Source organism: Miscanthus floridulus, chromosome 1 (genome assembly GCF_019320115.1).
Source record: "Miscanthus floridulus cultivar M001 chromosome 1, ASM1932011v1, whole genome shotgun sequence".
NCBI lineage: Eukaryota > Viridiplantae > Streptophyta > Magnoliopsida > Poales > Poaceae > Miscanthus > Miscanthus floridulus.
In genome coordinates, this window is record NC_089580.1 from 22,753,322 (window position 1) to 22,824,003 (window position 70,682).

General features: G+C 49.9%; 5 protein-coding genes and 2 pseudogenes across 5 annotated transcripts; 4 read left to right on the top strand and 3 right to left on the bottom strand.

Moving 5' to 3' along the window:
- The first annotated feature begins 14,495 nt into the window (after positions 1-14,495).
- On the top strand, positions 14,496-16,851 carry LOC136454994 (pentatricopeptide repeat-containing protein At1g77405-like). Its single transcript, XM_066455221.1, has one exon. It carries the CDS (start codon positions 15,174-15,176, stop codon positions 16,440-16,442), a length of 1,269 nt encoding a protein of 422 aa, XP_066311318.1. The 5' UTR covers positions 14,496-15,173; the 3' UTR covers positions 16,443-16,851.
- Positions 16,852-17,550: 699 nt separating this feature from the next.
- On the bottom strand, positions 17,551-20,994 carry LOC136454903 (endoglucanase 10). The gene is made up of 6 exons (XM_066455168.1): positions 20,374-20,994; positions 19,581-19,888; positions 18,964-19,428; positions 18,617-18,752; positions 18,372-18,544; positions 17,551-18,286 (listed from the first exon to the last, which is right to left on the bottom strand). The coding sequence occupies exons 1-6, from the start codon at positions 20,747-20,749 to the stop codon at positions 17,879-17,881; spliced, it is 1,866 nt and encodes a 621-aa protein (XP_066311265.1). The 5' UTR covers positions 20,750-20,994; the 3' UTR covers positions 17,551-17,878.
- Positions 20,995-27,124: 6,130 nt separating this feature from the next.
- Positions 27,125-31,654, bottom strand: LOC136475937 (uncharacterized; annotated as a pseudogene).
- A 364-nt stretch (positions 31,655-32,018) lies between these two features.
- LOC136455173 (syntaxin-111) lies at positions 32,019-33,257 on the top strand. The gene has a single exon (XM_066455330.1). The coding sequence runs from the start codon at positions 32,110-32,112 to the stop codon at positions 33,052-33,054; it is 945 nt and encodes a 314-aa protein (XP_066311427.1). The 5' UTR covers positions 32,019-32,109; the 3' UTR covers positions 33,055-33,257.
- A 2,195-nt stretch (positions 33,258-35,452) lies between these two features.
- Positions 35,453-37,174, top strand: LOC136455091 (uncharacterized; annotated as a pseudogene).
- A 152-nt stretch (positions 37,175-37,326) lies between these two features.
- On the bottom strand, positions 37,327-39,113 carry LOC136455259 (GEM-like protein 1). Its single transcript, XM_066455385.1, has 4 exons — positions 38,275-39,113; positions 38,079-38,168; positions 37,664-37,941; positions 37,327-37,531 (listed from the first exon to the last, which is right to left on the bottom strand). Exons 1-4 carry the CDS (start codon positions 38,462-38,464, stop codon positions 37,334-37,336), a joined length of 756 nt encoding a protein of 251 aa, XP_066311482.1. The 5' UTR covers positions 38,465-39,113; the 3' UTR covers positions 37,327-37,333.
- A 754-nt stretch (positions 39,114-39,867) lies between these two features.
- LOC136455347 (uncharacterized) lies at positions 39,868-40,875 on the top strand. The gene has a single exon (XM_066455425.1). The coding sequence runs from the start codon at positions 40,014-40,016 to the stop codon at positions 40,728-40,730; it is 717 nt and encodes a 238-aa protein (XP_066311522.1). The 5' UTR covers positions 39,868-40,013; the 3' UTR covers positions 40,731-40,875.
- The last annotated feature ends 29,807 nt before the right edge of the window (positions 40,876-70,682 follow it).

Consider the following 70,682-nt stretch of genomic DNA (forward strand, 5'->3'; position numbering starts at 1 on the left):
GTATCCTTCTTGCATATGCATCACATCATGAAATGAAACTATATCAAATGGATGTGAAAAGTGCATTCTTAAATGGCTTTATTAATGAACTAGTCTATGTTGATCAACCCCCCGGGTTTGAAGACCCTAGATATCCTAATCATGTTTATAGGTTGTCCAAGGCACTATATGGGCTTAAGCAAGCCCCAAGAGCTTGGTATGAGCGCCTTCGGGATTTCCTTATTGAGAAGGGCTTCACCATTGGGAAGGTCGACACCACACTATTCACCAAGAAGCTTGATGGGCATATCTTCATTTGCCAAGTATATGTTGATGATATCATCTTTGGATCATCAAATGAAGACTCATGCAAAGAATTTGGTGAATTGATGTCTAAGGAGTTCGAGATGTCAATGATTGGTGAGCTTACATTCTTTCTTGGTTTTCAAGTCAAGCAAATGGAAGAAGGCATCTTCATCTCTCAAGAGAAATACACAAAAGATCTTCTCAAGAGATTCAAGATGGATGAATGTAAGCCAATCAAGACCCCAATGCCTACCAATGGACATCTCGACCTAGATGAGGGAGGTAACTCGGTTGATCAAACTCTCTACCGTTCTATGATTGGTAGCTTGTTATATTTAACCGCATCTAGGCCCGACATCATGTTTAGTGTGTGTATGTAGTGCTAGATTTCAAGCTAGTCCTAAGGAAACACATTTAATTGCCGTAAAAAGAATCCTTAGGTATCTTAAGCACTCACCAAGCATTGGCCTTTGGTATCCCAAAGGAGCTTTATTTGAATTAATTGGCTATTCTGATTCGGACTACGCCGGATGCAAAGTTGATAGAAAGAGCACATCCGGAGGGTGCCATTTGCTTGGTAGATCACTTGTGTCTTGGTCCTCCAAGAAACAAAATAGTGTGGCTTTGTCCACCGCCGAAGCGGAATACATTGCCGCGGGTGCTTGTTGTGCACAAATATTATACATGAAACAAACTTTACTAGACTATGGAGTAGTTCTAGAGAGAGTTCCTCTTCTGTGCGATAATGAAAGTGCGGTAAAACTTGCAAATAATCCGGTTCAACACTCTCGCACCAAGCATATAGATATCCGCCATCACTTTCTAAGAGATCATGTAGCTAAAAATGATATATCACTAGAAGGTGTAAGATCCGAAGATCAATTAGCGGATATCTTCACTAAACCGCTAGATGAGGCTACATTTTGTAGATTGCGGAACGAGCTCAATGTACTTGATTTTAGTAACTTCACTAAAAATTGAGCTTGTGTTGTCCCTTGCATTCATTGTAATATACAACATGTTTAATTTGTGGCAATGCATATAGGGCTTGTCTAACATGGTTAAGATAACCGCCGAAAAGCGTGTGAAGAAGCTTAACCTTGGATCAAACTTGACAAGCAACTAGATTTACTTACAAGTATTACATATGCATGAATGTTGTTTTGTCGTTTTGTTCCATTTGCCCTCTTATTGCCTATTTTTTTAAAAAAAGAATTATAGCCTAAGGCAAAATATTTTGAAAAATATGAGGGTTTGAGAGAGGTCACTCACATCAGTCCCAATTGGTGTTTATTTGGATCTTATTCAAGTTGGGACTTGATTGGGAACAGGTAGCGCGAAGGAATGTTGAAGGATTGCTGGAAAAGGTGCACCGGACGCTGCACCGGACGCTGCTGTCCAGCGTCCGGTCAGTTCACAGGAGGTGAACTGCTGTTGAAGGAGTGACCAGACGCTGTGTCTGTGCGTCCGGTCAGGAAGGGTTCAGCGTCCAGTCGATCGAAGGATGATCAAGTTGTACTGACCGGACCCTGCCTGCGTCCGGTCATGGACCACCGGACGCGTCCGGTCGCGATTTCAGAGGATTTGGACCTCTCTGGAATCGACCGGACGCTGGGTGGTAGCGTCCGGTCGCTACCACCGGAGCGTCCGGTCAGTGGATCTCGCGCGACTTCGTCTCTTTTCGGTTTCCTTTTCTGTCGCGTTTGGGGGATTATTTATCCGAGCCGTGTTCCTCTTCTTTGACCTAACCAGCGCCGCCACCTCCTCGTGCCCAATCTCTAGCCCGAGCAGCCGCCACTGCCTAGCCGCGCTCCAGCCAAGCCCGCAGCCGAGCCACCACGCCTGCTCCACATCTCGCCGGCCTCCTCGCGCCCAAGCTCCACCAGTCGATCATTGCCAAGGCTGCCGGTCTTCGCCAAGTGCTCTTGCCCTTTCCTTCCATTGATTGGTATGGCAAGCTTTGTGTTTCAATCTTAATCTCCAATTGTGACCTAGATCAAATTCTAATCGCACTGATTCCCCATTGCATTCAGGGCACTTGACCTAACCCTAGCCCGGTTCCGAGGATCCCCCACGTGATATCTTATCTCTTCTCGGATCGCTGATCGTCAGGTAGAAAGCCACTCGATTCAAATTCGCATCTACATTGCTTTCTCTATTAGGGTTTCGCATCTATTAGACATATGGTATTTATTTGTATATCCATCTATTCTATCGTGCAGCGGGTCGGTTCCGTTGTGTTTCGTCTGGCAGTTGGCAGTCAACTCGGAGCCAAGCTCGCGAGTAAGGATCGAGGCCAAGCCTCGAAAGCGGCAGTTTGACAGTTGATCTTCATCAGCGGCAGTTCACCATCTTGTCTGTTCAGATGGCTCGCACCAAGAACGTTGGTGGTGGCCCTGGTGATGATGATCGGAGGCCCCCGCCTCGCCAGCCAGCCGGATCGAAGGGCAAGTCAACCAAGCAGGTGACATCCAAGAAGCGGAAGTACCCCGACGCAGAGACAGCGAGAGCAGCAGCTGTTGCAGAGGCTGCAGAGCGTGCCGAGAGAGGTGGTGCCCGCAGCGGAGTTGTCATTGCAGATCAGCCGGTTTCACCAGCACTCAGAGCTGCGATTGAGGAGGTTGAGCGTCGTCACGGTAGTCCAGCTGGGACTGCCACGTTTGCAGGACGACGGGTCGCCATTGAGGAAGGTCCGTCAGCACAGCAGCAGCCCCCACCAGCAGAGTCTCAGCCAGCCCAGGAGACTCAGGAGAGTCAGGAGACCGAGCCGGCACCTCAGCTACGCCGCTCGAGTCGTACTAGTGCTGCAGTTCCACCGAGGCCAGTTACACAGCGCAAGGGTTCACGGCCTCCGCCCAGACCACAGGGTCCGCCTCTAGTGGTTCACCTCGACTTGAGGGCCGCTACAGCCAGGCAGGTTCAGCAGCTGCGGTTTGTTGAGTTTGAGGTTTGGTTTCCTCTGAGGAGGGATGAGAGAGCAGCTGAGGGGTTCTACACGCCACTGCATGAGGATTTCTACAATGCATATCTTAACAGTGGGGCAGTGTTCAGATCACAGAGGGTCTGTCAGATAGAGTCCATTATGGCAGCAGCCGGAGAGGGCATTCGGCAATACTTGTCATATTTGCCAGGACTGACAGATTTGATTGGACGGACGGGCATATATGTACCTTCTTGGGTTCGTCAGTTTTATGCCTCGCTCTACATTGATCCTCATCACAGATTCATTCACTTTGCTTTCAAAGGCAAAGACTACAGAGTGACTAGTGGCAGAGTCAGGGAGATACTGAGACTACAGGAGCAGCCTGTAAAGATGCATGAGGTGTGCTATGGACATCAGGAGCCTCCCAGGCGTCCTCATGGAGGGCAGGTGCCCCCTACAGATTTAGTGCGGCATTGCTTCAAGGAGCCATTTGGAGAGGGGTCGAGCAGGAACCCCAGTGACTTGACTCCTACAGCGAGGATACTAGAGGCCATCATCAGGAGGACACTGCTTCCCAGGTTGGGATACAGGGAGGGCCTGACTCGCTTACAGCTCTGGCTTCTCAATGCCATCATGTAGATGACAGTGTTTGACATCTGGGACCTCCTTCTTTCAGAGATGGAGGATACTATAGCTGAGGGATTCAAGGGTCGCAGGCAGCTTCCCTATGCTCACTGGATCACGTTCCTCATCCGTAGGGTTGTGCTTGATAAGCCCCCTGGCATGATGGATGAGTATACAGGTGCCACTACAGAGTTCCCGGCTTACAACCTGTCATAGAGGATCAGACACGCCACTCCTCAGGCACCCAGTCAGCCTAGTCGTCGCCCCGACGTGCCAGAGTCTGCAGCTCAGCAGGATGAGATCATCAGAGGGATTGCAGCCACTGAGGAGGAGGAGCTAGAGGCACAGCAGGAGGTGAGCGAGTACAGTGACAGCTCTGACGACGACTACCAGCCTATACCTCAGATGCCTCCACGCAGACATGATGCAGAGGCCGGTAGCTCCAGTTCTGCTCCACCTGCTCCACAGACAGACCCCGCTCTCATTGCCATTCTTGAGCGGATGCAGCAGGATCAGACACGACAGGCACAGGAGATAGCTGCCAACTTCGCATAGTTTCAGGCTCATCAGGACGAGTTTCAGCGGCAGCAGCAGCTTCTTCAGCACCAGCAGTTACTTATGCAGCAGCAGCTCATGGGATTCATGCAGCATGTAGTGACAGCTATTGGGGTCCCACTGCCACAGCCTTCGCCCCAGCTTGCACAGCCTCCCACCACTTCGACGACTCCAGCAGTACAGCCCAGTGGGCTCCAGAGTCAGGGACAGCCTCCAGCTCAGTTTGCTTCACCGCCCATACAGGTGTCCCAGTGGTTAGCCTCACCCGTGGTAGCCCCGCAGTTCACTCCATTTCAGACGGGCTTCACACCAGAGCAGTCTTCCTCGCTATTCGTGCCTGAGACGTCAGTCTCTAGGAGTCTTGGAGCTTCCTTCAGCGAGTTGACCGGCATGCCTACTCCGCCTCATATGCATACCGCCGGTCCATCTATAGCAGATCCAGTCGCAGTGACTACTCAGAGGCTCCCCTCGTCTGTCGCCTCGTCCGATCCTACCACAGACATACTTACAGCTTCACAGGCAGCACCAGCCCCAGCTCAGACCCAGATCGCTTCAGCGACACTTCCTGCCACAGAGGGTCAGTCAGTTCAGAGCTCAGGGTCAGATGATGATGGTGCCTAGTTCCAACTTGCCCCACGTTCTTCAGCGCCCGGCACGTCCGCTGCAGCCCCGCCCTAGGTTTTGGTGTTTGACGCCAAAGGGGGAGAGGGTGTACGAGTATGTAGTCTCAGGGGGAGCTACATTTAGGGGGAGCTAGTTATATAGTATTAGCTTATTATATACATTTGGAGTTTTATTTGTGTGATACACTATTACTTATGCATTCGTGTGTTTACTTTCATGCATACTATTATATATATGTGATAGTGCTATCTACATGGTTGTGATATTTGATATGTGTGACTTCTACTTTGCTTTATCTATATGTCATATCACTTGGGTAATGCTCATTTGCTATTGCTTCCGCGCTTATATTTCGAAGCAAATGAGCTTTGTTATTTGTACTCATGCTTAATTCATATCCTTTGAGTACATTATGTTGGCTTGGGTCATATAAGCTTGACTAACTCTTTTGTTCTTATTGACAAAAGCTTATATGAACCAAGCCCGTCAAAAACCTCACTCCATAACATACTCGAGGTGGTATTGTCATCAATCACCAAAAAGGGGGAGATTGAAAGCATCTAGGCCCCTAGTTGGATTTCGGTGATTAATGTCAATACAAAGTTACTATGACTAACGTGTGTTTTGCAGAGGCAATTAAGTTAGGTCATGGTAATGGAGATCGATTGGGAAATCGAGGTTATCATGCCCCTACGATGGAAATCGTTTCGGTTTTCAAAGGATGGACGACAAGGTTAAGGATAACTAGTTCTAAGTGTCAATTGGAGTTGGAGAGACACTTAGAGTAGTTTAGGACTTTGTTTTTTTCCTTTGGCCGTACTATGAAGGGGGGTATGAACGGGTAGCTTGACCTAGTTGAGTCTAGTGAGTTAGGTGTGGTGCACACTTGTTAAAACTAGCTCTAGGTAGCTCCTATGAATGCCTAAGATCCTTTGGAGCAAACTTCATTCACATATGTTCGAAAGTTGGAAGTGAATGGAGGGTCAAACACTGACCGGACGCTGGCTCCGGTGCAACCGGACGCTGGCCGCAGTGTCCGGTCAGTTCATTTGACTGAAGTGAACAAGTCTGGTGCGACCGGACGCTGGAAGGTCATGTGACCGGACGCTGAGGGCCAGCGTCCGGTCGATTCCAGTAAGGGTCCAGACTTGGGAAAGAGTGACCGGACGCGTCCGGTCAGTGCTGACCGGACCCTGAGGGTTCAGCGTCCGGTCGAGTCCAGTAAGGTTCCAGTAAGGGTTTTATGCGACCGGACGCGTCCGGTCAGTGCTGACCGGACCCTGCCAGCGTACGGTCGACTCTTTAATACTGGTTCACGGGTTGAACTGACCGGAGCGTCCGGTCATCACGATCGGAGCGTCCGGTCGTCCCGCAGAAGCTCATAACGGTTCGTTTTTCAGGCTGGCTTATAAATAGAAGGTCCACTCGTGAGTGGAGTATCTTTTGCTCATTCCAACAGCTAAGAAACACGTTTGTGAGTGCCAAGAAGAGCAAGGTCCTAGTGAGGTGTTTGTGATTTGAGAATCCAAGAGAGTAGCCTCACTAGCAAATCAAGAGTAGCAAAAGTGTGCATCCATCTTCTCATTAGGCTTCGCGTGGTCAAGTGAGAGTTCGTGCTTGTTACTCTTGGTGATCGCCATCACCTAGACGGCTTGGTGGTGATTGGGAGTTTGGTGTTCACCCGGCGGAGCTTGTGGGTGACCCAACTCAAGTTGTGAGCGGTTTTGGGTGATTCGCCGCGACGGAGTGTCGAAGAATCAACCCGTAGAGAGCACTTGATCCTTGTGCGGATCAAGGGGGAGCTACACCCTTGCGCGGGTGCTCCAACGAGGACTAGTGGGGAGTGGCGACTCTCCGATACCTCGGCAAAACATCGCCGCGTTCCTTTCTCTCTCTATTTATGTTGAGCACTTACTTTGAGTATTTACTTTGAGCATTTCAATACTTGTCTTACATCCATAGAATTGCTTGCTAGAGTAAGTTTGGAACGTTGGTTGCGAGGTTGTTGTGCATTAGTTTGATATAAACACTTTTTAGGCACAAGGGGTTAATTGGGCTATCCGTAGGATTTGATTATTGCAAGAAAATTTAGAATTAGCCCAATTCACCCCCCCTCTTGGGCATCTTGATCCTTTCACGTGCTTTGGTCTCGGAGAGCACCTCGCTGATGAAATAAACAGGTCATTGGGTGGGCAGAGTGTGCCCCTCTTCCTGCCTCTCTACCACTATGGCAGCGCTGACCACTTGGGTCGTTGCGGCGATGTAGAGCAAGAGGGTCTCGTCCATGGCCGGGGGTATCAGGACAGGAGGATTCGTGAGCAGTGCTTTGAGTCTGTCGAGGGCTTCTTCGGCCTTGGGAGTCCAAGAAAAACGCTCGAATTTTCTCAAGAGTCGGTACAGAGGCAAACCTTTTTCGCCGAGGCGCGAGATGAAGCGGCTCAGGGCCGCAAGACATCCCATGACCCTCTGTACTCCCTTGAGGTCCCTGATTGGTCCCATGCCGGTTATGGCTGAGACCTTCTCTGGGTTGGCTTCGATGCCGCGTTCCGAGACTATGAATCCCAAGAGCATGCCTCGAGGGACCCTGAACACACACTTCTCGAGATTGAGCTTGATGCCCTTCTCTCTAAGGCATTTGAAGGTTATCCTCAAGTCATCAACGAGATCCTCAGCCTTTCTAGTTTTGACCACGATGTCGTCTACGTAGGCCTCGACGGTCTGCCCGATGTTGTCGCCAAAGACCTGGGTCATGCACCGCTGGTACATGGCACCTGCGTTTCTGAGGCCGAAGGGCATCGTCACGTAGCAGTACATGCCGAACGGTGTGATGAAAGAAGTCGCGAGCTGGTCGGACTCTTTCATCTTGATTTGATGGTAACCAGAGTACGCATCGAGGAAAGACAGGGTCTCGCACCCTGCAGTGGAATCAACGATTTGATCGATTCGAGGTAATGGGAAAGGGACCTTTGGACAGGCTTTGTTCAAACCGGTGTAGTCTACACACATCCTCCATTTCCCATTTTTCTTCTTGACTAACACGGGGTTAGCCAACCACTCCAGGTGGGACACTTCCTTGATGAACCCGGCCGCCAAGAGTTTCTGTATCTCCTCACCGATGGCCCTACGCTTTTCCTCGTCGAAGCGGCGCAGGCGTTGTCTCGTGGGTCTAGATCTGGCCTGGATGTCCAGGGCGTGCTCGGCGACCTCCCTTGGTATGCCTGGCATGTCCGAGGGACTCCATGCGAATATGTCGGCGTTCGCACAGAGAAAGTCGACGAGCACGGCTTCCTATTTGATGTCGAGGGTGGCGCTGATCCTCAGCACTCGGTCGTCAGGGCAGGCGGGGTCGACCGGGATGAGTTTGATGGTTTCCACGGGCTCGAACGCCCCCGCGCGACGCTTGGAGTCAGGCACCTCGCCACTGAGTTGGTCGAGGTGGGTGATGAGGGTCTCAGCCTCCGCAAGGGCCTTGGCGTACTCGATGCATTCGACGTCGCAGTCGTATGCATGTTCGTACGTGGACTCAATTGTGATGACACCGCTAGGGCCTGTCATCTTGAGCTTGAGGTAGGTATAGTTGGGCACTACCATGAACTTGGCGTAGCACGGCCGCCCTAGGATGGTGTGGTAGGCTCCTCTGAACCCGACTACCTCGAAGGTGAGGACTTCCTTGCGGTAGTTGGAGGGGGTGCCGAAGCAGACAGGAAGGTCGATGCGCCCGAGGGGTCGCGTGCGCTTCCCTGGCACGATGCCGTGGAAGGGTGCGACGTCGCCTCGGAGCCTTGACCGGTCGATCTCCAAGAGCTCTAGGGTGTTGGCGTAGAGGATGTTGAGGCCGCTGCCTCCGTCCATCAACACCTTGGAGAGTCGGGTGTTGCCGATGATCGGGTCGACAACCAGTGGATACTGCCCAGGATTCGGAACATGGTCAGGGTGGTCATCTCGATCGAAGGTAATCGCCTCTCGAGACCAGTCGAGGTACTGGGGGGTGGCCACCTTGACCGAGAAGACTTCTCGGTGCTCCCTCTTGCGCTGCCGCGCCGTAAGGCATGCCGAGGGCCCACCGAAGATCATGAAGGCGTTGCGTACCTCGGGGAACCCATCATCCTTGTCCTCGTCCCGGTCGCTGGCGCCCCTCTGCTTGGCGTCGTCATTGGGGAGCCCGAGCCTGGCGTAGTAACGCCGCAGCATGGTGCAATCCTCGAGAGCGTGCTTGACCGGACCCTGGTGGTAAGGGCAGGGTTTTTTGAGCATGTCGTCGAAGGGCCTAGGGCCTTTGAAGCCTTGGGGGTTCTTGCGTTCTACGGCCGCGACGAGATCAGCCTCCAGGACCTCCTGCTTCCCCAGGCGCCCCTTTTTCTTTCTCTTGGGGAGGTGGGAGGCTAAGGCCTCAGGTGCCTCGTCCCTCCACTTACCCTTGGTGTCGGTGTCGGGGAAGATGGCTCCAACAGCCTCTTCACCTGAGGCGAAGCTGGTGGCGATGTCGAGGAGCGTGGCAGCAGAGCGCGGCACGTTCCGACCTAACTCTCGAACCAAGTCCCGACAAGTGGTGCCAGAGAGGAAAGCCTGGACGATCTCCGAGTCGCCGATGTTGGGCAACTCGGTGCACTGTTTGGAGAAGCGCCGGATGAAGTCTCGAAGAGACTCGTCTGGCTTCTGGCGATAGCTCTTAAGATCCCAGGAGTTCCCAGGGCGCACGTATGTGCCCTGGAAGTTCCCGACGAATATCCTCACCAAGTTGCGCCAGTCGTGGATTTGTGAGGGAGGAAGATGCTCGAGCCAGGCTCGCGCTGAGTCTGACAAGAGCAAGGGGAGGTTGCGGATGATGAGCAGGTCATCGTCTACGCCACCTAGCTGTCAGGCCACGTGGTAATCGGCAAGCCAGAGTTCAGGGTTGGTCTCACCGCTGTACTTCATGAGATTGGCTGGTTGCCGAAACCGGGCAGGGAAAAGAGCAGCGCGGATGGCCCTGCTGAAGACCCGAGGGCCTGGCGGTTCAGGGGAAGGACTGTGGTCCTCCTCGCTATCGTAGCGACCACCTCGGTGTGGGTGGTAGCCCCGAGCGGGCCCCTCGTTGTCGTGGTGTCGTCGCCTGCTGACCACCTCATGGTCTCCCTGTACCTCACGTCGATTGCTGAGGCGGTCCAGAAGCACGGGGGCCCTGTGGGCTATCGGTGCTCGGTCGGGCTCGGGACGAGCTGGGGCTTCCCTGTCCTGCCGAGGCGGTGCCGTGGGCAGGTTCGAGGTGCCCCCGTGTCGTCGGGAGGCAAAACTCTCAGCCTACTGAACCGCGGCGGTCTCTAGGAGATCTCGGAGCTCACCGTGGACCCACCACCCCTCCGTGGTAGAAGGCTCGGGCATTGCGCGGACCAGCATTGCCGCAGCCACGACGTTCTGGCTAGCGCGATTGAAGACTGGGGGTTGCTCACTCCCTTCGTCGTCATGGATGCGGTGATGCACATCGCGGGCCCTCCGTCGGGCTCCTCCGCCTTCGCCGCGACCTCGCTGTTCCTATTCAAGAGAGTCTCGAAGCTGATGCAGAAGGAGTTGGTCTTGTTCGACCTTGGCCTGGAGCTCGCGGAGCTGTTCTAGGTCTAGGCGCTGAGGTCGCGCAAGAGCGATGTTCTTATTTCATGCGGCCGGCAGGACGGCGCGTGGAGGTGTGACGGCGCCCGCGCCTAGGCGAAGCGGGGAACGGCTACCTGCCCCCTCGTCCTCTTCGCCCGCCCTCGGCATCCCGAGCCCGACGTGAAAACACTCGCGAGTGGGGTCGTAGGTGCCTTCGTCGTCGGAGTCGGAGTAGCCGAAACAGTAGTCGCTTGCGGCCAAGAACTGGCGCAAAGCCCCAGGGTCGTGGAGTCCAGAGAAATCCACTCCGGGCCATGCCTCATTCTCATCCGAGGAGTCGGCGTGGGTGCTCAGGTCGAGAGCGAAGCGTTGGTTGCGTTCCGAGGGATGCTCGTGAGCGGCAGTGTAAGCGTAGGCGTAAGAGGCGGCGGCATTTCTCAACCCAAAGGGGTATGGGGACGGTGCCGTTGCCAGATTCTGCCCCGCCGGGGTCGGCTCTTCAGGGAGTGGTGGAGCAGAGCTTGACGACTGGGCATCGCCGCGTGCCATAGGCAACTTTCCTTTGTCCAAGCTCAGGCTAGACAGGTCCCCAGCTAGGGACCCTGTGCCAACAGCTGGTCGTAGGATATCGGCGGGGGGTGGCGTGTCGCCTCGGATTCGCGTAGCGTCGGGGTGGCCTTGTTCGTGTCGTGCTTGGCGAGCGCGGCGAGAGCGGCCGCCTGGGCGCCGCCTGCGCCTGGGCTGCTGGGGCGTAACTTCATCGTCGGATGGTGGGGCTCGAGGAGTGAGGAGTACCATGTCGTACTCATGCCCTAGAGACATGAACTCTAGGCTCCCGAACCAAACCACGGTGCCGAGATGCAATGGTCGTACAGGGTCTGCCATCCGGAACCTGCTGGGATGACGAAACCGACACACAGAGGCCCCTACCTAGCGCACCAACTGTCGGTGTTTCGGACCGGGGGGTCCTCAACCAACCAGTGAATTTGTTCTGCGTGCTCCCGATTCCGGATGGTGATGCAAAGAGACACAAGGTTTATACTGGTTCAGGCAATCGAGGCCCTACGTCCAGTCTGAGAGGTCGATCTTGTATTCCTTGCACCGAAGTGCTCGTAGTAGGGGGTTACAAGCTAAAGGAGAGAGGGAGCTGGTCCCAGGTCTCGGCAGGGTGTCGTGCGGGCCGCTTGAGACGTTGCTCTCAGGCGGCAGGGATGTGCGTGTGTGTGTGTGTTACAAGGTGTTCTCCTTCGTCCCCCTAAAACGGCCCAAGTCCTCTCCTTTTATAGCCTGAAGGGAGGACTAGGACGGTACATGAGCTAACTATACGGCGTCGTGTGAACAGAGGCGGCGTGTCCGGGCCCTGTAGCCTGTTCCTGTGGCGGCGTGGTCGTTGGAGTGGTCCGTCCTTGGAGCACTGGAGCGGCGTGGTCGTCCCATCAGATTCTGTGCGTCGTGGGAACCCTGGGACTTCCTCGGAGTGGGTGCGGTGGTGCACGTGCAAGTCACTGTGGACGGACTGTGTGCGAGGCCGAGGCTTGGTCGGTGCCGAGGCTACACCGCGGTGGAGGGGTCTCGGCAGGCGCGAACCCCAAGATCGCCGAGACCTTGGTGTATAGTGCCGAGGCCTCGAGCGGGCGGCTGATCGTGGGCACAGCGTTAGGACACAGTGGCCGGTAATCCCCGCCGTACCCTGTCCCAGCCGGTATGGCACCGATCGTGGACACAGTGTTAGGACACAGTGGCCGGTAATCCCCGCCGTGCCCTGTCTCGGCCAGTATGGCGCTGATGCGACCTCGGGTCGCGTCGGCCATTCTGTGGCGTTGAGCCGTCGTCCGGCTGAGATTACGGGAGTGGTTGAAGCATTAATGAGACATGACGCGTTGTCTGGAGGGTCGGTCTAGGCGGGGAGTGATGGGCCGCGGACGACCCGGCCTCGAGCGATACGGAGAATGAGGCCTCGCGCGAGACGGAGATCGGGCTCCCTGCCGAGGCCTCGCGCGAGACGCCTCACGCGATACGGAGAATGCACCTCCTGCCGAGGCCTTCCCTGGAGAGCCTCGCGCGAGGCGGAGTTAGTGTCAGGATGCCGAGACCTCCTGCTCGAGGCTCGAGGCGAGGAAGAGGAGGACCCAGTGGGCTCGGTCATAGCGGGTGAGGAGCCCACGGCTTACCTTCTAGCTTTATTTATTTATTTTTTAGATGGGACTTTAGCGACCCATTTGAGGTTTGCTTGGGGTACCCCGTTCTAAGATACCCGACAATTATTTTCCTGATGTCAACTCTCCCTAGAATATGTTGCCAATTTATCAACTCGGCTAATGTGTTCGGAGCTTCTTCAAGGGTATGTTCTTAGTTATTGTTTCAGTCTTTCCCATGTGAAATTCAGATGAACTACATTTGGAAGGAAACATAATATTACTGTATTGTACACGTTTGTTAAATTTGGAGCTATTGGGTTATTGAATTTCCTTTTTTATGTTTTCTTCCAAATGTAGTACACCAAGAGTAAGTTGTACTTAACCTATTTTTAGATGCTCTATATAACTTTTCACTGTTATTTCCCAATATCTGTCTTCCTACCAACAGTAGTTGCTTTTGCAGTTTTAAATGCCTACTACTGCCTCCGTCCCCAAAAGAATATAATTTTAGCACAGTGACACGTTTTAGTACCCTAAGTTTGACCCATTATAGATACAAAAGTATCAATATTTATGTTATATAAATACCATCAGATTAATTACGAAATGTATTTTATGATAAATTAATTTGAAGATATAATTGTGAATATTATTCATTAAAAACTTAGTCAAATGTGAATCACTTTTCGTGGTACGCAATCCATAGTTGCATTATTTTCAGGACGGAGGTAGTCCTACATAATTGATTACTCCATCATGTCTGAAAATGTATGTTGTGCTGCTTGGTAACGTTATCGCTGCCCTTGGGAATCATCTTGTGGCTGGTTTATATGATGAAACTAATTGGCCTGCATCACTGCAGACTTCTAGCTGCACATCTCTCATGTGCCCATACTACTGATGGCCATCTTGCTATTTTGGACTGATTTTGGATGATTTAATAGTATTCTGTGAGAGAGAATAAGCTAAAACAAGTTAAAATCAGCTGGAACAAACTGGACCTGACCAACCGAACGGGCCGATTCTCTTTTTTTTTGTTGGTTCCACGGAACATCAGACCTAAACTACAAAACTCAGCGGCCACCTCATGGCTAAATGCTCATATAACTCAGAGTTCATGGGTAAAAACAAGTTTATGTTTATAGGGCAGCATTACTGCAAGATACTACAACTAAATGGTAGAGAAAATTATGGCTAGATGATTATGGCAATTATGACGAAGACCGGCTCTATAGGCCCTAACAATTTGAAAAGTACGTGATCGTGACCGGAGTATCGTTTTTTTCGAATGACTACCGTTCAGATGTCGGGCGCGAGGCCCACGTCCGAACGCTGCTCCCCACGCCCCGTGCCTGCTTCGTTCCGCACGCCCCCACCCGTTTCGATTATTCTGCGCTGCTCGAACGACTGTCCTCACGTGGGCCCACGTTGCCCGAACATCACCAGCATCAAGAAGAGGAGGAGACATGAAGCGAGGCAGCAGAAGGCGGGAAGGGAGATACAACACTCGATCTACTTTTAAAACATCCAAATAAAACATTTGCAACATGCGTTCGAAAAAATGAAACACTTGCAACATACGTATGAAACACATGTAAAAACACCTGAAAACGCTTGAAAAAGCCATTGCAAAATATATGCAACATCCAGATAAAACACATGCAACATATGTGCGAAACACGTGCAACATTCAGATAAATATACTGGCAACATATGTCTGAAAAAACAGCTGAAACATTAGGAACAAAAACTTGCAACATACGTGTAATCATTGCAACATATGCAACATCCCGATCTAGTTTTGCAACATCCACATGAAACACTTGCAACATCTAAATGAAATATCTGAAACACTTGAAATATACTTTTGCGACATGCGTTTCTAGCACGCAATGTCACCTTGCTGTTTGGACAAATCAGGAGCTCGACGGTGCGCCTCTGGGGCCAGGACCTACTTGGCGGCCTATGTGAGCACCTGCGCGAGGCGCGGAGCACCCCTGGGCGAGCACCTGCTCCGTGGCCTTGGCCAGCGCACCCTGGGCGTGACGGAGGACGGGCTTGGCACGGCGGGGGACAGAAGCATCGATGGGGGATGGCGACGGCAGCGCGCCGGAGTGGCATGGCAGGCTTGGCCCAGGAGTGCTACGTCTTGGAGACGGTCGCGCGCCTCGCCTGGCTAGGCTAGCGGCCGAGCGCTGGAGGCGGCAGACGAGCGAATAGAAGTGAGTGAGGTGATTACGTGGACAACGAGCTGATTCTTTCATCTAGAAACGGAGGAGCAGAGGGGCCTTGGGCTGACGTCGCGGTCCACCAACGACGCCCGCTTCCTAGCACTAGCGTTTTTTTTTTTTTTTGAATAAGACTGACGAACAGGCGATCAGGGCAGTACGCAGTCGGCAGTAACCTTCCCGCTCAAAACCCAGCGAATTCAGGCCCAGCCCAGCCAGTAGTTACTCATGTCCACCCCCTCCTCTGCCCCGTCGCCGCCGTCTCCTTCCCCATCTCCGTCCCCGTCCCCATCCCGCCTCGTGCCGCAGCTCCTGGTCGCCCTCCTCCAGCGCCGCCGCTTCGACGCCACGCTCCGCGTCTCCCCGACCTTCCCCGGCTTCTCCCCGCACTCCATCGCCGCCGCGCTCGATGCCATCCCGCGCCTCGTCCTCCCGCGCTCCCCGCGCCGCCTCTGCCCGCAACGGCCGTTCCCCGCCGCCTCGTCCCCTTCCAACCGCCGCCTCTCCGCCGCCCTCACCCTCGCCTTCCTCTCCTGGTCGCACGACCATGCCGACGCCCACCCCGTCCAGATCTCCGAGGCCCCGCTCCGCGCCGCGGCGCTCGCGCTCACCCGCGCCCACGCGCTCTCGCCGCTCTTCCGCCTCCTCCGCGCGCACGCCCCGCTCGTCTCCACCGCCGCGATCACCGACGTCATCCGCGCGCTCGGGGACGAAGGGCTTCCGCGCCACGCGCTCGCCGCGTTCCACCGCATGCGCCAGCTCCGCTGCGCCCCTGACGCGCAGTGCTACAACACCTTGATAGCGACGCTGTGCCAGAACGGGCGGTTTAGGGATGCCCGGTTTCTGCTCGACCAGATGGAGCGACCCGGTGCGCGCTGCAAGCCGGACACCTACACGTACACGGTGCTCATTTCCTGGTACTGCCGGATCGGGGTGGGCACGGGGTGCCGGAAGGCGGCGCGGCGGAGGATCTACGAGGCGGGGAGGCTGTTCAGGAGGATGGGGGAGAAGGGGCTCGAGCCGGACGTCGTGACCTACAACTGCTTGATCAATGGCCTGTGTAAAACGTATCGCGTGGAGCGCGCCCATGAGGTGTTCGATGAAATGCTGAGGAAGGGGTGCGCTCCCAACCGGGTGACTTACAATTCGTTCATCAGGTACTACAGTGTGGTGAACCAGGCGGACAAGGCTGTTGAATGGATGAGGGAAATGGTAGCGAGGGGGCATGGAATGGCTTCAACGAGCACATACACGCCCATCATCCACTCCTTGTGTGAGAGCCGGCGTGTTATCGAGGCGAGGCAATTCTTGATTGATATGGCTGAAAGCGGACATGTGCCTAGGGAGCATACATACAAGCTGGTGAAGGCTGCAATTGACGATGCTGGTGAGGATGCCTTGCCAGCAGAGCTATGTCAATCAATTGAGGATGGCATTACAGCAAGATTTCGACAGGTGATGCAAATTAAACCCATAATGCGACCAGTCACAAGATGATCTGAAACAAACGAGCTTATGGATAATCATAATCTGTTTGCATGAGAGATGCTGGTCTTGCAAGAGAAGTGTTCTTGGTTGAGATACCTAGGATGGTAGTGTTACATGGCTACAAGCTAATATATGTGTAAACTAGTGCCAACTGAGTGCTCTTGTAAGAAGGGAGGATTTGTTTGTATGGCCTTGCCAGCGAGCAGGCGATGAGACCAGGGAGAAGTTTTGGGATATGCCATTATTCACAAGATAATTCGGGGCTATAATAAAGTTTGTTTGCACATAAGGTAAATATCTCTAAGAATGTTCATCTTGCTGACCATTGATTAGGGAATAAGGATCCAAGCAGGTTTATTTGTGAATCCACAACTGGGTCATTTTAAGCGGGTTTCAACCTGCAAATGGGGCACTTTAAGCAGGCTCCCGTGTGGAACCTGCTTAAATGGCCGGTGTGTGGGTTCATGCACAAACTCACTTGCATACGTAGTAGGGAATAATTGTTATTTTACATGCATTCTGAACTTTTTATGTCATTTAATTTCCTGGGATCATGTAGTTTGCAGAATAACTTATGTAAAAATTGCCTTTTCTTTTAGCACTATGCATTGCAGTTTATCAGCAGCACAACTTAAAACTCTGTTGTTTCCTATTCTCTAACCTGAGCTATCCACATGGCTATTTTTATTTCTCTGTTTTCTACCTTGATTGCATTGTTTACAAGACCTTATTGCATGAATCATGAACATATGCTTTGTCTCTCGGATCCACACATGTTTGATTAATCAGGTTGTTGGTCTGTGTTCGATGAAGTTCTTGTGTTCTCTTGCGATAATAGTTCGTTAACGGTTGTAAATGCCTTCCAATCCCTCAAGGAAATAAAAGAATTGTTGGAAATGCCTTCGTGGGAAGTCACTTAGATCATCATAATTTCTGCACAAGTTCTTAGAGATAATTCTGCTTTGCTTCAGGGCATGCACAAAGAAACTGCCATAAATCATTTTCCTATTCGTGCTTTTGCAATTCCCTTGTAATGTTTGAGAACTTAGTGCACATGTTTCCCCTGAAATAGGGATTTTTAAATACAAAACAACAGGATCAAAATGAAGCAAGCGTATAGGTCACATAAATTCTTTACTATGATGAAAAGTCACTCCTATAAAATAATTTGTAAAGATGCCATTTCTACAAAAAGAACTTCACACATGAGCTGGAATGCCAATAGCAACAAGACCCCAAAAATTAGCTTCACGCGATGCACACAACTTCCGATCTATGTTTGACAGAGGATTTTATACTGATCTGTCATACCGGTACAGAAATAGAAGCTCTATAAGCTTATGCTGTCCGCTTTCCTGTTTCTGGCCTTTGCTGTACCAAATGATCATATGTTTGCTCCACTTCCCTGTTTGATGCTTTGGAAAATAATTCAGAGGTCTGTCTCTCTATGGTTTCCATGCTGATGGCGGTGGTGGGGGTGTTGGGAACATTGGAGGAATTGCAGAGAAGATGGTGTTCTTATCAATGCCGAACCGTCCAGTTTTGATATCAGATATAGAAATCAGTGCTGCAATCAAACCAGCATTTGCTGCAAGAGTAGGCTCTGTGTAATTGTAGTTTGTGCGGACATCTTTGTAGCCATCATGCCTATCAGGGCCAGCCACCATTGCTCCAACAAGGATATTAGGGTTTGCCTTTTTGGTATCCCTCCATTTGTAACCTCCTTTGCATCCATACTTGACGCCATTATGAGGTATTGATGCACCTCTGTGATGAGGGCGCTTCGGGTACTTGTTTCCAAAACCCACAACGTAGCTCATCTTTAATGGGTTCTTTCCAAGGATGTAATCAAGCTGCAAATTGAACAGATTTAAGTATCAATTCACTTTCTCTGCTAATGTACATTGGGCACTTAAAGCATTAAGAACAATACTTTACCTGTGACCTGGCAAACTTGCGGAGGACTTCTGTGGTGTAGAAATTAGGTCCACAGTACCACCCAGGCGTGTCAGCAGCTTCAAGATAGTCACTGTATAAAGAAGCAAGGAAAGCTGCGTTGACAGCATACTGAAGTGGTTGAGGCCTTCCATGGTTGAGTTGTATTAATCCTCCTGCAAAATGTTCCATTGCTTAGCTTTGTTCTGTGGAGCAAGAAGAGAGAAACAAAGAGGGACATCACCAACCTTTAGTGAAGTTGAATGAATTGAATAGAGGTAAATACGAGCACATAACGTTGTCAGTTTGGTTGTGGAATGTCCTCAGTATTTCTTCGTAAGGGTACCCTGGACTTAGGAAGAGTCGCAACCTGCTGAGAAGAACCTGGGATAGAGTAGAAACTGTGTTAGTGATGATCAATATTCATTAGAAAGCTTTATCACATTGATAAGCCTTTGACAGTGTAGTAGTAGCTTGAGAAAGACCGAAGTTTTTCTTTATATGTTCAGCTTATAAGGATCATGTTTTTCCTTTCCAATAAGATCATGCTGAATACTTTTATCAGATTCAGTGCCGGAGTACGAAATATGCTAACCTGAGCTCCTGGAAGTTTGTCATCCCAGGTAAATACTCCATAGTTTGGACTTCCAAACCAGTAGGCTCCAGCATGCTTTGCCATTCCTGGGGCTGTGGCGACTGTGAGGTATGAATTGTTCCCTGTGGCAAAGTACATCCACGCACCACCCCACACAAACTCATCCCAGTAGCTGGTGGAATTGTAGAAGATTGCCTGGTCAGATCCATTGGGGCTGTATCGCCCGCGCTGCAGCCTGCCAAATTTGTACAGGGCTTTTGCACCTTTGACGAGCTTGTCAGAGTAGGTTTTGCTGTCCTTGAACACTATGGAAGCTGCAGCCAGGGCGGCAGCCATTTCAGATGCTAGATCTGAGCAAGAGTGACACTCAGTGACTGGCCTTTTGTAATCGATATCCTCTGGCCTCATCCAGCAGTAATGGTCATTAGGCTGACTGCTGCCTTTAGAGGTGTCACCTACACCCACCTGCAATAAGAAGTTCATATGGGAATCAGTGATCTGCTGTCCGCAGATGTGTTGTAAAAAGGACACCAGAAGTGCACTGAATTGGGTGGCTCTGATGACCAATTTCTTGGGACAGAGCAAATCAGCCATCAAGCTGGTCTATGGCTACCAACCTGAGCGACAATCCTGTCTATTGTGTCGGCAGATGAGTTGAAGGTTTTGAGGATGTAGTCAGTTCCCCACTTGATCAGCTCCTTGATATGGTCGAGCTCACCGATGGCCTCATACTTAGCCCTGTACTCGATCACACTCCAGCTGAGCATGGTCATGGACCAGGCCATAGGATAGTTGAACTTGATGGCGTCCCCTGCATCGTAGTAGCCTCCGACCAAGCTCCGGCGGACGGTGCTGTCGGAGAGGCCATCCTTCATGCAGGAATTGCCCCTCCAGCTGACGCCATTGTGCTTCGGCAGCGGACCGGCTGGCATTCCAGAAGACAGACACATCGTGAGTGAGCAGAGCGGGTGAAACAGAATTTCTGTCGGTGCACTCATTCTCTTCGTCAATTTTAATTGGTTTTACGAATTCATAGTGTCTGACCTCATTTTTTCAGGTCAGAGTGGGATATGGTGGTGAATCTGGTGATTTCTTTTGTCACCCACGTGGACTCTGTTCGTTGTTAATTATATGACGGAGTATATGTCCGTCCACTGAGAGAGAAAAAAGGTCAGATCTTGAGCGCCCAAGGCACGCTAAATGTAGAAACGTCGAATGAAATACGCGGCAGCCACTAACTCAAGCAACAGAGAGAGGCAAAGAAATGGCATGGCGAGCATCTCTAGCTGCCAGAACGATGTGCATGTCTAGGCAAAACCGGATCTGATGGCAGAATTCAGCGAGAGGAGGAAGGGAGGAATCAGGAAGGGAGCTGTGCAGCAGCAGCCGCAGAACAGAGATGAAACTCACATCGCTGCGCGTTGAAGAACATGAGCGCCTTGTGCAGCGCCTGCGTGTACTGGTCGGGCGGCGGCGGCGGGGGGCGCTTGTGCGGGACGAGCTTGACGATCATCATGATGAAGCCGATGAAGACGCCAAGGCCGAGGATGGTGCCGACTGTCCACATGAAGATCTTGCGGTCGACGACGACGCAGCCCAGGTCGACGTACTTCTTCTTCTTCTTGCCCGCCTGGTCGCCGGGCCCCGCCAGGAGCCAGCTCTGCTGCGTCTCGTCCAGCTGCCGCATCAGCGCCGCCCGGTCCAGGTCCCGGCTCCGGTCGTCATCCGTCGCCGAGTCGGCGTTGGAGATCTCCAGCGGCCCGCCCCAGGGGTCCCGCCCGAACATCCTGCCGGCTGCTCTCCTGCTCCTCCTCCTCCTCCCACACCTGGCTCCGCTCCCGTGCCGCCGCGGCCTCTGCGCCCTTGGCTCGGCGGCGGCAATGCGAGTTCTTGGCGGGTGGGGGGGACGGGTGCACGACACGAGTGAGCTGGGGGAGGGACAGGCGGGTGCGCGTGCGGAGGCGAGTGAGTTATGGGAGATGGCAGGCAGGGCAGCAGTGCGGCACGGCACTGCGTGGGGGGCGGTGTGGAGGTGTGTGGCGTGGTGCTCTGCTTTGTTATGGCGTGCGATGGGGTGGAGGGACCAGGTGGTTGGGGCGTTGCTTTCGTCCGCCCGCCCGCTCGCGGACCCTTTGGGCTGGGCAAGTGTGTGTCTCCTCTGTGGTTGCCGCTGCGCTATCGACCGACGGGTGGGTGGGTGGGTGCGCCGCGCCGTGTCACAGGGTGAGGGTGGTGGCCAGTGGGAGGCCACTCCACTTCACTCGTGGGGTCTGCTGCGCCTCTGCGCGTCCGCGCTGGTGTGGGGGTTCCGCTCCGCTCCGTGCTGTCTCTATGCAGGTGCAACGCAATTGCGTGATTGCATGGGTACAAAAAGAGGGAGGCGTACCAGAGGAGGCTCCCGCTCGGCACCGCGGTTGGGTTGCCCGTTTTGGGGGCATTGCTGAGGCTCGGCGAGTTTGTACCGGTTCATACGGTACGAGATTGATCATTTGAAGCTGCTATACGTGTGCATCCACCCACACCCACCTGAGTGCCCGTTGTTCAGGTCTCACATGCTGCTGCCTGTACTGTTTGGAACCTGGCTATAGCTGCAAAGCAATTCAGCATGCATGCCTCAAAGGCTCGAGCACGACGCATTTAGTGCTAGTACGGCTACACTAGGTATAGCACACTAAGCACCCGTTGCTGATTCTGACACTATCTTTTTTTCTTTATGGTTTACCCTTTCTCTAATGTGTAGTTTAACAAGAGCTGCTGCATTATGGGTCAGCAGGACTCAGGAAGAGAAGACGACACCAGTCACACCACAGAGCATGTGGTGGAGAGGAAATGGGAAAGGTGCGCTTGGCCCTTGGCCCTACCTACGATGGTTATCCCTTTCTCTCTTTTTTTAATAACCAACAGCCACCGTTTCTTAATTTCAGCCCCGGCATACGCATATATACTACGACTACTAGTATTATCTGCTTAGATATACATGTATTAAACTAAAACGAGATTCCTATCCTCCTAAATTTTAGTCGCTGTCTCATCAGATGTTTGGACATATGTACGAAGTATTAAATATACACTAATTATAAAATTAATTAGATAGTTTGCGACTAATTTGCGAGACGAATCTTTCGAGCCTAATTAGTCCATGATTTGACAATGTTTTGCTACAGTAAATATATGCTAACGACGGATTAATTAGGCTTAAAAATTCGTCTCGTGGAGTACTGATGGATTATGTAATTTATTTTTTTTATTAGTATCCGAACACCATATACAACATCCTCCCGACACACCTCCTAAATTTTAGTAGCTGAATTCAAACACCCCCAATTGGTGCCAATTGGTGGGGGTCACACTCCTTCTGTCAGTCGTCGCAAGGTGGGTTTACGTTAATTAACGCGGCCTCCTGGCGGGAGCGGGACGGGGACGGGGACTAACCAGCGGCAGCAGCAGTAGCGGGAAAAAAAACAGAGAAAGAAATTGCGCAGGAATAAACAACGAGATCTGGGAGAGCTGTCGGTGGACTGCTGTCGGTGGCGGATTCCTTGGCGGGCCCCGCCTGCATTTGCGTGCCGAGGGACTCGTGTCGTCAGACGATCACGTGGTTCATTGGCCGCGCAAGCCTGGGCTCGCCCCCTCCACCTAGGCCTAGGTTAGATCGTAAATTTTTGCAATCTGGACACTGTAGTATGTTTCGTTTGTATTTGACAAACTTTATCTGATCATGTACTAACTAGGCTTAAAAAATTCGTCTCGTGATTTACAACCAAACTGTGCAATTAGTTATTTTTTTACCTATATTTAATGCTCTATGCATGTGTCCAAAAATTGATGTGATGAAAAAAGAGTAAAAAAACTTAGAATTTTGATGGATCTAAACAAGGCCCTACTACTACTGAGCAGGAGTCGGCCATTGCTCGCCTGCTCGGCTCATCCGCTGAGCGCCTGAGCCTGAAGTCCTTGAACCCGGTGAGAAATGGCCTGTGCACTGAACCCCAAGCAGATTCGCCTGTTGGGGGACATAGCGCCGAGAAACCTGCTCCACCGTGAGCCGTGACCATTTTCTCACCAAAAGCTGCCAAGAATACAACGGATGGACCCAATCATACCTCACCAGGAGAAAAGGTATTACCTCCGTTTTTTTACTCGTCACCAACATTTTACTGTAGCAAAGTGTTATATTCCAAAAAACAGATTGTCAAATTTGCTACGGTAAAAAATTGCTGATAAATAAACATAAACGAAGGGAAGTACGAGTGTTCTATGCTCAGCAGTAGCCCTGGATAACGAGCCGGCTCGGCTCGTTTGGGCTCGGCTCGTTCTGGCTCGTTAAGATAACGAGCTAGCTCGGCTCGGCTCGTTATCCTAACGAGCCAGAAAGCCAGCTCGGCTCGGCTCGTTAAAAGCTCGAGCTGGCTCGTTAAGCTCGCGAGCCAGGTATAAAAAATACACAAAATATAATATTTGCATTTATCTAAAGTTTGAGAATAATAATAATACAAAAGAAATGCATCTAGACCAGTTACCAGTCAATTTATAGGGTCTACATCAGTTACCAGTCAATTATAAAGTGCAAGACATGAAGTAATACAAAAACTAATACAAGTTTTGATACTTTTTTTCCTGGAAGTTTGGCTCGTTTAGCTCGCGAGCTGGCTCGAGTTGGCTCGTTATAGCTAACGAGCTAAAATCTTGGCTCGGCTCGGCTCATTATCATAACGAGCCGAGCCGAGCCGAGTCAAGCCAGCACGAGCCGAGCGAGCTAACGAGCTTCGAGTTTTTCGTCCAGCCTTACTCAGCAGCCAGCGCTTTGTGGTTTTGTGGAGCCCACCGAGCCTGGATCGAAGTGGCCTGACACACACATGCTTTTTGTTTTGGAATACGTACCATCCTTTTGTTCTCAAGAGTTGAAAAACCGGGTATCCTTTGCTGAGCTTTTTAAGAGTGTTTGGTTGATGGAATATTAGGGCATGTTTGGTTCCAAATAAGTCACCTACTTATAAGTTAAAAAGTGAAATAAGTGACTTATTTTGCTAAACACCACAAACTTATAAGTCACCCCTGCTTATAAGTTTTAAGTTGGTTTACCCCTGCTTAAAACTTATAAGTCACCCTTTTCTGCGTGGGGCCCACATCTTTAATGAGCTTATAAGTCATCTACAACCAAGCATGCATGACTTATAAGTCACTGGTTTTCAGTCACCTGACTTATGGAAACCAAACAGGCCCTTAACCGGGTACTGATTCTTTGCTGAGCATTTTAAGAGTGTTTGGTTGATGGGATATTAACCGGGTACTGATTCTTTGCTGAGCATTTTTACAGGGTTTGGTTAATGGGATATTGAGTAGTGGTTTCATCTAAAAAATTACAGTAGGTCTCAAAATAGTGAAGTTACTATTAATCCAACCCAAACATATTTTTATCGTTCCACTCTCTTTCATCTCCAGTTTTCCTTCGTAATTTTATGGTCCTTGTCTTCTCTTTTCTAGGGCTATCGTAGTTTTTACAGGTGTCCCTTCCATTTATAGGACATCTGCTTTTTTATCCGAGCCTTAGTTAGCTCAATGAGGTACACACCAAAACTGCCCTACGTTGGGGGTGCTTTGAGAGCCTAGGTCATGCGCAATGCCACAACCACGACTGCCACACCTCATCAATCCTCACGCTTGGTTGATGGCACATGTTCAACGGCCCCGGCTTTTTCACAGAGTAAAGTTCGGCACAGATATGGCGCCGCCACAATCACGGTGGCAAAATGAGTCCGGGAACCAAACACGCTATTAATTAATAAGGATAAGATTTTATGTCGACTAAAAGAAAACAATGTAAATGCAACAATAACTCCCACGAGCAACCTACGAACTATAAGACAATCAACCGGAAGAAGTGATAGAGGCCCTGTTCGGCTGGCTGGAAAAAACGGCTGATGCTGATGCTGATTTGTTGTGAGAGAAAAATACTGTTATTTCAGTTAAAACGGTACGGCTGATAAGTTCAAGCGAACAGGGCCAGAACCATAAAACAAGCAAAGCGAAACAAAGGCTAAAAAAACTCTCTCTCTCTCTCGCTCTCTCTGGACAAAAGAGCAGCCACCACAAAACAGAAAGCGCTCACACGTTTCGGACACCAATGTACTAGCATCCAGAGAAAGTGACAAACGAGTTGCCACGCCACAACGCCAGGCTAACATATACAGTACGCGCAGAGCGTGTGATCCATCGATGCCCCAAATCTAGACGGCTCGACTTGATCCGAAGCCAGGCCCAACTAAACCATTTTAGAGGCCTAGCCTGGCTCTAGAAAAATGAGACGGGGATCCGTTTTTCTGGAGCCTAACTCGGCCAGCTCTCTGGCTCCGTCACGTCACCTTCCGGTCACCAACGCGGAGGTCTGGGAGCGGAGGCTCGACGACGGAGGCTCGATCCGAGGAGGACGACGACGCCAGCATGCTCCGGTCACCAACGTGGAGGCTCCCACAGCGCTCGATGGCGAGCTCGCGAGGTGGCCCCTTCGACGGCGAGCTCCCGCGGGCATTGAGAAAGGCCGCTTTCCACCAGGGGAAGGGCGCAAGACAAGGCAAGGCAAGCTGCTCCTCCCCTTCGACGGCGAGCTCCCGCGGTGGCAGGGCGGGGGTCCCGCAGGCGGGTGTCGCTGCTCCTTCTCCACAGTGCAGGGCGGGGATCCCGCCGGCGGGTGTCGCTGCTCCTTCTCCACCGTGGTCGCGAGCTCGATTCACCGCTGCCGTGCTCGCGAGCTCGATTCCCCAGCAGACGGAGGGGAGCGGACTCACCACTCGCATGGAGGAGGCGATCGTCCCGCCGCATGGGCTCTGCTGGCTATGCGTGCTTTGCTGCACACTCAGTGGTAGTACTTGCAGTGGCGAGTCTGCCCGCCAGCGTTCGATCCCCGGCGATCGCAACGCTGGTGTGGCATGGGGTATTTCCTCATTTGTTTCGTACAGGTCCTGCATAATCGCGTGGCGCTACAATGGGATTACGATGTGCCCGTCGTCTACGAGGCTCGTGTGGCTTCGGTAATCTCCAGAAGGACGTTTGAGGTGTATAGGTTGTAGCTTCTAGGGGTGTGCGTGTGTGGGGGTGTGAGTGTGTTGGGTAGAGTATAGATACTGCAACTTGTACACTAGGAGTCCAGGCTAAAAAAAAGATTAGTATTGGATGTGTTGAGGATTTGGATTTTAGTGAAGTTAGATTGGTTTAGATTGGATGCATGTACTAATAATTAAGATTGGATTGGATAGGACTGATTTTAATTAGATATCAGTTGGATTCCAATGATTGGAGATGGACGGATTAATCTCAAAGGAAGGCGCTCAACATATGTTCGATGAATTGTCTCTAAGGGGGTGAAGTTACCTACACAGAGAAGATGTGACTCTATCTAAGCCAAACCAGTCAGCCAAACAAACTCCATGCTAGTCACTAGTCAGGCTTAGATAGTGTAGGCAACCAAATAAGTCTATCTTGCCTTGTTAGAGGCAGTCTTAGCCTAGTATGGCTTATTTCCGCCAGGCTAGAAGTAAGCCAGGTAACCAAACCGACCCTAATTAACCAACTGATCAGGGGCTCGCTCCAAAGATGCAGGGACTGGGTCACTAGGGGATAGCTGGACGACGAAGCAGCAAACCAATCAGCCGAATCATTTGACAGTTCAAGGCTGGTACAGCAGGAACAGGCTCTCTAGCCTCAACTAAACTGATGAATAGCGAACCAAACGGCAATATGAAATGACACGTGCAGGTCCAGTTGTTGCAAATGGAAGGAAAATTTTCAGAGTAATATACAGACGCCAGGACAGCCGGACTCGTACCGTGAAATGCAAGGATCAGGAGATTGCTTGCTTCGGATCGCTGCACTCGCGCATGTTTGCATGTCTTTATCCTGCCAGCGATATCATGGAAGGCTGAGGCGCAAGGCTGTTGTAAAATACCAAAAAGGTGAAAGGGATTGTGGCTATATACATCATTGGCATACGTACTGCGATTGAGTGCGTTAAATTATTGTTAACAGCCGCGTTAAATTATTGTTAACAGCCTAAAAGCTGAACCAGCGTAGTACCGGATACATCTGGTACTCGGCTACCTAGAATGCTGATGCTGATTTGTTTTGTGAGAGAAAAACACTGTTATTAACGGTACGACCTGATAAGTTCAAGCGAAACAAGGCCTGCTATCATACCTCCCAGAAAACATGGGGCAGATACAGTGATAGAAGTGTACAAGCCCCTCTCGAAGAATACTTGGCAGGGTAATCGATTTTCTTTTCCAAGGTGTGCATGAAATGTACTTTGATGCTGATGCTTGGAAGGTAGAGAACCCTTTTTTTCCTCTTCTCGGATGTGGATCTCTGACCAGAAAGGAAAAAGAGATGTGACCTCCCTGTGCTGTGCAAGTTATTCAGAGATAGACCAGTGAACCAAGATCAACCGCCTTCCTATGCCTTGCTAGGTCAAGTATCCCCGGTACAAAAGTAACCTTGCCCAACCGTGATTTACACTTCTTGACGAGTGCTGTTATGGTACAGAAAGCACTCTTTGTACACCTGCATAGAGATTGTGAAGAATTAAGATAAAAAAATGTGCATAAAAGGTCAGTGTTACTGTGACAAATACCTAAAATGTGCACCAAGAAAACAAGACAGTATACCTTGTATGCAATGCAAACCATTGTCTGAACCCTTCAGAAATCATCTTTTCTTCTTTTTTTCTCTGACCAAGTTGGCCCATATATTAGCAAGTTGGTCCTACCGAACCTCCTGTCAGCTATCTGCAGCATTTGGGAATAAGTGAGCAACTGCAACAACCATCAAGAGGGCTAAGCACTACAGGATCATGCTTAGCATTACATCAAATCAGGACTTAAATGGAATCAAAGCAGAAGGCAAACCCACCTTTATAAGGTTTCCGCAGGATTCAGCCATATCTGTTTTCAGTGGGTACTCAACTAGCTAATAACATAGATGAAGTCAGAAATGTGCATAGGGAAAGGTAGTTTAGTTTACATAGCATGAGGAACTCACGATGAAGCAATCTTTTCCAACCAATGGTGACCTTGCAAGTTGGGCGAGTAGTGTGCTATAGTTGACCTCCAGATATGGTGGTGTTACACTAATATAATCAAAGGAAGGATATTTGCCTGAGAGATATAAAGAGAAAGTGTTGGAGAAGAGAAAAATCTGTTAAAGAATCCAAATCACCCCGTTGCATGACTTATTATACGAATTTTATCAGTTAAGTCACTATGCTTAAAATATAAAGGTGCAATTGTTTGTTGGATGCTAAGCAGACATTCTACCCCTTACAATACGATATACAGATCAATGCTAATAATCTAATATGTAGCTAAATAACCATGACAAGGTATTTCCGCATTTGCATTTCCTGCACATCTTCGTTCTACTGAGATTTTGGCATTCATCCATGAATCACTGAATTCCATCTAAGAACAATGTTTACATAAACTGCAGTTTTCACGTCAAATATCAATATGAATAAAACAATCCATAATTTTCCTAACAAATATCAGTATATTAGTTTCTGTACGATATTTGATCATAGAATTTTATTGTACATTTGTTCACTCACAGCTGTCTGTTAATCTCATTGACCATACCGCAATAGTCATATGTGTTTTTTTAAACAAATAGTCATATGTGTTTCCTAAGAAGATTCCTACCTTGAGATTTTTCAGCATTGGTCAAGAATTTTTCAACACGGAGCATATGTATGTGTGACACATCAATAAATCCAGTACACTCCAGATTTGGTTTGAGGACCTCAGAGATGACCCAAGGATCCATCTCAACAAAATGTGCCTAGAATAAAAAAAAAGACAAACAAATCAATGAATAGTATTGCATTACTTCTCGTTCACATCACTCACCAAATCCAATTTCAGAATTAGCAGCTTCATGAAGGTTTTATACACTTTTTATTTGTCATCATTTGAAATCAATCTCATAGCTATAAGACTAGATAACAAAAAACGTCCAACCTAGGAGTTACTAGGTGTCACTGTAAATAAGAATAGGCAACCAAAATTCAAGTGGGCAAGGACTCAAACTTAAGTGGTGGGGGTTGTAGGAGTTACTACTGAGGAAGACTAAGCCCGTTGTAGGAGTTACTACTGAGGAAGACTAAGCCCATTTCCTAAAATAGACCCTCATGCAACAATCATGGGAAAATCCATGGAAGAAGACTTCCGCCTACTCACACACACCTATCTACGTTTCTTAACTATAAGACTAGACAACCCTTCAAAGATCATCATGAATATTGAACATAAAAATACACTGCACTTGATGTGCTTGTGTGCATGAATGGTGAACAGTTGGCATGTATGCAGTAGTCCTTACTTGGATATACAAAAACATCATAAGTAATTTATCTTAACGACCATATTGGTTTTTCAGGATCTGCATATACTGATTGCTTCATAAGAAATTTCACATGCTACCATCAATGATGTACACTGTAAGGGCCCATAAAGATGTTAAAAAGGAGGTGTTAAAGAAATACTTATGTACCACGCACAGATCAGTATTATTTTGCACACCAAGTCTTATTTTCCACTAGAGGATCCCCTCCCCAATGAAATCTCCATAGACATATTCCATGAGCTTATTAGAATTGTGATGGTAAAACTAGAAGAGATAATTAGATGAATGGATGTTTTGAGGGATTCTCTGCATTATCTAGACTATCATGACTGAAGTTTCAGCATGAGTTTTTGGACGACCTCTGAACATCCTCGGCTCATAGCTTCAATTCCAACGGATCCAGTACCACTATATAAGTCTAACCACCGACCTGGTCTGAGTGAAGCAGGAGATCCACCAGCTGACTGCAAGTTATGGTCATGAGTCAATGACGGCGAGTAAATCAAAAGGGAAACAATGATTAAAGCGACATCAACAAATCCAATAGATGGATACTTGTAAAATGTCAAAGGCTGCTCCTCGGACAACTTCCATCATTGGACGGACATTCCTATCTTTGGGTGAAAGTAATTTCCTTCTGCGGACTTTTCCACCTAGCACCTGAAAGAAACATACATACTTTGAGTACCAAAAGTAGCTCATTTCGAAATAACCACTTAACTAGGTTTCGAACAATTAAAGAATAATTCCAGCACACAAACCTGTTTACTGGTTTAGACAATAAAAATGTTGCTCCACAAATCTGGCATTACACTGGGACAAGCAACAAGCAGATTCTTTTTATTTGGAAAAGCATTTCAGGTTTGTTGGAATGGAAACAAGCAGAACCTTTTTATTTGGACAAGCACAATAGCACATCAACAGGTGGACACCCTTTTCTCAGAAGCTGCAACTTTACTTCACGGAATGACAAGATGGGAGAGAAATTGCTTTCTTTAGCCACGTACACGAATATAATATAACTGTGTACAGGCCAATACAACATGCCTGCATCAAGCTCAACAGTTTGTATGGCTCATATATAAATATAAATCACTATAAGGTCCATGGCATGTGATAGGAGCCAAGATGCATCACTTTTACCAGCTCAAATTTGATAGTATTACTTGCTTAAAGAAAGGGGCAACACTGTGCTAGTTAAATACAGAGATACTGATCAATATTACTATTTATCCAGTCTATCAATCACAACATAGCAGACACTTGAAGCAGCTTTTAGATTTCTCTAAAGCTTAATCCATGCCTCTAGCACCATTAAAAAAATGGCTGATCAATTATATAGCTCATGCGGGACACTGAACTACAACAAATACACGCTGAGCTTCAGATGGATCAGGTCTAAAAGCAAAATCCCTTCCACCTAGATCAATTAGTGCAGGCTGTGCAAGTCAAACTATCTTAATCCACGTCGCTAGCACCATTGAAACAAATGGCTGGTCAATTACATAGCTCATAGGGGACTCTAAATTACATGCCCTACACACTGATCTTCAGATGTTTTGGGTCTAAAAGTGAAGCCCCTTGCACCTTAATGAATCAATGGAGGCTGCGTGCAAATGAATGTGACAGACATGCAAGTCTAAATGATAAGCACTAAATGGAATCGTATTTTTGTGTGATTCTGAAGAGTACTAGATAGATTGATATAACTGCTGACATTACGTTACACGACCAAAACAAAGGAACAGTTTCCGTCCAAACCTGAAGCATTTTGTGAGTCTCCCGAGGCTCCGCCGCCTTCGCTAGAGTAACTGCAGGTTCCGCAGTTTGCTCCCCTCTCCCCGACTGCCGCCGCCTCCGTCTGTCCCTCCTCTCTTCCTGGGGGGAAAAACACTCAAAATCACACCAATCCCGCAGCGCCAATCGTTACGACTAAGTTCAAACTAATTCAAACGAACCCTTGGATCCTCCTCTGCATCTTCCTCGAAGTCGTCTGGGTTGAGTCCCGTAGCGCTCCAGGAAGCGCCTGCGCTCCCTCGCCGCCGCCGCGGCGCCCGACGGTGCCGCGGAGGCTGCAACGGGAAGGCGGCGAACGGGGGTTCGAACGGATACGTGCTTAAGCTTAGCAGGGTCCCGGGCCTGAAGTCCGGGAAGAGACGGACGGAAGGGGGAGGCTGGCAGAGTGGAGGACGCCATCGGCGAGGAGTAGCGCGAGCACGGGCGCGCCCGATCCCTCTCTCTCCCGGACCAGAAGGGATAAGAGAGGTTTCCTTGCTGGGAATCAGAACTAATCACCGTTCATCTGTTCTTGACTGCTCGATCGTATCTGGACGGTCAAGGTGAGGAAAGCGGATACTGTCCCAATGAGACTGGGCCATACATGTCAGTGAGCAGGGTGCCTCTCTCTTTCACTCGTTCGCTCCCGTCCTGTGTCCCCGTATCGATCGCATCACGCTCTGTAACCGTTGCAATCCTTGGGAGAAATCTTTTTTTTTTCAAAGGAGAAGGGGGAAAAAAAATCATCTCATAGCCGTTGTCCTGCACCTGCCTCCCTCCCCGGCCACCGCTTCGCCCAACGGCTCTATTCCCGTGCACCCCGCTCCACGTTGACCGTTGCGAGTTTAAAGCCTCCCTTCCTCTCACATCTCGTCCCCCCGCCCCTGATCGCTCTTCCACTTCCCCGCCGATTCGTTCCACCACCGCGAAACCCTAGCCCTACACAGAGAGAGCGGGAGAGGCAATCCAGAGATCGGCACCATGAACGACCTCATGACCAAGTCCTTCATGAGCTACGTCGACCTGAAGAAGGCGGCGATGAAGGACCTGGAGGCGGGAGGCGACGGGATCGAGCTCCCGGAGTCAGGCGCCGGCGGCGTCACGGACGAGCGCCTGCGCGGGTTCTTCGAGGAGGCGGAGGCGGTGAAGGCGGAGATGGCGGCCATCCGCGACGCGCTCTACCGCCTCCACGCCGCCAACGAGGAGGGCAAGTCCCTGCACCAGGCCGACGCCCTCCGCGCGCACCGCGGCCGCGTCAACGCCGACATCGTCGCCGTGCTCCGCCGCGCCCGTGACATCCGCGCCAGGCTCGAGTCCCTGGACCGCGCCAACGCCGCGCAGCGGAGGCTCTCCGCGGGGTGCCGCGAGGGCACGCCGCTGGACCGCACGCGCACCGCCGTCACCGCGGGGCTCCGGAAGAAGCTCAAGGACCTCATGCTCGACTTCCAGGCGCTGCGCCAGCGGATGATGTCCGAGTACAAGGAGACCGTGGAGCGGCGCTACTACACGCTCACGGGGGAGGTCCCCGAGGAGGAGGTGATCGAGCGCATCATCTCCGACGGCCGCGGCGAGGAGCTCCTGGGCGCCGCAGTCGCGGAGCACGGCAAGGGCGCCGTGCTCGCCGCGGTGCACGAGATCCAGGACCGCCACGACGCGGCGCGCGAGGTGGAGCGCAGCCTCTTGGAGCTCCACCAGGTGTTCCTCGACATGGCCGTCATGGTGGAGATGCAGGGGGAGAAGCTCGACGACATCGAGAGCCACGTCGCCAACGCCTCCCACTACGTGCAGGGCGGCAACAAGGAGCTGGGCAAGGCCAAGGAGTACCAGCGGAGCAGCCGCAAGTGTCTCTGCATCGGCATCATCATCCTGCTGCTCCTCGTCCTGCTCGTCATCGTGCCCATCGCCACCAGCCTCAGGAGGTCTTGATCGAGTTGTGATTGGAGGAACAACTCCCGGGGTTGTGAATTGTGAAAAAAAAATGAGGTGTTCGAATTCGATCCGTTGGGTGGGTGGGTTCTAATGATCAGGACACTGCGGTTGTGTCTCGTGTTGTTTGATTTCGTGTTCGTTAATTTGAGCCTGAATGTTTCTGTATCCATCACATTTTGCTGATGATACCATCGGTAAATTGCAATTCCTATCTCTAAACTCTTACTGGGTTGTATTGTGTTGATATGAGATTTGGTGAATCAACTTAGCACTTGGCAGTTCAGATTTAAAATTCACATTACGATGAGATGGATGGTGCTTGTTACTGTTTGGGTTCCCAATAGCAGTGCCAAATCGTTGCTGTGTACGCTCTTGTCATTTGCTCCTCGACCCAAAATAAGGAAATTTTCCGTTCTCTGTTTTGTCCTGTTGTTAATTCTCGTCTCTAGGAAATCAAAATTATTGGCTTATTGCTCGCATCTGAATCTGAGAAGTGACTTCCGTTTAGGCTGATATATGTTTTATACGTACTTATGGTCTACTGTGGCAGAAAATCTGGAGCTTCCCTGTTAACCGTCCTAATCCAAGTAGGTACTCAGCAGTATTCCTGCTCTAGTCTCCAGTGTTCACTACTTCATTCCAATCTCATCAACCACACGCCCACACACAGCCCTGAAAAAGCAAACAATTAGTTAAGGCCATCAACAGATTCCAGAAGCCCAGACGGCCCGGCCCTGCATCTCGGCCGTTTCCTCATACAGTGACACAGTCCATTCCGCTCTCTGAAGACTTGAGGTGGTCTAATGCAAAGTGCCGACTGGGTTCCAGTGCAAGGTGCAGGAGTAAAAGCAACCTGCCAATCTGCCATAATGCAAGAGTGTAGGTCTAGGCCAAAAGCCCATGATCTGCAGCTGTACTTGCTGATTTACTGGATGCATTACCGCCGGTGGCAGACTTAGGGCACTCCTAATGCAAAAAAAAAAAACTATTAACAGTTTCTATAGCGTAGGATATCGTGACAAGAAACTATCCTTTCCATTGCAAGACATAAGTAGTGATAGAAACCATAACTGCTCTTCCAATGGGCTACGGCTAGTTTCTTGTTCATCGATACCCGTGAAGACCCAATTTCTTGGATAGACCTGGTTTCTTGGATTTTTCTTCTCTCTTCTCATTAAATCGCTTGCCACGTTAGCAAATTGCTTACGTGACAGTGTAATTAATATCTATAGAAACTTCTGTATTGTGAGTGCCCTTACACAACTACAGTGGATGTGGACGCGTTTATATAGGTTGGAAGAAAGTGAAAAATGCTGCTAATGTTTGGGACCACGTGAAAACGTGACACGGATGTCGTTTCCACCATAGCGGCCACTGGCCAGTGGACAAGGGAATGGGCCTCTCTATTCTTTCACACTGCCTGGAAATCAAATGACCGAAGTCTCAAACTCATTCAACCGATGTTAACTACGCCGGAGAAGAATACAGGCCAAGGGCGAGGTTGGGGGAGGGAATTCAGCTTCCAAGTTTGTTCGCTTGGCGCCAGGGTTAGAGGATGCAAGGTTGTTCACCCACGAACCTTCAATCATGCGGATAAAATGAATTCGCTAGCGAGTGAGAAGAGGTGGCAGATGGAGCGCGAGTTCAATTGCTATGGTAGGAGTACAAAGTTTAGTAATAAAAAGGAAGAAAAAGAAAGAAAGTGTCGGTAATATCACAATCATGGCCCAATGGCTGAGATTTGTTGCTGATAAAAGGCAAAAAAAAAAAAACATTCATTCATTAATATATTATTACGGCACTTCTCCTTTATCCACGGAAAGAAAAAGCCTGCTGAAATTTTGCGAGCACAATTGGGGAACAACTGAAGTAAAACATATGTCGGTCAAAGTTGCGTGCTGTTTCGCCAGTACAGAAATATTTTTTTAAAAAGATAAACCAGAAATTTTTGCCCCTAAACAAGACGGAGTTTTTTTTCGCAAAACGATCCGAATCTACAACCGGCAGGCTACCCTACGCCGCCAGGGAATACTCCATCGTACGGAGTACTCTGTACTCGTCAACAAGTCGAGCCATAAAAATCACATGTCCTGATGTCCCAGCCGTGGCCACATGCAGCGGCGCCCACCCCGCCCGTGAAAAACACAGTTCCTGCGCACCGCGTCCTCCCCTCCATTCCATGAGGCGGCCCGGAGCCCCGGACCCGGAACCGTGACGCCCCGTCGCGCGCATGAAACGCAGAGCGGATAGGAGGCGGGGCGCGCGGGGCTCGCGACGATGACCCGTTCAGCTTCGCTGAAAAAAAAAAATCAAAACACTGTTTTAACGAAAAAAATCAAAACACTGTTTTACGAATTTGTTACGAGAGAAAAACGCTGTTTTGAATAAAAAAGTAAGCTGAAAAATACGAATGTACGGATTACCGGACAAGCGCGATGGAAGAATGACCGGTGACCACACGGCGATTGGCGGACGCGGCACCGGCACGCAGATTTCCCCGGATGGGGCGTGTGCGGCTGCCGGGGCCGCATCGTGTGCACGCCAAATTCTCCCGTCCTCTTCCCCTCCTCGGCACCAGGTAGCGAGAGCCTACGCAGCAGCTGCTACCTTATCACCCCCGCTGGCAGCACTCTGGCAGATACTACACCCCCCCTGCTGCGCCGCGCAGTCTTCTTCTGCTCTACACCCGTTGTCTGCTTCTTCTCCCCACCCTCGCCTCAACTTCCCTGCCGTGCAGTTCCCTCCGATCACCAGCAGCTTGCTGAGCCAAGGTTAGCTCCGTGCCATCGCGTTTCACTGTTCGAGTTCTTGCTGTCGTACATGTTCCTCTTCTTGTGCTTGCTGTTATATCGTATATATAGGAACGGAATAGTAGAACTATAGATGTTTAACTAGTTCATGCGTAGCTGGATTACTGTGTATAAATGAGCGAATCCGATTGTTCTTGCTGAACCTTCGTGGGCAATTGCAAGTTGCTAGCACGCTTTTACTGATGCCAGCTAGCTCAAATGCTTGGAGAAGCCTAGTTCGATCGATGCAGTCTAATGGTACTGGAATCTGTCCGTGCAGAGCAGCGATGAACATCTTGAACCAGCCCATCAACCCAGGCGGCCACCCGGTGTTCCCGGCGGCCAAGGAGAGCGGGCATCTCACGCCGGCGTCGGTGCGCTTCGACGGAGTGCCGGCGCAGCCGAGCACCGCGGCCGCGGAGCGGCCGAGGTGGCAGGCGCAGACGCTGCGCCGGGCCAGCAGCTACGTCGCCGCCGAGCACGACGGGACCACCGCGTCCGTCCCGGCCGCGGCCCTGGCGCCCGTCCCGTTCAAGCCGATCACGCTCGACTTCCTGCGGTCGCTCGTGGACACGAACTGCAGCATGACCGCCGTCGTCCCGGACGCCGAGGCCAGCGCCCCGCCGCCGCCGCAGATGGTCGCGCTCCGCGTGGTGGTGACCTCCGCCGTGGAGCTGGACGCGCGCCAGACCGAGCTCATCGCGCGCAAGATGCGCCGCCTCACCGGGTTCGTCAACCTCAAGGTCGAGAACGTCGTCGACACGTCCCTGATCGCCGGATTCGTCGTCTGCTACGGTACCGACGACTCGCACGTCATCGACCTCAGCGTCAAGGCCCAGCTCGCCGCGCTCAAGAACCGCGTCGACTCCATAGACCAGACCGTCCACGCCCACGGACACCCACACCACTGCTGATTGATCCAAGATTCCAACACCCGATGCACTACATAGCTTACTATACAAGCCTATCTCCATGATTATGATTATGAGACTACTATATACAGAACCGAACGCCATGGCAACAACAGTTTTCCTATCTAATGTTGTTGTAAAAATGGCGAGAAAACTTAGCTGCTACCTTCTTCCTGAGCCTATATGTGTTCTAATGCTAAAAAACAAACGTTATTGTATATATGATCCATGCGGAAACACTAAACAGCGGCTTCTATGGTGTAAAGTCTAATATGCTGTTGCTAGGTTGCAGTTTGTATATGGAGGTTCAGGGTTGCAGCACTGTAATGTACGCAATCCATGAGAAAGATGGCTAAATGCGATTGTACCAAGGATCAAAGAAATGGTATTTTACGAGATGCAGCTAAAGCTTTTATCTCTATTTTCTCAGGGCCGATCAGATTAGCGACACAAACACATCAGGATTTTTCAGTGTTTCTCTTATTCAAGAACATGAGGTCAAGATAAAAGGAAGTCACAGTTCATCACGAACGAAGTACAATAGTCGCAGTACGGCCGAACCGAAGCCTGATCTGATCAGCTGCGCTGGTGGCCGTTGATATCGCGGTGCTGCAGGGCCTCGTAGAGATTCTTGAGGGCCTTGTCGTAGTTCACGAACCCCATGAACCAGAACTCGTGGTTATCCGTGGTCGTGATCTGAATGTACCTCTCCGCCCGGTTGCGCATGCTGGAAGAAGGGTTCACTGACATCACTTGGCTCAGGGGAAGCACCACCTGCAGGTCCACACGGTGCCATTTTTTGTTCTGTCAGTCTAGGACTCACATGGAACTGAAGAAGTTGCAGGTAATGAACTGAACTGAACTTCTGAAGGCGACTGAAAGGCAGGCTTCCACAGTTCCACTTACCTTGTAGTACATGCACTCTTGCTGCTGGCCGGCAGGGCCCTGGTAGCAGAGCGGGCTGTCGCTGCAGAAGGCGAGGCGCGCCGTGGAGAGGTAGAGCGTGCCGATGACGGGGCCCGAGGAGGTGGAGAGGTAGCAGGCGTAGGCCTTGCGGAGCTGCTCCCCGGGCATGGCGCCGAACGTCTGGAAGAACACCCTGTCGTGGCCGCCCTCCGCGTACACCTTGGTCCCCTGCGACAGCCGTGCCACCGCCGCGTCCGCCATGTTCGGCGCCGTCCGGACTGTCCACCAAGGAAGCAGCAAATCACACATCGGAAGCCACATGGCGTATCAGTGTATGCCGATTGACGAATCGATCAGAGAGAGAGAGAGAGAGAGAGAGAGAGAGAGAGAGAGGATCAAAGCATGGGGCACGCACGGTGGTGCCAGATGTTGCCGGTGGCGTCGGCGGCCTTGCGGGTCCCGTCCTCAAGCAGCTTGCCGTAGCGGCACAGCGCCTTCCTGACGGCTGCAACGCATCCCATCCAAGCGAACAAACACGTAAGCCAGCCGACGGATGTCTCTTAACTTGAAGGGGGCGCAAAAGATGAGTGAAAGCATATTCAGGCGCGTACTCTGGCCGGTGGAAGGTGTCGCGGACGCGGGGGTGACGAACACGTAGGGGTTGCCCACGCCGTTGCTCGTCGCCGTCACGGCCACGGCCGTGGCGGCCTGTGGCGGCGGCGTGGCCAGCTGCTGGTTGCCGTACGCCTGCCCGTGCCCGGCCGGGTAGCCCGGCGGCGGAGCAGCCCACTGCGATGCCATCTATTCACTGGTGGATTGGATGGAACGGGAGGGGTCGAGAGTCGAGACGTCCGCCGGCACTGTGGATTGATTTGATCAGGGTTCAGGGGAGGAGAAGAGCGGGGCGATCTGGTCTTGCGGAACGGAACTGCGGGTGGTTTGCTTTCTTTCCGTGCGGAATCGGAGGTTGCCACTCCAGGCCTCTCCAGCAGCCAGTGGCGAGGAGAAGGTTCTGTGCCGCGATTCCTTCACTCTACGGCTCCACCCGAGGAAGGCAGGAAAGGGAAAGGAAGGGGGAGCGTGCACTGCAGCTCGGTCGACGAGGTGAGGAAGACAAGTGGAATATTTTTGGGGTTCGCAGCGTCCGGCCGTGCGCGTTCGTCTGCCGCAGCCGCACCGAATCCGCTGGGCGGGCCGGGCGGTGCACCGAATCACCGGCGCGCGGATCGATGCCCACGCCGGCGCGGCGCCTTCATGGGGGAGGAAAAGGAAAGGCTGACCGAGCCCAGGACCGAGAAGTTACGGGTTGTCTGGCCCAACAGGAGCGGCATCGGGTTTTGGTCAGCCCTGGGCTGATGGTTGTGGGCTTCTGGCCCAGGAGAATTGAGCCTTGTCGTGCTTACTGCTGCTGGAACAGGAAGTAGGGAACAACTCTATCTATTACCCGTGCGGTGCTACAGGTAACAAAAAAACTATATTAATTATGATGCAAAAAATCTATATTAATTTAAATTTTTTGTATAATAAATATGCAGCCTCTCGAAATGCTCCCTTCACACATGCATGTTTCCTTGTCTCACCCCTCAATATCAGTAGCCCAACGATATCTTCGGGAAAAAATTGACCATAGAAGATATGAGCATAACAAATTAAGAATCTCACAATATACGAGCAAAACGAGATCCCCACGCGACCACGCCGCGCGCGTTCGCTCGCTGGCTGGTTCAGGCCCACACGGCTCTCGGCTGGGCAGGCACCGGAGTCCGACTGAACACGTCACACGATGGGTCGGTGGTGCAAAGCGGAACGCCGAGACCCCACCAACCGTCCGACGTGTCCGTGTCGCGGCGCGCTGACCTGTCCGCCCCGTCCACCATGGCTCGAGCAAACTCCTTCCCGCCTCCCGCCCGCTGCGTGCCGGAGCGTGCCGCGGCGCGCGAGCCCGCGCGCGCCACGCTCCCTCGCCCCCGCATCACACCACGCACGGATGCGCACCAATCGCAGCCCACCGATCGGCCACAAGCGCACCCCACAGACCCTCCTAGCCCGCACGGGATCCCGAACTTTCGTCCACGTAGGACGCCACGCGCGCAGCAGAGCCGTTCCAGGAAGCAACAGGCCGGTTGCGCGTCGGAGACCTCTGCCGTGCCGGCTCCCCCAATCCGCATCGCTCCCCCCGCCGAACCTATTTCTACGCGCACCACCCATTCGTCGCCGGTGACTCGTCTCGGCTCATGCTACTTCTACTTCGGAATTGCCCACCGGTCTCGCCACCCATACACCGGCGCCTCGGATCATCATCAGCTGTCGCAGGAGCTCGCGGGCGGTCCGGTCGGTGGTGCAGCGCGCGATGGCGGCGGCGCCTACCGTGCGGGGCTACGGGCCAGCGTCGCCGTCGTCGTCGGTGGCGCTGCCTCGGCCGCGATCGCGGGCGCCTGCGTCGCTCGTGCCCATGACGACGCGGCGGGCGTCGTCGTCGGTGCGCCTGCGCGCGGCGGTCGCGGACGCGCCCCGCGGCGGCCTGCAGCTCCAGCGGCGGGAGGAGGCGGATGGATTGTCGGGGATCGTGTTCGGCAGAGGAGAGGAGGATGAGGGGTTGGAGAAGGTCGGGGAGGAGAAGGTGGAGGGGTGGATGCGGGAGTCGATCGCGGAGATCGTGCGGCACATCGGCGAGGCGCCGTTCCTGGTGCACCTGTTCAGCAGCGACGACGGCGAGGGCGAGCGCCTGACGGTCCGGCGGGAGCCCGCGGCGCCGGAGAGCTGGCCGGACGTGCGGCGCCGGTGGGGGCCCGGCGGGCAGCGGAGGCCGGACGGGATCATCTTGGTCGAGCAGGTGGCCGCGGACGGCGGCGCCTCCGCCTCGGAGGCGGCGCGGCAGGTGTGGGGGCTGGTGGTGCAGGCGCGCGGCATGGAGTGCGCGTCGTGCTACGTGCTCGACACCTGCCGCGTGCGCTCGTCGGCCGGGTTCTGCACGCACTTCTGCCTCGCGCGGGTGCAGTGCTTCGGCGACCCCGTCGAGCTCCAGCTCCGCAACGCCTGGCTCAACCGCCTCGCCGGCCGCCGATAGCCGCCCGTTGGCCGCTGCTACTACTGATTCTACTACTAATAGTATTCGAATCGATGCGCCAAGGACCAAATGCAATGATGCCTCCTCTTCGCTGGCAAGAACGAGGAAGAGAAGCATGCAGATTGGAAGCAGGGGAGGGGAAAACAGAATGTCAGAATCCATCAAATCTTTTCGTTCAGTTCGGTTTCTCCCTGAATTGGATATCAATTGTACAGATTATTGGTTGTAATTCTTGCTAGCTTTCTTGCTTATTCAATCAAGAAGCGATTCATCGAGGCAAATTACAATTCATTGCCTAATTGCTAGTCCAAATTTTTCAGAGCACCTGATCTATTGCAACCTCTTTGCTTTCCTTGCAAGGCGAGTGACGACATGATTACGATTCCATCGATTTGGATCGCGCCGTAAAGTTCACGGGAACACTCAGCTTTACTAGTTTTTTCCTCCTCTTTTTGACTTGTGTGAGACTTGGTATGACGACAGTATTGGTTCGGTAATTTTCTTGAACATATCTTTTTGACGGTACGATAATGACTTGGAGACATAATCAGTGGCAAGAACGTGGGAATAACAGTACTTGTCGGCCCCATTGGCCATCGCTCTACGAGATCTTTTTGTGGCTCCAGCGTTTGCAGCAGGCAAGCAGCTCGTGGCCTGTTGCCTATCAGTTTCGGCCATTTAACACCATCCCGAATTTGTGATGGCATCAGCATGATCCAAACAATTATGGGATGTTTTTTTTACTCCTTGATGACATGACATTGAAGCTGTCAATGTTGACAGCAAAATCAGCTCTGGTCGCCTGAAGTGCTACCCGATGTACGATGTTAGAACAAGTGCACCAACGAAGTTGCCTTGGAAGCTCTGGTCACGTGTTGCTCTGCACACGTGTGGGATGCATGAACAATGCCTTTGACAGCTGACAGTGTCGTTGCGATGACTTGCTCGCATCCTGAGACTGAGACAATGGAGAAGCCAATTTGACGAACACGCTGAATTTTCTTTCGGCACCTCCCATCAGGCGTCGGTTTAGACCACGAAAAATTAAACTTGGTTACGAAGACCCATCAACTTTATAGACTGATAATTGCAACAACAAAACAAGTCAGCAGACGCCTGAAGCCCTGAACTATTCAACTTTAGGCTTGAGGGTCAACCAGGCAAGCCCTGAACAGGCTGAAGTGCTGAAATATTCAACTTGAGGGTCAACCAGGCAAGGCCTGAACAGGCTGAAGTGCTGAACTATTCAACTGAGGGTCAACCAGGCAAACATTGGCACGCGGGGAACGCCTACGAGGCTACGACGACCGCAATCTCCTCAAGCGAGAAACTGACGCAAGGGCTATTCCAGTTCCTTTTTACTAGCTCTGTCAAAAAAAAAACATGCAACTACGTGTCAGATAAAGTTATTCATATTTGACCAAATTTATAGTGGATAATATTTATATTTATGACTTCAAATTAATTTATTATGAAAATATATTTCATATTTGATCTAATGATATTTACTTGATGTTATAAATATATATATTTTTTACATTAAACAGGAGGGGCGCACCTCTATTGGTGATTTATTAAAAAGAAATTAATAGTGAGTACAAACAAGGGAGGGGGGGGGGGGGGGAGTGAGGGAAGAGGAAATTAAGATACAAAGAAAGAAATGGAAAAAATGAGCCACACTAAGTAGATTAAACAAGGATGTTTAACCATAACTCAATCAAAGGGAAGTAGCTTCTTTTTGCGCAAAGTGGAAGCAACGCAAATTCAGTCTTGAAGGTCCTTTTGGCATCTTGAATTGATGGTTGTTTGTTGTTGAAGATGATCCAATTTCTTGTTTGCCATATTGACCAACACATCAGGATGTGTAACTGTCTTTTGAAGCTTTCCAAGTTCTTAAAGAGATCCACCTGTGGGTTGATTTGTAAGCCCAACCAATTTCAGCAAGTGGAGGCAAAAGGGCAATTGTCGATACGGGACCCACGGAATACCCCACAAGGAAGGGAGAAGACCTAGTCTAACTAGGATTCTTTCCATGTAATCTTAGTAGTAGTAGTATTATTCTGTAATCCTACTAGGGACTCTCATTGTAAACCGACTAGGACTCTGGCCTCCTAACTATATAAAGGAGGACGGAGTTCCTGGAGAAAGAGGAACACAACGCAACACAATACTTTACAATCAATCCAACGCAAAGGCTAACGCCGACTAGACGTAGGGCTATTACTCGATCACGGTCGAGGGCTCGAACCAGGATAAATCAACTGTCTCTTGCGTTTACCGTCGAGTTCTGCATACGCTAAAGCCCGAACAAACTGCCCTGGGTACCCCCGTGGCAGGCTATCGGTGGTGAAACATCGGCAGCTGGCGCGCCATGTAGGGGCTTTTTGGCGAAACTGCATCCGAGAGCTTGACGGACCTAGACAACATGATCTTCTCGACGGGATCAACCTTCATCTTCGGTTCATGGATCTGCGAGGCGGGCAATGATGGCAAGCTCCAAGGCCGTCTCCTCGAAGATTTAGATCACCATGAAAACCTTTCTATTTCGGCGACTACGACAAATCAAATCGCCGGAAGATTCGCGCAACTCGTGATATCTGATCCAACTCAGATTTCGCGGATTTCCGCATCCGACTCAAACTCGGGCTCCGCATCCGAGATAGAATATCTACCAAGTTCTTTCGAGAAACCGAGTTCTTTTTCGATAGGGCTTCGGTACACGGCCTCGGCCTATCAAGAAAACAACTCGGAATATACTCAGAGTCTTTCCAAGAAGTCGGGTTCTTTTCCGTTCGGACTCCACAACATGGCAAAATCTTATCAGGCACGGCCCGAAGGCTCCCTCGATCCGGTGCTTAGAATGCCACTAAAAGGAGCTCAAGAAGGTCTTATACTGACTATAACATCTCAAGACTGCATCGTCCACTGGCCGGGTTCTGTTCCTAAAGACAGCGGTACCCAACTAGTCAGCACGACGACGACGGCAATTCTACCCTACCAAGAAGGAGACTCGATCTGTGACCTTGAAGCCTCTACTAAAATCATCAACAACTCCAACAGTGTGGAAACCAACACCAATAACAGAATGATCCACACATGAGAAGTATTCATGGTTCGCCGTCCTCGATCACCTCTGGTCCCCCAGAAGCACCCGACATCAGGTCATCGGACGAATTCGAGTCCAACATATCACCCTTTATTCAGGGGCACGATGGTGAGACCGAGAGTCAGAGGTAAGCCAGAGAAAGAAGAAACAAATTGAAACAAGGACGCCAACACCATGCTAGGCAGCGCAAGGAAGCTTGAATCAAATATGAGTCAGATCTGGCTGAGTACGACAAGAAAAAATTAGAACAAGAAGTCGAAGAAAGACGTGCGGCGAATGCACCCTACAATAAGATCCGAGAAGCACTAAAGAACTCGGAGCGACATCACTTCCCAGTGAAAAACAGGAACAGCTCCGAGACCTCCTCCAATCAGTAGCCCTAAGAACGCACGACGAAAGGGCCTGCCCAAGACTACCCGCCAGGTCAACATCTCATAGGAAGGAAGATCAAAATCAAAAGAAGTCCGCTTTCGAGAGACTTGGACTAAGCGAAAGTCACAACAGAGAAAGTAGAAGGGACCACAGTCAAAATTTCTGAATCGAACAACCAAGGAAGATCAGAAGTGAAATACCTATTCATACATACCCGCAAAACTACTCTCACCAAAACGACAGTTGGCAGGAAGGAGGTGCTGAATCAGAATACAAGGAAGCCAGAACGCACGATAGATTCCCTTATTTTGCAAAAAGACTCGCTTCAATACGACTGCCTCACAAGTTCAAGCCATCCAACCACTCTAAATATGATGGCAAGACCGAACCAAGGCAGTGGCTCAGAATTTACTCACAGTTGATTGAACTAGCCGGAGGAGACAATGATATCAAGACCTTATTTTTCCTATGGCACTGGAAACCATGCCCCTCCAATGGTTCGACAAATTAAATCCAGGGTCAATCAGAAATTGGAAAGACTTGCAAAGAGTTTTCTGTGGAAATTTCACAGGTATCATTACGCACCCCATCACCCACGCTGAATTAAAAGGACTCAAGCAGAGAGGAGGCGAAACTCTCAGAAATTACTATCGACGATTTGGTGAACTACGTGCTCAAGTACATGACATCACAGAACGGGAAGTAATCGAAGCTTTCTCTCATGGAATTATGGCTAGGTGGCAATTTCAAGACTTCTGTAAAGAGAACCCGAGAAGCAATGAAGAATTCAGACGCACAGTAGAAAAGATGATTACTACAGAGGAGAAGACACGAGAAAGGTTCCCGAACAAAAACAACCAAGACAACCCGGACAAGCGAAATCATCGAAACATCAGACGTCAGGAAAGAAAACGTGGACCAGACAACACCGTGGCGATGGCTAATAAATCAAGGAAGTTTTCCAAACCCAGAGGGTATGATGACATTGAAAACATGCGTTGCATTTTGTATCCTAAAGGAAATCACACCACTGGAAATTGCTACACATTCAACGGGCGATACATGAGAAAAGATAATAAGGTAAACACTAAAGAAGACAATTAGAAAAAAGAAGAAGACAACCACGAAGACAAGGGATTCCAAAAATCCAGGGGGACAATAGCAGTGATCTTCGCTGGGACCTCAGATTCTAGAAGCAAACATCAAGAAAAGCTAGCTCTACGAACCATCATGGCAGCAAAACCGGCTACTCCAAGATATCTCGATTGGTCATAGTATCCAATCCAATTATCAAGAGAAGACCAATAGACTAGCGTAGGAAACGTAGGCCATTACCCACTGGTCCTAGATCCAACTATCGCTGGCATGACTGTCACTAAAGGACTAATCGATGGGGGAGCCGGACTCAACATCATCTTTTCAGAGACGCTAAAGAAGATGGGACTACAACTCGCTGGGATGATTACACCAATGAGCACCCCTTTTTGTGGAATAGTACCCGGCAAGGCAGCTATGCCACTTGGACAAATCACTCTACCGATTACTTTTGACACTCCCTCAAACTACCAAACAGAGTTCATCAAGTTTGAAGTTGCAGACTTTGATTCATCATATCACGCAATCCTCAGGCGCCTAGAACTAGCAAAATTCATGGCAATACCGCATTATCCGTACCTATTACTTAAGATGCCAGGGCCTAATGGTGTCCTTTCCCTTCAAAGTGATTTAAAGCACATTTTTTACTGCGATGTTCAGGCAATTCAAATTGCAGCCAAGGCACATGCCGCCGATGATAGAAAAGAAATAGCCACTATTGCCGCAGAAATGAGCTCAGAAGAACTAGAGATATCGGCTAAAAAGACCAGCATCCTCGCACCACCAAAAGAAGCCGACGTCAAGCAAATTGACCTGGGCACCGGTGATCCCTCCAAAACGACAACCATCAGCGCCCACCTCTTGGCAAAATAGGAACTCGCGCTCACCAACTTTCTTCGAGACAACAAAGATATCTTCGCTTGGAAGCCGGCCGACATGCTAGGTGTCCCAAGAGAGTTGGCTAAGCACAGAATCGATGTCAATGAAGGCTCAAAGCCTGTAAAGCAACGGCTATGACGATTCTCACCCAACAAAAAGGCAGCAATTAAAAAGGAAATCACAAAGCTAATGGTTGCCAGATTCATCAGAGAAATCCTTCATCTAGATTGGCTAGCAAACCGAGTTCTAGTACAAAAAAAGAATACGGACTAGTGGCGCATGTGCGTCGACTACACAGATCTCAACAAGCACTGCCCGAAAGATCTATTCGGGCTACCACGCATTGATCAGATATTTGATTCGATAGCAAGATCTGCCCTACTATCCTTTCTTGATTGCTATTTAGGATATCACCAGATTACATTAAAAGAACAAGACCAGAGCAAGACATCTTTCATCAGTCCGTTCGGCGTCTACTGCTACAAGACCATGTCGTTTGGACTCAAAAATGCTGGTGCCACATACCAAAGAGCTATCCAAACATGCCTTGATGATTAGATTGGCAAAAACATAGAAACATATGTGGATGACGTAGTAGTAAAAACAAAGAACCCAGACACACTAATTGAAGACTTAAAGCAAACCTTTGAAAACCTGAAGAGGTGGAGGTGGAAGTTGAACCCAAGGAAGTGTGTATTCGGAGTTCCTTCAGGACAACTACTAGGATTCTTGGTCAGTCATCGTGGAATCAAAGCCATCGCCATGCAAATTCGAGCCATAACAGAGATGGGCCCTCCTCGGAGTATCAAGGATGTGTAGAAACTAACAGGTTGCATGGCGGCCCTCAATCGTTTCATATCAAGACTCGGCGAAAAAGGGTTTCCTTTCTTTAAACTACTAAAGAAGACAGACAAGTTCGAGTGGACAGAAGAAGCCAACGAAGCTTTCAAAAGACTCAGGACGTACCTCACAACCTCACCCGTTCTCACACCTCCAAAGAAATACGAGGACATGATGCTGTACATTGCGGCAACTTCTATGGTGATCAACACAGCAATAGCCGTAGAAAGAGAAGAAGAAAGGCGCGTATATAAAGTATAATGACCCGTATACTACATCAGCGAAGTACTGTTAGAATAAAAAATCCGGTACCCGCATGTGCAAAAACTACTCTACGCCCTCCTGATCACTTCACGCAAGCTTCGCCACTATTTTAAAAGCCACAAGATTACCATGGTGACAGATTTCCCACTCAGAGACATCCTACACAATTAAGACGCAATAGGGCGCATATCTAAGTGGGCAGTTGAACTTGGTGCTCTCAATATCGATTTCACCCCATGAAAGGCAATCAAATCTCAAGCCCTGGCTAATTTTGTTGCCGAGTGGACAGAGATTCAACAACCTATGTCAAATACCATCCTCGACCATTGGAAAATGTACTTTGGTGGATCACTCAAGCTAGGCAGAGCCGGTGCAGGCGTTCTCTTCATTTCTCTAGACGAAAAACAACTCAAGTATGTCCTTCAGATATTATGGCAAGCTACAAACAATGAAGCAGAATATGAAGCCCTCATCCACGGACTCCGAATAGCAATTACCCTCGGAATCAAGAGATTACTCGTATACGACAATTCGGCAGTAGTCATCAACCAAGTCAACAAAGATTGGGACTGCACCAAAGAAAATATGGGCGCTTACTGCGCTGAAATACAAAAACTCGAAAAACATTTTCAAGGATTGGAAATTCTACATGTCCTGCGCGATTCTAATATTGCAGCAGATGTCCTCGCCAAGCTCGGATCAGACAGGGCAAAGGTCCCACCTGGCATATTCATAGAGGAATTATCAGCTCCCTCTATCAAATAACCCGGTGAGATAACCCCTGAACTCCCAGCAAAAGGCACCCAGATTTTGGTAATCACCACTTCATGGACCCAGGATTTTATTGATTATATCAAAGAGAATAAATTACCAGCAGATAAAGCAGAAGTTACCCGAATTGTTCGTAGAAGCAAGAACTACGTCCTAGTAGGGGACAAGCTGTACAGAAGGGCCGCATCATCAGGAGTACTCCTAAAATGTGTCTCATTTGAAGAAGGCAAAGGGATCTTAGAAAAAATATACTCAGGTTGCTGTGGAAATCATGCCGCTTCAAGAGCACTAGTCGGCAAAGCATTCCGAACCGGATTCTACTGGCCAACCGCTTTGAAAGACGCAGAAGAACTCGCCAGAAAATGCAAAGTTTGTCAAATGTTCGCAAGACAAGCTCATGTACCAGCTCACAATCTGATCTGCATCCCTCCTGCTTGGCCTTTCTCTTGCTGGGGGCTGGATCAAGTAGGACCTCTCAAGAAAGCAAAGGGTGGTTTCGAGTATATCTTTGTAGCAATTGACAAGTTCACCAAGTGGATTGAATACAAACCACTCGCAAAATACAGCGCAGCCAAAGCAGTCGAGTTCATCCAAGACATTATGCACCGCTTTGGCATGCCCAATCGAATCATCACAGATTTGGGTTCTCCCTTTACAGCTACAGAGTTCCAAATTTGGGCATAGGATTATGGTTTCAGCATAGATTACGCATCGGTCACACATCCAGAAGCCAACGGATAGGTAGAAAGGGCTAATGGACTCATACTAGCCGAATTAAAACCAAGATTGTATGAAGAACTAGTGGACTATGGATCCAAGTGGATCGAAGAATTACCCAAAGTAGTATGGGGGCTACGAACTCAAATAAACAGAGCCACCGGATACTCACCTTTTTTCCTAGTTTATGGATCAGAAGCAGTACTACCTGCCGACTTAATCTAGACGTCACCAAGGATAGAACAATACGACGAAGGAGAAGCAGAACACACTCAGAGATTAGAACTCGACGGTACGGAAGAAGTCAGAGTAAATGCTACCCTTCAATCAACCAGATACCTCCAAGGTTTAAGATGCCACTACAACAAGAATACCCAACCTCGATCACTCCAAATCAGAGATCTAGTACTAAGAAGAATACAAAAAACTAACAGACGCCATAAACTACTCAGTCCATGGGAAGGTCCTTTTATTGTCACAAAAGTCACCGGACCAGACACGTACAAGTTGATAACTGAAGATGGAAAAGAAATCAACAATACATGGCACATCAGCCAACTAAGGAAATTCTACGCATGAAGACAACACAAGGAAGAACATAAATACAAGCCACAAGAGATCAACGTTCATGATCAGTAAAGATAGCGTTCCTTGACAACATATGTCTCATTATGGCTTTCCCCCAGTTGTTTTCACTAAGCATGTAAACATTCATGATCAATAAAGATGGTATTCCTCGACAACAGATGTCTTATTACGAATCTTCCCGAGTTGTTTTCACTAAGCATATCGGCTGAGAGCAAAGGAGCTGAAAAGATGCTTGAGCCCGCCGATGAGGGTAGCTAATAAGCTAACACCCGACCCAAAAGGCAAAATGGCTAAAATCATGCCTGAGCATACCGGCTGAGAGCAAAAGAGCTGAAAAGATGCTTGAGCCCACCGATGAGGGTAGCTAATAAGCTAACACCCAATCCAAAAAAGCAAAATGGCTGAAATCACGCCTGAGCATACCGGCTGAGAGCAAAAGAGCTGAAAAGATGCTTGAGCCCATCGATGAGGGTAGCTAATAAGCTAACACTCGATCCAAAAAAGCAAAATGGCTGAAATCACGCCTGAGCATACCGGCTGAGAGCAAAAGAGCTGAAAAGATGCTTGAGCCCGCCAATGAGGGTAGCTAATAAGCTAACACCCGATCCAAAAAAGCAAAATGGCTAAAATTACACCTGAGCATACCGGCTAAGAGCAAAAGAGCAGAAAAGATGTTTGAGCCCGCCGATGAGGGTAGCTAATAAGCTAACACCCGAACCAATCCTAAGATGTTTCTACAACCAAAAGAAAGCCAGACAAGCACTCGACAAGTCAAGAAAGTTTGCCAAGACAACGATCTACAAAAACCGAGTTGTTTACACGGCGCATATGAAAGCCAGACAAGCACTCGACAAATCAAGAAAATTTATCAAGACAACGATCTACAAAAACCGAGTTGATTACACGGCGCATATGGAAGCCAGACAAGCACTCGACAAATGAAGAAAGTTTGTCAAGACAACGAACTACAAATACCGAGTTGTTTATACAGCGCAGTCAAAAGCATGACAAACACTTGACTAAATCAAAGACATCTAGGCAAAGAAGACATCAACAAAAAATAAAGGATCTTCATTCAAAAAGAAGTATAATATCCTTATTATAGAGGCTAGAGTACTAAAGTCAAAATACATCAAGCATCACCATCAGGAGAAGAAATATCAATATCAAGATTATCTACAATCCTCCTAGCCAAATCTTCGACCTTAGGCTCCATCTTTTCAACAGCATCAAGATATTCTTGACTCTCAGCTTCCTCTGCAATCTTGGACAGGGGCATCTCTGGAGCAAGAACTCGGACCTAAGCAAGAACATTTTTGGTACATAGTTGGGCGCATCTCTTCATGAACTCCTGGAAATGGGTCGAAACTTGGGGAATAAACTGAGCCCAAGATTGACCATCATCCGATGGAGTCCGGAGAAGATCGGCTACTGACCGAAATGATTTCCACAAAGAATTCTAGTTCTCAGTAGCCGTCGCCAACTTACCAGTCAAGACTTCAACTATTTTTTGGACCTGCACAAGATCCCTGTTAGCTCCACGCCTAATCAACTTGGCAAGCGTGAGTTCTTCTTCAGCACAAATAATTACCTCTTTAGTCCTGTTGTGACTATTGCGAGTGAGTGTCTTCATTTCCTCAATACCCTCCGAAAGCTTTTGCTTAACAACTCGGAGAGCTAAACCAGGCACCAAAAACAAGTCATCAGAAAAGAAAATTCAAATACAAGAGGAAACAAAAAGAACCTGCAATACCATTGCACTCATTCTTCATGGCCTCCATAGCCGCATCCCTCTGCTTTCCTACCTCAACCACCTAAGCACGGAGAGCTTTCTCCTCCTTTTGGTGCGTTTGACGCTCGGTCTCCATCTTGGCCCGACAGAGATCAAGCTCTATTTTTAGGGCGCTAACATCAGAAGACAAGTTTTTCTCAGCTTCAGACGAGAAAAAGAAGCCAGTATGATTCTGAGAAAAAGACTGAGCAAAAAGAGAAAAAGAAAAACAAGACATAAGAATAAAAGAAAGATGAACATCCAAAGAAAGAACTTCAGAAAAGACTTACCTGGAGTTTTTCACCAAAAGAAGTCACGAAGGTCCCGCAGGCAGCGGTCAGCTCTAACAACCGATGAGTGGCATCGAATTGTTGCACCACATCATCATCCAGACGCTGAACGCCACTAGGAAGAGGAGCAGAGGGAGAAGCCGGCTGAGGCAAAGAAGACAAGACCAGGGCCATACCCTAGGAAGCACTGGCTACCTCCCCAGATGGCTCCACCACCACGGCCACGGTCACCTCCGGGGCCAGCAAATCAGCAGTAGCGGGATCACCAGAGAACCCTATCACCCTCACAGCTGCCTCGCTGACCGCACATTCCGAGTCCAGAGACTCAAAGCGTAGGGGTGCGCCAGAAGACTGAAAAGAAGTCGACTGAGGGTTGAGGGAAGGCGAAGGCCTGCAAAATGATAAAGAAAATCGATGATAAGAATATGAATCAGAGAAGGGGAAAACAGAAGTAGAGAAACATAACCAGGATTCACTCACTTAGCTATCTTCTTCTTCATTAAACCCCTAAGACCAACAGAAGACCTTAGAGGGGGAACTATAGAAGCAAAAATATCGCCGCCACCTTGCAACGGGAGTGGCGTGGTTGGAACCGGAGCTCTAGAAGAACTTGAGGTCGATGACCGCTTACTACAAGAGAATAAAGTCAAAGTCAAAACAAAAAGAAGTGTTCGACAGTAGAAAAATAGGAAAACAACTCACCGACGCGTAACAAGGGCCGCATCATCATCCTCCTCTTCCTCACTCTCAGGCATGGCAACCACAGCGCCATCTAAAAAAGAAGAAAAGTAGTCGGTTAGAGGCAAAAGCAAGCAACAAAAAGACAAAACATATTAATATGCTCACCTAGGAGCACGCTACCTATAACTTGAGTACCTGGACGAGTACTTGATTGACGAGACTTCTTGGCGGCAGACAAACTGAAAGAAGAACAATCTGCTCGCCCCCTTTTTCCGACACTACAGGGAGCTCAAGGAACTGGACGAGGAACATACTCTACATATGTGTCAAGAATGGAGGAAGAAACACCAGGAAACATCGTAGTGGTTTAAAACTTACTAGTTAAAGATGCCCCAGCAAGATTCTCCTTAAGCTCCACAATGGAGGGGCAGTCGTCAAGGGGAATCGGGTCAACAAAGTTACGCCCCAATTCCTATAAAAAGAGTAAAACAACCAGACAAGAAATATTAAGCGAACAGTGGAGACAACAAAGGAAATACAAAAAGTACTAGCATAAGAAAAAACAACTCACAGCAGGAGGCGGGTTGTTAGCACAATACTCATAGACAGTATGCGGGATGATGCTTACTCCCTTCAACATCTTCTGAAGGCGCTCGAGCACCTCCTTACCAGTCAGCTCAAGGGCAGGGACCATACGAGAAGGGTCCTCTGCTCCAGAGTATTCAAAACCATAGTTTTCTCGCTCCTTCAGAGGTTGAACACGGCGGTGAAGAAAACTAGAGATGATACCAAAGCCAGTCAAGCCTCGCTGTTTTAGAGCACATATCCTCTCCAAAAATGGCTTGATCGCCTGGAGCTCATCCACCGTCATGGGATTCTTCTCCCATCGGTCGTTAAGCATGGGACCAAAAGAAGAATGGACAGCAAGAGGAGGGATCATATTGGCGACATAAAACCAGTTGGCATGCCAATCCCTCACAGAATCAACCAAATCATAATCAAAGAATCTACCCTTATGACCCTGATGAAACTGAATTCCGCAGCCACCAAGAACATGGGTGTCATCGCTGCGGGGTTGGGACTTCAGACGGAAGAAGTAACGAAAGAGAGAAAGAGAAGGAGGAATTCCAAGAAAAGTTTCACAAAGATGAACAAAAATAGAAAGATGAAGGACAACATTAGGAGTAAGATGGTTCAGGCTAATCCCAAAATAATTGAGAAAGCGATGAAGAAAAGCAGAGGTAGGAAGGCAAAGACCAGCACGGATAAAGGAGACAAAAAGAACAATCTCACCAGAGCCTAAGGTTGGAACCCGATGTTGGCCTAGAGCTCTCCACTCAACAATCTCCTTGTCCTAGATCAGGCAATCACTGACCAGCTCACGCAACTGATCCTCAGTCGTAGTCAGAGCCGGCCAGACCTTCTGAGTAGCCCTCATGGCCATGAATTCTTGATTTTCAATCATAGAAAGTGATGCCTCCTCGTCTACAAAGGTTGCCTGGGGCTTGCTCGTGGATTTCTTCCTACCCATATACTAGCGAAAGCAATAAAGAACTGAGAAACGACGATGATCAGGTGGCGGCACTCAGAGGACGGCGACAATGGCGATGACGGAGTAAGAACTAGGGTTTCAAGGCAAAAGCAGGGCAGTAAAGAAAAAGAAGAAAGAAGGCCTTTAAATAGATTTTTACAGCAATAAAAATGCGGCCCATTAGGCCCATTTTAACACGGCACATGAACGCAACGATTCATTTCCCAACACAACTGACAAAGCTGAAATGACGGACAACACACTTCTACACAATGGTACAGTTCAACGGGCAGATTTTAGACTTATCCATCCAGCACCAAGGTAGAGTTAACATATTGCTACAAAAAGAACTCATCAACAATGAAGCAACGAAGGGTCACCACACAAGGAACATAAGAACTCAGTTCTTATAGAAAGAACTTGGGAATCTCACAAACAACCAGGACATCAGTAGAAAAAAGAATGACAACCCAGAAAGCAATATTCTTTCCATTATAAATGGCTTCAAAAATTACAAGATTACACATCTTACAAGACCCAATGAACTCGGTACTACGACAAGCAAGGTAGCAAAAAGGAACCCGGACACAACTAGGCTCTAGAACGACTATGTATTCCAAATTGCTACTCGGTAGAACAAACCGCACTCGGCTACACTGTTTTCTTCAAAGGACAGACACAGAACATCCGAGGCGGAAGTTAGCAGCATGGTGGGACAACATGGAACAGGGAAGCCCAGTAGGCATCTGTCTACCCAAGTCCGACATGACACTAGATCTGGCGTTGATCTGCACCAGACAGTCGCATGGCAGGCAAGGGGGATTTACCCAGAACTACTGGATGAAGGAACATATCCCGCATCACAAGACTTCCTCCAACTACCGCAACGTACCTCCTGGTACAATGCCGCTACGAGATTAGTCTACCTCTAGTCTCTATCACAAGACTCCCTCCAGCTACGACAAGATATACAAGAACTACGAGATACGCCCGGGGGCTGCTCTACTTCAGAAACTATCATATTCATGGCTACGAAGATTTCATACCACGCAACAAAATGCTCAATGAATCAAAACAGCACACTAGGAGGGTATTTATAGACCAAAGAAGCGGTGCACATGGACCAGGAGCACCGACTGAACAAACCTAACAAAGGGCATAGTGAAAAGACAGAATTCAATGAAAGAGGACTCAGGCGTGAAGGAACAGTACTCAAGGACAAGCATATTCGAAAGGATATACCAACACTGTACAACTCATGAGCAATCGACATTTACACTCAACCACTACCATACAACCACATCTAACAACAGCAGACTACCAGAAGATATGCCAAGACCCTGCACCTGAGTTCTTTTTGGGTAAAAGAACCCGAATATACGCTCGGGTGCTGCAACAGAAGAGGGTTTTCAGCTCTTTTGAACAACATAAGATTCAAGACCCTCCAGCTCCTTGTTCCAAATAGCAAGAGGCTCAGGGGCTACACTCAGTGAGTGCATTTTTTTTTCCTTGAAAAAAGCGCACATCACCAAGAAGACTTCTTCAAGACAAACCACTTCAAGGACTCACGACAAAAAGAACCCGGACCGAGCTATATCTGAGTTCTTTTTGATAAAGAACCTGAGTATATGCTCGGAAGCCCTTCGACGAAGAATAAGAACAATTTCAAGACAAGACCCTCTAGCTCCTTGTTCCAAATAGCAAGAGGCTTAGGGGCTACACCTAGATGGGAGTACTTTTTCTTCAAAAAGCACACACCACTCAAAGATCCCAAGAAGCGCTACATGGTTTCACTCAAGAAAGCACTCGAACGACGTTTGTTCCTGCTCGGCAAGACCTGAAGGAGCAAGATGAGGCTTCTAGAGCTCAACCATGAAGTGCTCGGAGGCTTGTCGATACGGGACCCATGGGATACCCCACAAGGAAGGGAGAAGACCTAGTCTAACTAGGATTCTTTCCATGTAATCTTAGTAGTAGTAGTATTCTGTAATCCTACTAGGGACTCTAATTGTAAACCGACTAGGACTCTGGCCTCCTGACTATATAAAGGAGGGCGGAGTTCCTGGAGAAAGAGGAACACAACGCAACACAATACTTTACAATCAATCCAACGCAAAGGCTAACGCTGACTGGACGTAGGGCTATTACTCGATCACGGTCGAGGGCCCGAACCAGGATAAATCGACTGTCTCTTGCGTTTACCATCAAGTTCTGCATACGCTGAAGCCCGAACAAACTACCCCAGGTACCCCCGTGGCAAGCTATCGGTGGTGAAACATCGACAGCAATCTATTAGCAAATGGAATAGTGATTCCTCTGCTGATGAGGTGCAAAGAACACAAGTATAATCCTCAAGTTCCATGTTTTTTCTTCTAAGAAGTTCTCTTGTGCTCAGCCTATCAATCAAAATCAGCCAAGCAAATACTTTATGCTTGTTTTGATAGGAGCAGTTCCAAATCCAATTGTAGCTCTGGTGTATGATTTTGTGTTCACTTAAGTGCTTGTATGCTTTTGCAACTGTAAACCTTCCCAAATTCCATATACATGTCCAGTGGTCATTGTTGTCATTGAGAGTTAACTATTGTAGGTCTTGCTGTAATTAAGTCAACTGATCAAAAGCTTGATGTGATAGTGGTAAGTGGAAAAGGTTCAAAATGTTTTCCCATGATTTGGCTTCCGCTAGAATTATTGTCTTTGATTTCACAAATAAAAAAGTTCTGGATAGGTGTGCATTGGGACCTTGTTATTCCATAAGGTTGTCCATAGGAAGCATGACTTAGCATTGTTGATGTTTACCATTGCTAACCCTTTGAATTTGTCTAGTAATTTTAAGATATCTCTCCATCAAAAAGAGCCTTTCTTAGCTAGGGATGGTAAACTACCGGCCTCATAGTAACTCTCCCATACAAGTGAAACCCATGGTAAGTCTTCTCTGCTGAAAAATTTCATCAAGTGCTTTAGGAGCACTGCCTCATTTTGTGTTTTGAGATCTATCACTCCTGGTCCCCCTTCCTATTTTGATTTACAAACATTTGTCCAGGCAGCTTTTGGCTTTTGTCTTGCATTGAGGTCAGCCCCTCTCCATAGACACAATTTTATGAATTTATCAAATTGAGCAATCATTGTGTTATGAAGAGCAAAAGTGCTCATGCAGAAAGTTAGAAAAGCTGAGAAAACTGAGTTGGTCAATTCTACCCTTCCAGCTTGATTGAGAAAAAATGATGTTCTAGCTAGCCTTCTTTCACATCTGCTGACAAGAGGTGAAAAATCAATGACTTTGGGCTTTGTTAATCCAAGAGGCAGGCCTAGATATGTGAAAGGCAACTTGCCTCTCTCACAATTGAAAGTCCTTGCCAGATGGTCAAGTTTACTCTCCTGAATATTGATTGGCACCATGACTGATTTGCTATAGTTCACTTTCAGGCCTGTTGATTCACCAAAAGAGTGTAGCAGGGCCTTTAAAGTGAGGAGTTATCTGCTGCAAGCTTCCATGACTATCAAAGTGTCATCAGCGTATTGGATTATTGGGAAGTCCGATGAACATCTTAGAGGTAAAGGCAGGTAGAGTAAAAGTTGATCTTTGGCTTTGTTAAGGATTGATTGAAGTAGATCTGTTGTAGGGTCAAGATGCCGACTAGAGGGGGGTGAATAGTCATTTCCAAACTTGATCGTGACGGCTAACCGAAACAAATGCGGAATTAAAATAATCGGTGTTGGGTTCATAAACCTAGGGTCCCTCGCGGGCTGGCTTCCCAACAAAGGCCCGCCCAAAGCAGACAACGTGCAACTCATGGGCCGGCCAAGTATCTAAACAAAAGGCCAGAAGGGTGATCCAATCACCGACCAGAAGGTCTGACCGAGGAGGAGCGGCCCCCGTTTTCTGACTCTAGCCCACCTCTCCGACCAGAGCGCTCACTTCGGTCTCCAACCCACCTCTGAATGACCTCTCTGACTAGAAGGCCTAGCCAAAGCACTACTTCTGACTCTGACCCCATGTCTCCGACCGAGGTATGCCAAAACCCTACTCACTACTCTTCTCCATCTGACGCAATCAAAGCCGACTGGGACCAACCGACTGGGGACTCCCGCTCGGTAAGGACTAGGAAACGGACGAAGAAAGTAAGGCAGGACGCACAAGTCAAATCTCAATACCGAGGACCATACTCTGTACACCTGCAGAAATAGTACTCTACAACCTCCCTGGCACAACAGAGCCCAAACAGTGTTGTAGGCGCTGACATTTTCTCCTACAGTATTGTAGGCTCCATTAACTCCCATATGGTGAGACCCCCACATCCCTCTAGGCATCAACAGTGTTGTGCGCGCCTACCATCATCCTATACCCGCCAGCGTGGGCAACAAGGCTCAATAGCATACGTACTCTCTCCCTCTCACTTGTAAGGCCATCCCCTACATCTATAAAAAAGGATGCATTCTCTCCCAACAAGTAAGTCATTCTAGATTCATCAGATCGATCAAGTTCACTAGTACACAACCACAGAATTGCTAGGTTCGAACCACAAGCACACGCTTGAACACTTAGCTCATAGCGGGGCTCCCGTCACTTCCGGCCCTTCTGACCGGACCTCTTGTACCCTCCATCTTTCTCCTTCTTGTTTGTAACCCCACTGCAAACTTCAAGCACCTAGGCTTAGGAATAAAGTCACCGACTGACTCAAACTGGACGTAGGGCACGTTGCTTGAACCAATATAAACCCTGTGTCATTAAGTGCTAGGCAACCTCCGATCACAACATATGGCAAAACTAAAAATATTTACTTGTTGGTCACTTTCTGCACCGATAGTTGACGTCGTCCGTGGGGAAGACGCTGTACGTTCAACACTTTTTGGTCGTCAAATGGCCCACTTTTCTGCCACCTTCACCGTGATAGACTCAAGCGATACGACTCGCTTCGGCTCACTGGAGTTTCCCGCACTCCCACATGTTGGGATGTGGGTTCCACCCGTCTCCAAGCTGTTCCGGGCCTTCCTCTTCGGAAGTTTGGACTTCGTCGCCGATCGGCTCGGCGTACTACACTCCGTGAGGAGGCACTCGTTCTGGCACCCATCGGAGGCGCGTCCTCCTTCGGCTCTAGGATGCGTGATGATTTCAACAATGAGGCATCTGCGCTTTATTCCAAGCAAACTCTCTGCTCAAACCCCGTTGTAAGTAATGTACATGCTGTTATCTACTTACTATTCTCTATTTTCTGCCAATTACCTAGAGGGGCCCCGTTGTCCCCGTTGCGAACACCATACGATCGATTCTCCTATGGCCTCACATCTCCCATGGACGCGTACGCCTAGGGGCTCTGAAGGATGCTGGCGCTGCCCCCTCTCATGTCCAAATTCGTGGGGATGGTGAGCTATGCTCCCACCTATTTCCTTGACCTCATGGATGACGATGTTGAGAGTGACGGCTCCAGCATCGGCAATGTGGCGCTGAGCCACCGTCCATCCTGGGAGTACACTATGGCAAACACTCCGGGACAGCCATCGGTGGTAACGGAGTCCTTGTAGACTCATGCCCCTCCAGACCCTCATGCGGAGACCCCCGAGCTCACACGGGAGCACGGCGAGGAACTATGACAACAGTGGCTGCACCAGCCACCGACTGCGCTAGCGCGCTCGATGCACCACACTATGCCCCGTGCGCACAAACTAGCGAGCGGCACCCGGGGTCGCACCCGTTGGGTTCAGCGCAACACCATGGATGGGGGAACGATCCCCCACAGTTTGTTCGGGCCAATCAGAACATCGCCGCTACGACAATCCTTCTACGCAGCCTTCCCGAGCCGAACAACCCTCAGGAACAGGCGATCCACTGAAACCTCCGGGCACTAGTGGAGACCGCCATCGTTCAATACGTGGAGAGCTCTGTATTGCGACACCGACTCATGGCCTCTCTCCCCACTAGGGGAATGGCTCCACCCGCTCACCACTACAACCGCCAAGCGTGGCATAGGAGGCCGCACCTACGCCTCATCTTGACTTGATGACCGCTCTGCACCGACTGCCTATACATGAGCGGCTCGGGCCGAACTGAGACGCTCGCAGCGGCGACCGGAGTCCCAGCCCGGATGGCCTGGGACCATGTGCCTTTGACCAACGCATCAAGCGAGTGCCGCTCCCGCAATGCTCCAATGGAGGCCGAGGCAAAGGCAAGGCCAAGCGCCATGATCCGGACGAGGGTCCCTCCATGCAGAGGGGAAAAAGAACAAAAAAGATCACCGCCGACCGGCCAACTCCACGTTGGTCGCCACGGCTGATCACATGGGCAAGCAGCCCCAGCAGAACCTTCTAGGCCACTTCCACGAGCTCATGGAGAGCCCATGCACCAACCACGCCTACCCCGTCAAACACCTCTACAAGGACTATGAGCTCCTCAAGCGCCTTCTACGACAGGTCAACGGGCCAAAGGCAGAAAAAGGCGAAGAAGCAGCGGCCAAGAAAGGGGGCGTAGCGGACAAGGATCCAGACGACTGAAGGTTGAAGTGATCTGACCGGACGTCTACCGACTGAAGGATGACAATGACGACATTCTAACCAAACTCTTGGAACAGCTATGTCATTTTTCTTCCCATAAAATTCAATCTTACCATTGTTTACTTAGTGTTTGCTCCTATAAGAGCACACCAACCCAAACACTTTTTGGCCCGGGTTGCCCAGGGCTCCACGAGGGTGCACTACTACCTCTCTTTTTCATTTACTATCATGTGGTGAAACTCCTTCCTACCTGAACAAAAGGGTAGTTCGTTCCTTTAAATTGCCTTACGTAGCTTTGCTTTAAAATATTCCGATCGATCACACCTCACATTTACCTACGGTTACGAGCAGCTGAGCCTCGCGGGCCATGCCCTAGGCTCCTAAGGTTGCAGCCTACAAGATGAACGGGCAAGTACGAGAAAGAAAGAATAAAAAACAAAATTATGCTAAGGAAAAACTAAGGAACGAAAGGGACAAGCTTCCCCGAACGGAGTGACTCCATCACAAAAAACAAAACCGATTGTAGTCATTGAGTACACAAGAACATTTACACGGGGGCTCCCCCACGAACTTAAACTTTTTACATCTACTAAACCACTTATACTTTATAAGCTATTGGGGCGGCTCGGTGGCATCTACTGTCGGTACGACCGGTGAAGGCGCGGGCTGCTCACTCCTCGGCGGGACCACATTCGGCTCGGCTGAAGGCGGGACGATGTCCACTTCTGACCCAGGCTCTGTGCCGTCCACAGGCTAGGCAACGTCCTCCCAACGCATGCTTCTAGCCATGTCTTCATGGTGGACATCCATCACCCACTGCGTAGAGACTTGCTCTGCCACCAACCTTACATGCAGCAGCAAGCTCTCCCTGACCGATTGGATATCCTCGGTGCTCAAGCCATCGGCATACCCACTGCAGATAGTGGTGAAGTCTAGGTTTGGGTGGTATGTCGCCACCGAAGTCAACACCCCCGACGCTCCATAGAATAGCCCGCTTGTGATAAGGGCCCGGACCTCATCCGGGACCTTTGCCAGCTGGACTGCGGGCACGCTAGTACTTGGCGCCGACCCAAAGACCTCTGAGACAACAAGCTAGGCAACATTGTAGATCTAGTCAAGCTCCCCCTCAAGAGCACATCACTCTTCAAGGGACTTGGCCAGCTCCTCTGCATTCCGGCCAAAAGTCACCTTGACCGTCTCCAGGTCCTGCTCCAATGACTTCACCTTTCCACCCAGCTCTAGAAGAAGGGCGACAAGCTTAGAAACAGGCTAAAGGAAGAAACCAACACGACAAAAAATAGAAAGGGTACGTATCGAGGTAGAAGTTCTCAAGGGTGGAGAATTCCTCCACCTACCAGGCCACCTGCTCACACAGCTGGCCGCTCGACTCCTCCATCCCCATCACCCGACCCCAAAGCGTGAGCACTTCCCAGTCTACCTCTGACCGGGCCTTCTGCTCTAACTTCGGTGCCTTTCACGCTGACTCTAGGGTGTTCTGCTCTGACACCAAGGTGCTCCACTCCAACTCAAGGGTCTCTAGGGATTTTTGGAGCACCGCCTCGATGTCCGCTAGGGATTTTCGCAACCCTACCTCTGTCTCCGCCTGGCGGGCCTTCGCTGCCTCAAGCCCCCGCTCAGTGGTGGTTGCCCGCTCTACTGCACGCTGCTCCTCCGCCCGCACCATAGTCACCTCAGCCACCCGGTCCTAGGACTCGCGGTGGGTGGACTCTAGCTGACGCTCAAGCTCAGCCACCTAGGCATGCTCCATCCAGAAGAAGCAAAACTTGTGGGATGACATCTCTTTTAGACCCTACGAAGATGAAAAGCAAGCATGCTGAGGCAACCAACAAGAGACTTAGAGGTCAAGGACAAATACGGGAAATTGACCTCTGTGGCGAGCTGCAGGTCAACCTTGACTAACTCTTGGGTGGACTTAACCCACTCCTGGGCGTCCTTGAGCATCACCGATAGGTTGGCGAGTTCAAACTCCATGGCAAGTCCTTTCCCCCCAAGGATGTTCCAGAGCTAACACTCCTAGGAATCCCAAAGGACGAACCGCACCTTTGCCAGGTCCTTGGGGTAGGGCCACTCTAGGTCACCCTTAGGAAGGCCTAGCCTCTGACTAAACCACCGCTAGCTCCCACGATGACACCAACATCTCCACCATGTCATTCGTCTCGTCGTCGGATGGGATCTCCACCACCTCGGTTGCGTGGGCCACCACCGGGCATTCTGACTCCATCTCGGCCGCGTCTCTCCCCGATGCCTGTAGCTCCGACCATGAGGGTGAGCCATGTAGCCCTCCACCTAGCGAGGCAAGGAGCTCGGTCTCCCTCTCCTCTTCCACCGTAGCTGGTGGAGGAGGGGCCATGAGAGTTACCTCCGACACGACCTCCACCATCACTACCGGGGTCGCCGCCAATGCCGCCGCCGCCGCTGCCGCTGCCACCATACTAGCAACTAACCTAGGGGGCACCACCCCTAGAAGGGAAGGGTTCGCCGCCACCACCTTGTTCCCCCACCGCTCGCCACGACGCGCTGTAGGATGGGCCTCCAAACCTCCTATACGAGAGTTGGGGCGATGCTCAACCCCATCATCGCCCAGATGTTGACAAAAAGGTATAGGTAAGTCATACTCTAAAAAGACTCAATAGCAAAAGATTGAAAAGAAACAAAGAAAAACATACCCGGAGGTAAGCGGCATGACTCTGATGCCAAGACCCGATGTCGATGGGCCTGTAGGGCAAGGGCCGCTCCTAGGCTGCGACCCACGCCCCCTCACTTCGGTCGGGGGTGGAGTCGTCCCAACCGGCTCTTGCCTGGCCTATGGGTCACCGTGACCCTCAGCTCAGGACGCCCCGATTGGAGCAGCAAATGGGACATCCTCCGACTGCGACTCACGCGCTAGCACCGGCCCCGGTGACGCACGTGTGCAATCTTGCTCCTCGGACCACCTGGCTTTCTCAGCCGCGTTCACGGCAGGTGGGGACGAGACCGGTGATGCCACCAAGGGGCGCGGTGACCGCGTCCGCTTCACCTCCTGTTCACCGACGGCGTCCGCGCTCACCGCACGCTTCCTCGGCACGAGAACCACCGCGCACCTCTTCGCCTCTTGCTCATCACCAGTGGACATCGCCGTAGGGTCACGACGCTCCGCCAAGGTCACAATGACTTCCCGGCTTTCCTCCTCCTCGAAGAAAACCATGTTATCCACATTTGTGGGACCCTCCGACTTGAGCTCGGACTTGACATCGCTCTTATTTTCCCTAGCCTTCACACACTGAGCAATCTCCTTCTTATACTTCTGCTGAGCCACCTTGGCTTTCTTTTTCTTCCTGGCATCCGCCACCTCCTTCTGGGCGACCTACCGCGCCGTGCCCTCTGGCCCCTTCGGAAGGTGCGACCAGGACCTATAAGCATCAAGCCCCTACGTAATAGGCGACTCAAGATAAAAAAATAGGAGCAAACCAGTTTGGACACCACTGAGGCATTGAGAGTTATGGGCTTTCCATCGACCTTCTCTTTGGGCTTCAGCTGCAGCACCCAGTCGAGGCGACTCCAAACCTCATCATCCAGTAGCTCCTCCGGCGACACACAATCTTGGTCCGACGGGCCGCCGTACCTCCACATCGGCCACGACCTCTCCGCCAATGGAGCAACCCAGCCATGGTAGAGGGTGTGGAACACCCACACCCCATCAAGGCCACGCTGCATGAGCTTCCAGAGCTCCTCCTTGATGATCTCCACCTTCTTCTTCTCTCGACAGGAATAGCCCCACGACCAACTATCCTGCCTCTCTGGCCTCTCATCGGTAAATGCCGGGAACGGCGCCTCCAACGGATTCCTAATATAAAACCACTCTCTGTGCCACCCCCGGCTGGAGTCACAGGGGATGTACGTGGGATACGAGCCTCCCGCGCTTGGTTTCCTCTATAGGGCGAAACCCCCCACCGGTGCGGCCTTGGGCAGATTCCCCACCGGCAAAGCTCGCCTAGAGAACAGCCACCGAAAGAAGTCTATGTGCGGCTCCATCCCAAGGAAGGCCTCGCAGACGGTAATGAAGCCGGGGATGTGCAGCACCCCCATCGGATTGAGGTGATGTAGCTCCAGACCCCACTCATTGAGGAGTCCATGCAGAAACTAGTGCGTAGGGTATCCTAACCCGTGCTCATAGAAGCTGAGAAAGGAAACCACCTCATCGGGCCGAGGTTGTGGAAACTCCTCCCTCCTAGGAGACCTCTAGTGCGCCACTTTCTTCGGTGGTAGAAACCCCTTCACGACGAAGGCCTTCAACACCGACTCCCTCATGGTGGATGACCTCCAGTTCGACATCTCGCTCTAGGTTTGTAAAAGGATTTGTGAGTTTTTTCCTCTCCCTTGCTCTCTCCCTTTTCTTTCCTAGGAACCACCGTGGCTCTCAAAGGCGCTCTCGGCAAGAAGGAAAATGAGAGGAGGAGGCAGATGGGGAATAGGTGAAAGAACAGGGCGAAAACCTTCTCCCTTCTCCTACTTAAGGAAAAGGGTGCAACAGTTGGGGAAGGCACGCCGATCGAGAAAGTCAAAATGGCAGAGCGAAAACCCCTCTCTCTTTCCCATTTAATGCAGATGGGACACACCCTGACCGATGAGACGCGTCCTACCTGACGAAACGGCGCTTAATCAGATGAGATGTGGCCTGGGCATGGCCCACCACTACCACACGCCAACCACTACCACATGTTGAGAACAAGAACCAAAGCACCACCGCACAAGGGTAGCTCTCCGCATCCCCAGGCGAGACTTGGAAAAACCCGAAATAGGATCTCCACTAGGGGAGACCATCGGGCTTCCTAAGTCGATCGAACGACTCAGGATAACACCGAGAGACATGTAAGGAGCAAAGGGACACCCTATGTAGGCCATACCGACTCTGTCACGAACGATGAGCACGGTTCCCGGTCAGACATTTCTGAATGAAGCTCTTCAAACCCTGTCACTCGAGTCATCAAGGTAACACTATCAACCCCCACTATTTCTTTATAATCATTTCATACATCCATACACACATTCATTCCATACGCCCATGCCCCTAGACAATTTGGGCCCTAAACCACCTAGGGGCTCGGGAACTAAGCATCGCACATGCAGCAAAATGCATCACAACGCTCCATGTTGCGTTATGAAGCGGTAGTTGCCTCATTCAACATGAGCAACAACCGACCAGGGTTCGAAGGCCAGCCCACGAAGGGCTTGAGGCCGCCCCACATCAAACAGAGCCAGGGGAGAAAACACAGATGAGCCCTATGTGGCCCTCATCCAGTCTGCCCCAAAGCAGACTGGGTCATCTCAACCTTCTCGTTCGATCCTAAATATCTACCAAGCCCACAGAATCTCCATCGAGGGGAGACCGTCAGGCCACCTGAGTTTGTCTTCGGAATGACCTAGGCATCTGTCGGGTTGCAGGTAAAGGAGCAGTGGAATGTCACAAAGAGTGCTATGCCGACCCCATCATGAACGACGGACCCAGATTCCACTCGATCATACCCGTTAGCGAACTCACTGAGCATGTCACTCGAGCCTGAGTAATAGGGACAAGGGACAAAACTCAGCCCCTTCGGTTGTGAGAAACCGAGGATGGGGTAACGCACACAACTCAAACCAACCCCTACCAAAAGCCCAACAGGGCTTGGGGGCTCAAGGCACACCAAAAACCTAGGTCTGTGACCTCGAACTCGCCCCATCCACTCGGCTACGCTTCTACTGCACACCAAACGCCTAGGTCTATGACCCTAAACTCGCCCCATCCCTCGGCTATGCTTCGACTGCACACCAAACGCCTAGGTCTGTGACCCCAAACTCGCCCCATCAGGATCCATGAGCTCCAGCTCGCCCGATCCCTAAACTAACGGATTAACTACCTCGGCTGTGTGGGCTGCACTGAGGCTAGGATCCATGACTCTAACTCGCCCGATCCCATGGCATGCACCGACGCTAGGACCCATGAGCTCCGTCTTGTCAGATCCCTAAACTAACTGTCTCGCCCAATCCCACGGTGTGCACCGACGCCAGAATCCATGAGCTCTACCTCGCCCGATCCAAAAACTAAAATGCTTTAGCTACGCAATGACACCATGGTTGATGACTCTGTCTTGACTAAAAAACACGCACACATGCCCGCTAACAAACACCCCCCAGACGATTCTGTCCGAATCGCTCAGGGGCTCGGGGGCAACACCCACGGGTGTGCTCACGCGCACCCGCTGATGAAACGGAAACCTCCCCTGCTGGCAACACTAAAAATCCCCCAAACAATTCTGCCCGAATTGTCCAGAGGCTTGGGGGCTAGACCCATAGGTGAGCTCACGCGCACCCACCGTCAAGACAAAAATCCCCCAGACAATTCTGCCCGAATCGCCCGGGGGCTCGGGGGCTCCTGTCGGGTTCATAAACTTGGGGTCCCTCGTGGGCTAGCTTCCCAACAAAGGCCTGGCCCAAGCAGACAACGCACAACTCATGGACCAGCCCAAGTATCTAAACAAAAGGCCAGAAGAGCGATCCAATCACCGACCGAAAGGTCTGGCCAAGGAGAAGCGGCGCCTATTTTCTGACTCTGGCCCACCTCTCCGACCGGAGCGCTCACTTTGGTCTCTAGCCCACCTCCAGGCGACCTCTCTGACTAGAAGGCCTAGCCAAAGCACTACTTCTGACTCTGACCCCATGTCTCCAATCGGGGTATGCTAAAACCCTGCTCACTGCTCTTGTCCGACTGACGCAATCAGAGCCCACTAGGACCAACCGACCGAGGATGCCCGCTCGGTAAGGACCAAGAAATGGATAGAGAAAGTAAGGCAGAGCGCACAAGTCAAATCTCAATACCGGGGACCATACTCTGTACACCTATAGAAACAGTACTCTACAACCTCCCTAGCACAACAGAGCCCAAACAGGGTTGTAGGCACTGACATTTTTTCCTATAGTATTGTGGGCACCATTAACTCCCATATGGTGAGGCCCCCCACATGCCTCTGGGCATCGATAGTGTTGTGGGCGCTGGCTTTTACCGTACTGGACGAACATGGTAAAACCCCTTGCATGCCTCTAGGTATCAACAGTGTGGCAGGCGCCGACGTCTGCCATACCTAAAGAAGACAACACCACCTCCCACGTGCATCTGACATTCAACAGTATTGTGGGTGCCTACCATCATCCTGTACCCACCGGCGTGGGCAACAAGGCTCAGTAGCATACGTACTCTCTCCCTCTCACTTGTAAGGCCATCTGAAAGTGCATCTAGCCCTGCAGTGGGTTTTGGTTGATTGAATGGCAACATGATTAAAGGTCTAACATGTTTGCTAAGTGTGGACAAGTAATAGGTTATCTCACATGTACTTAATGAAAGCCAAAATGATGTGTTGTTTTATAAACAATCTAGTTTAAGCACAAGACAACAATGCAAATGGAATTCATACAAAGGCTTATTTATTTTGGGACTTCCATATACTATGTGAAAACAAGCTCGTAAGAATTAATTAATGAGACATGAGGGATTGCATATGGAATGGTCTCATATTTGAAGCTTGCTAAATTAAAATGAAAAAGATAACAATACAAATGAATTGATGATTCAACACAAGATGTGACTTGATGGCTTGAGATGGTGAAGATAGTAAGGAAAGGCTTCGAGGAACTAAGCAAGGGTGAAGGGCAAGTGATGGCTTGGTGGCTGAAGAACCTAGCTAGGGTGAAGAAGGAAGTACTTGCATTTAGATGAGGTACTAATCAAGCTATGATGGTCATGTTAATGCAGAGGGTCAAATCACTAGAACACAGAAGTGGTAGCTTAGTTCTATGCCACCCTGTATGTTGAGGAGGATGTGAGGCGTATGCACTGGATGCTAGAGGGCCAGTGGTATAGTGTGGATTATGATGCTTTTGTCGCCCTGCTTGGTTTTTTAGAGGAGGATCTTTAGAGGGACAGGATCCATATAGAGCAGGTACTTCCTCCAGAGCAGCTGGCCTACATATACCCACCAGAGGGTGAGAGAGGAGCAGTGGGGAAGGTTCTAGGTCTTCACCCTACTTACAGATACCTAGATAGGATGTTTATTAAGACCATTGATTGCAAGGGTGGAGCTAAGGGAAACATTACAGATTACTCTAGGAACCTGCTCCATAGGATGACAACTGATGCATGACCTTTTAGCGTCTTTGATTTCATATGGTGCGAGATCAGGAGTATCGGTGAGAGGCCCCTCAAGGGCTGTGGTTTTGCTCCCTACATCATGCACATCATTGAGCAGGTCACAGGGCACACCTTTGAGTATGACAAGGTACATAAGGCCCTGAAGATTGTTGTAGACTTGCCTGAGGTTGGGGTACCTCCAGCAGCACTAGAGGCAGATGCACCTATAGGTGGTGCAGCAGCAGGATGAGCTTCCCCTCTACCACATGCTCCTTCACATTCTTCTTCACGTCACTGCAGTCCTCCTTCTCCTATTTGTAAGATGTTCAGTGCTATCTTTGGGATGTGCAAGGACATACGGACCTGTCAGCAGAAGGAGAGGGAGGCTAGGAGGAAGGATACTCAGACTTTGAAGCAGATTGCTTCTAGACTTGAGCTTGATCCTCCTAGGTCTCTACTATTAGATGAGGCAGCTAGTGAGCCAGAGACTGAGGCATAGCAGCAGGGCAGGTACGACATAGAGTTTGCTGAGTTCCTTTAGTGACAGCAGCAGTAGGCTCCAGAGCACCCTGACACTTTACCACTACAGGCTCAAATGCCCACTCACTCTCAGCCATGTCCTAGTGCTGCAGACGAGTATGCTTTAGACTGGTGGAGTGGCCTTATGGGTAGTTTCTATTACCCGTCTGGTGCTGGTGGTTCTCATCCAACTGGTGCTACATGCTCAGATGATGAGGATGCTGGTAGAGATGAAGATGATGATGAGTGATCACAGCTTTCATAGACAGCTTGCAGCCCCTTTGTCCTTAGTATGTCATTATTGGACCTTTGTGGTGATAGATGACAAAGGGGGAGAGAGACTGATTAAAGCTTCAATATATTTGTTTCATTTGCTTATCTTTGTACCTGAAGATATGTAATGCAGGCTGTAGTTTTTCTTTTTGAGCTTCATTGATGTATCTTGAGTTTGAGATAGATTGCATCATATGAGAGATGAGACTTACTTATGCTTTATCTATGTATCTCTTGAGACATAATCTTCATTTATATATTAGTGGCTTGTGGACTTGAGAAAATGTGTAATGAGTGCTATGTGTGACATGCATGTGTTATATTTATTTTCATAAGGACTATGCATGCTAGAATGAAAATATTTGATGTGATGTCTTTATATTTATTTTTGTGTGATATATCTTGTCATATGCATCACGGTTTTACTTTGTCACACACACATGCACCCCACGGATGCAATGATTTAGGGGGAGTCTCCTATATGTTTTAGTATGTGCAATTAACATTTGAGGTCATTTTGTGAATTCTAATCATAAGCACATATTAAGGGGGAGCCTCTCATAAATCATTGAACCCAAAAGCTTAAATATTTATATTCTTTTGTAAGCTTTAATCAAGTTGTCATCAATCACCAAAAAGGGGGAGATTGAAAGTGCATCTAGCCCTTTAGTGGGTTTTGGTTGATTGAATGACAACGTGATTAAAGATCTAACCCGTTTGCTAAGTGTGGATAGGTAATAAGTTATTTCACAGGTACTTAATGAAAGCCAAAATGATGTGTTGTTTTATAAACAATCTAGTTTAAGCACAAGACAACAATGTAAATGGAATTCATGCAAAGGCTTATTTATTTTGGGACTTCCATATACTATGTGAAAGCAAGCTCGTAAGAATTAATTAATGAGACATGAGGGATTGCATATGGAATGGTCTCATATTTGAAGCTTGCTAAATTGAAATGAAAAAGATAACAATACAAATGAATTGATGATTCAACACAAGATGTGACTTGATGGCTTGAGATGGTGAAGATAGTAAGGAAAGGCTTCGAGGAACTAAGCAAGGGTGAAGGGCAAGTGATGGCTTGGTGGCTGAAGAACCTAGCTAGGGTGAAGAAGGAAGTACTTGCATTTAGATGAGGTACTAATCAAGCTATGATGGTCATGTTAATGCAGAGGGTCAAATCACTAGAACACAGAAGTGGTAGCTTAGTTCTATGCCACCCTGTATGTTGAGGAGGATGTGAGGCGTATGCACTGGATGCTAGAGGGCCAGTGGTATAGTGTGGATTATGATGCTTTTGTCGCCCTGCTTGGTTTTTTAGAGGAGGATCTTTAGAGGGACAGGATCCATATAGAGCAGGTACTTCCTCCAGAACAGCTGGCCTACATATACCCACCAGAGGGTGAGAGAGGAGCAGTGGGGAAGGTTCTAGGTCTTCACCCTACTTACAGATACCTAGATAGGATGTTTATTAAGACCATTGATTGCAAGGGTGGAGCTAAGGGAAACATTACAGATTACTCTAGGAACCTGCTCCATAGGATGACAACTGATGCATGACCTTTTAGCGTCTTTGATTTCATATGGTGCGAGATCAGGAGTATC

Bases quoted from the DNA above. Each gene is read 5' to 3' on its own strand.
- LOC136454994 (XM_066455221.1), top strand. From the start codon at position 15,174: ATGTCCACCCCCTCCTCTGCCCCGTCGCCGCCGTCTCCTTCCCCATCT.
- LOC136454903 (XM_066455168.1), bottom strand. From the start codon at position 20,749: ATGTTCGGGCGGGACCCCTGGGGCGGGCCGCTGGAGATCTCCAACGCC. The intron at 19,889-20,373 runs GTGAGTTTCATC...CTGGAATGCCAG, and splicing joins GTTCTTCAACGCGCAGCGAT to CCGGTCCGCTGCCGAAGCAC. The intron at 18,287-18,371 runs GTAAAGTATTGT...TTCAATTTGCAG, and splicing joins GCAAGTTTGCCAGGTCACAG to CTTGATTACATCCTTGGAAA.
- LOC136455173 (XM_066455330.1), top strand. From the start codon at position 32,110: ATGAACGACCTCATGACCAAGTCCTTCATGAGCTACGTCGACCTGAAG.
- LOC136455259 (XM_066455385.1), bottom strand. From the start codon at position 38,464: ATGGCATCGCAGTGGGCTGCTCCGCCGCCGGGCTACCCGGCCGGGCAC. The intron at 38,169-38,274 runs GTACGCGCCTGA...GATGCGTTGCAG, and splicing joins GACACCTTCCACCGGCCAGA to CCGTCAGGAAGGCGCTGTGC. The intron at 37,942-38,078 runs GTGCGTGCCCCA...CTTGGTGGACAG, and splicing joins CGGCAACATCTGGCACCACC to TCCGGACGGCGCCGAACATG.
- LOC136455347 (XM_066455425.1), top strand. From the start codon at position 40,014: ATGGCGGCGGCGCCTACCGTGCGGGGCTACGGGCCAGCGTCGCCGTCG.